Source organism: Rhinichthys klamathensis, unplaced genomic scaffold, assembly GCF_029890125.1.
Source record: "Rhinichthys klamathensis goyatoka isolate OS25496 unplaced genomic scaffold, OSU_Roscu_1.1 h1tg000369l_1, whole genome shotgun sequence".
In the NCBI taxonomy this organism is placed as follows: domain Eukaryota; kingdom Metazoa; phylum Chordata; class Actinopteri; order Cypriniformes; family Leuciscidae; genus Rhinichthys; species Rhinichthys klamathensis.
Genome location: NW_026606877.1, coordinates 2,905,445 through 2,977,533, shown reverse-complemented (window position 1 = coordinate 2,977,533; position 72,089 = coordinate 2,905,445). Strand labels below are relative to the sequence as shown.

General features: G+C 36.9%; 1 protein-coding gene across 2 annotated transcripts; it reads left to right on the top strand.

Moving 5' to 3' along the window:
• Positions 1-14,257: 14,257 nt before the first annotated feature.
• On the top strand, positions 14,258-71,038 carry smarca2 (SWI/SNF related, matrix associated, actin dependent regulator of chromatin, subfamily a, member 2). Of its 2 annotated transcripts, XM_056233409.1 has the most exons (35): positions 14,258-14,382; positions 16,170-16,401; positions 16,581-16,710; positions 17,615-17,947; positions 18,151-18,249; positions 21,427-21,694; positions 23,055-23,181; positions 25,061-25,234; positions 31,205-31,378; positions 31,733-31,903; positions 32,070-32,120; positions 32,266-32,396; positions 33,640-33,697; positions 33,942-34,042; positions 36,689-36,836; positions 37,277-37,440; positions 37,910-37,976; positions 38,093-38,203; positions 38,755-38,997; positions 39,099-39,212; positions 40,265-40,372; positions 40,475-40,561; positions 41,809-41,855; positions 41,977-42,143; positions 42,310-42,473; positions 47,669-47,896; positions 49,178-49,255; positions 49,443-49,661; positions 62,186-62,403; positions 66,819-66,924; positions 67,279-67,380; positions 68,023-68,146; positions 69,310-69,446; positions 69,783-69,796; positions 70,150-70,201. In XM_056233409.1, exons 2-35 carry the CDS (start codon positions 16,177-16,179, stop codon positions 70,199-70,201), a joined length of 4,740 nt encoding a protein of 1,579 aa, XP_056089384.1. In that variant the 5' UTR covers positions 14,258-14,382; positions 16,170-16,176. The 2 variants fall into 2 exon arrangements, with proteins under 2 accessions (XP_056089384.1, XP_056089383.1); XM_056233408.1 differs by lacking the exon at positions 69,783-69,796 and having other exon boundaries at positions 70,150-71,038.
• The last annotated feature ends 1,051 nt before the right edge of the window (positions 71,039-72,089 follow it).

The window sequence follows — 72,089 nt, the reverse complement described above, 5'->3', positions numbered from 1 at the left end:
GTAGTTGCAACTAAAAACAAAACAAAACATTAAATATTTAGCATAAAAATTAACCTGCTTTACCAGATAGGCATATAGTCCCTGACATTCTTAGAATATTATGAATTGAGCAAAATAAAACATTTCTTTATACATATTAACCACAAAATACATATTATACAAATGACCTAGTCTGCTTTTAATTCTAATTGAATCCGTTCTGTTGTGTTTCCATGTTTTATGGAGACTTTCTATAGATATAATGATTTTTATACTGTACAAACTGTATTTTTCTATTCCCTTACACTAACACTATCCCTAAACCTACCCATCACAAAGAACTTTCTGCATTTTTACATTTTCAAAAAACATAATTTAGTATTATTTATGGAGACCAAAAAATGTCACCATGACAAGGATTTTGGATATTGCCATCCTTGTGGGGAGAGAGACAAACACACAAAGATAGACAAATTAAGTAAATGAACAATACCGTAAATAATGAATTAAAAATAAATAAATTATAATACAATAAATATGGTAAATAAATTATACAAAAATTATGATAATTAATTGGACTACAGTGGTTGCAAATATGTTAGGTGTCAGTAATGTGACAGTAATCAAATATTTAAATATATGATGTTTTACTAATTTTACTTACTACTAGTAGATTTACGTAGTTCTGTGTAATGGTAATCCGGGAACTACCATCTTTGTGTCCTTGAGGGAAAGGCAAAGCTGCCCATGCAATAAGTGTGCTTCAAGTCACTTTGGATGACCAAAACAGTACACGTCATGTCAGTTATTTTAGGAAAAATGACTGTTTTTTCACAGAATATAGTGTAATGTTGTTGGTCAGTCGACTTTCCATAGAATTACAAACTAGCTCTGTATCAGTTAAGAAATAGCTATAAATGTATTTATTTAATACATTTAAATTGGAATCTACACGATCTGGTATTTTGCGTGAGCAGAATTTTGCCTAATGTAACTATACTTTGAATGTAAGAATTGTGTGCATTGTGATTTTTCATAAAATTCTATTGTTATTTCATTTATTAGCCTATATTTTTTGTTTATGTGTTTTTCCCCCACAGAATGTTGTTATTGGTAGCATTTGTTGCCACTTTCTTTGTTCCTGTTTGCCAACTCATTCCTCAAACACAAAATAAAATACACATTTTACTCAACATCCGCTTCAGTTATAGTTACAGTAGCCTAGGTTCAAGGACACTTAAAAAAAAAAAAAAAAAAAAAAAAAACCCTTTATGCCTTTTTTAAAAGCAAACAAATCTAGCATATCTCAGAGATACGTTGTATAGAATTGCCGTTGACATAACAACTTATCTCTTTGGCAATGAGCTGAAGAGGCTTGTTACATGCTTCTGTGACACTTCCAATCAGCACTAGCACTAAAGTGATAGTGAAAGACAAGGAGGCAGAGGCCCAGCCCAGTCACTTTGCCTGGGCGCATTCATCACAGAAACCGCATCATGCTTTATTCCAATAAAGCCTCGTGAAACAAGAGCTGATTTCTTGCTAAATTCCAACATTAGTCACAGGTCCATATTTCAGGATTAGCAAAGTCTATGGGGAGTAATTGTTGCCCTAGGAACGAATGAGGCCTGCCCGGGTTACAGAACCACTCAATTTAAAGACATTTGTTTAGACATTGCTTTTAAAAAAAAAAAGAAAAAGTACTGTTATGCTCCCGGATCAACGGCCACAAATTCCAGTCTTTGTAGCTGTCAGTGAAACCTTGTGAGTGATGCCTGAGGGGCAAAAAAAAAAAGGTTTAGAGGAGATTTTCACTAGGTAAAGAGGTTTCAGCATATGTTAGAGTTGTCTAATGGTTACCTTGCAAAGGCTAAATAGTTACCCAAGTACTTGAAAGATCCAATTTCACAAGTTTATATGAGGAGGATCAAGACGGGAGAGCTTTCATCATAAAAGCACTTAAGATCCGTGCTGATATTCGATAGAACTTAATCACTGTTTAGAAAAAAATGGCGCCTGTCTAAGCACTCTTGGATTGGATTCCTTCATTTCAATGAGTGGATTGTGATTTCTTAGGGGACTTGCATTGACTCGTATATGATCCCCAAACATTCCAGATCACTCGTTCATTCATCTGTTTTCAGCACTGTGCTAATGCTCAATGTGTCTCTTGAGACTGTCTTTATTAGCAAATCTGCATTAGCATTTTAGGCCCATCCACGCTGACATGCTAACTTTCCATACTCTATAGCTTCAATCATATTCATTTTAACCATAATATTTAGTCAACCCAAGAACCCATCTTCTGTGGTTTAACTGAAAGTCAACTACCGTGACCCCCGTACGGTTGGAGTTTTGAATTTTTTTTTAATGAAAGATCAAAAGGATAAATAATGCAGCCATATTTGATCATATTTACTAGGGGTGCCAATAATTCTGACCACAACTGTAGATGTAATTACAGAGATCAATTACTGCTGTAATTACATGCAGGTTTTTTTTTTTTTTAAATACAACAATGTAAAAACATGTGTATTGAACACAATAAGTGCATTGTATCAAATCATTAATTTAAATGTTAGTACATAGTAGTTAAGTTAAAGAATATAAAGTGGGACCAAATAAATTGTAACCAAACATTGTAAAAGAATTACTTGGATCAGTGACTGGGAAACAACAAGTCAGCGCAACCCTAAATTTGATGCCTGTGATAACTTGTGACTCAGATGGGAAATAAAAGTAATGTGTGTGACAGGGCCGATATGATTAATGATAAAATCTTGACAGCGTAAACTTTGAATCAGACATCTGTAGAGAGCAGATCTGTGGTTATCAGACAATCGGGGGAAGTTTCTCTCTGTGTTTGTGCACACTTACCAGGTGAAGTTGAGACTTGTAGAGCGCCACGGCCATTGAAAGGCAGGAGAAAAGCTCATAAGGACTGTTTGGAGTTTGGACACTTGAGATCTTGCTGTGAGGGGATGTTGCTGCTTGGTAAAAGGAGAAGAAAAGATAATCAGCTTGAGCAGGATGGGGGAGCACATTGTTCAGTTTGTGACTTCATGGATTTGACCTTGACCAGCATGTTAGGCGTTTAAAAGAATCTTATGCAAAGAAAAAGGTTGCTTTTTGTCTTGATGTCCTCAATCACAGTTTACAATTTCAACAGATCATTAAAATACTAAATACACAGAAATAAACTGATACTAAATGATATCTGATAATAATACTGATACTGATCATATTCTTTACTAATGCTTACTTTCATTACTGTTAAGTGCAACAATACTTTTTTAACACTGTAGCCTACATATACTGTATGTAGTGTAAATTTACAGTATATTGCTGTTTTTTACATTGCTTGCTTTTTTTACAGTAATTATTACTGTGGCAGTTCAATAATTTATTCCAATTACATGATAACTGTATATTGAATAAATAGTTGCATGCTGATTGTTGATATCTATTTGTGTCAATGATAACAAGCACTCAGCCCTAGTTATAAATTATAATATTGCGACATATGCATTAAAAAAATGGTAACATCTAAAATTCTAAATTGACAAGTTTTATAGACAAAAACATTATTCAACATCAACCTAAATTATTCAGTGATGCATATGATCAGACATATGAGTACAACACTAAGTAAGTCTTTACTTAGTGTAAGTATTTACACTATTATGCAACAATGCAAAACATTGTGAAAACAGTTTTTAAGACATTACTGTAAAATATTATAGTGTGTTTCAAATACAAGAAAGTACATTTCAATCAAATAGTAACAGAGGCTCAAAGAATTTAAAATCTCCAAACATTCAAAATACCCCATTATATTCTTTATGTAAGCAACCAACCGCAAAGAAACATAGTTTAGATCCAGTAGATGAAACACTAATGATAAACTACACAGGTGTACCCACAGCTTGTATGTAGGTCAACAAATGAAGCACAGAATTTGAACTCTATTCAAGTCTGTCAATCAGCAGAATGCGGTAGAGAAAGTATTAACTTTGCAACACCTTCCATTGAGAAACACAAATCACTCATATCAGTCATATGCCGAATTTGTTTCAAGAGGGTGTTGTTGTTACAACAGTATGGAAACACTCTCTCTTGTGAAGGGTGGACAGGTTGGCACTAGCCAGCACATAATTCTCTTTTTATTTTTTGTAAAAAAAAAAAAAAAAATCACAATGAACTGAATAGCCTACCAGCACTTAACGCTATATATAGCCAGCATAGAAACAACTTGTTGATCCAGTGCGGGTTGTTACAAATATTATGCTTGGGCCAATCCTACTTGAAAATGTGCTCAGCCGTGAAAACAGTGTGCATTATATTCATTTGTGGAAATTAATTGAATTATGTGTCACATATGAGTGGATGTCATCTTTTTTTGTTTTACTTGCCAAAGCATTGGACTTTAGTAAACCCATGGCCTTTTCTTACAGAGATAGCCATAGCGCACCATGCCTGAACTCAGAAGCTCCCATGCATTTATGATGAAGAGTATATGATTACTTTTTGTGCCAGAACGATTTTATTATTTTGCACAAGTTGTGGAACGGACCACTTGTTTAATTGAAACCAGGTGTCACCTTTTACCACCAGTTTCCATCGAGGGGCAGCTGCCCTGGAAATACTGTTCATCTTACAGATTTACAGTAGAACATTCATGTGTTTGATTTATTGACAAAAAACTGACTGACAATGAGAAAAAAAAATTGTGAACAACTTACAAAAAAACTCTGACCCCATGGCATGAATACTAATGCAAAGCATTTTTTTTTTTAAAAGAAGAGATTAATTAAAGGTAACAGCCATTTTAAAAACATAAGTCTTAAGCAACAATTTAAAACCTGAAGAGAAGTGGAAGATTGTATATACAACAATCGTATATATAGCAAGTAGTTTGTTATTATTACTCACTACTTAAAGGTGCTCTATGTAACTTTTCTTCTAAAATGAATACTTTTTTTATTGCCTGTGTGTGAAGGGGTTGTAATCACACATTACAATGATCCACTTGTCGGGTTTTGCTATTACCTCTGAAGGCCAGTATTCCTATTTCTATGTGAAGTCTCCGGGTCGGATTTTCTGCGAAATCCATCGGATGTGACGTGCATGCGCGCTCCCGAGCCTCTCTCCTTTTTATATACAGTCTATGCGACGGCACTGCAGCTGATAACACCCAAAACGACCTGCCTCCAGCACAACACACACTCAAACACAAACTCAACATAAATATACAAAACAAAAATGTATCTGCTGAAGCTCGTCAGGCCAAACGTGAATCGGATCGACGAAAACACGGATCAACATCAGCAGAGCGTTTGAATTATGGAGAGACCACCGCTATTTTTATTGTGATAAATTACAAGTTTTCAGATAGGCTGAAATAATGGTAAACTGTAATGAAATAGCAAGGTAAACTACAACATACATGAGATATGAAATGAATACAAAAGACTGTTCCAGGATAACAAAAAGTAGGTGCTTTAGGATGTAACTTTTATTTTATGTACTAGATCTACTGTCTAACGTCACTCATCCCACTACTATCATATTGTTTATAATACACATTTCCAGACACGTTCAGTACAGTAATGTTACTTCCTACGATCTTACTGTTACACTGAAATTGTTCAGTCTAGTTCACTTGCCGTTTTCGTTATCATATACATTCATCTAGGCTATGTTGACATTGCTGATTGTGAAAGATACACGAATATAGTTAGTGAAACACCACATGTTGGCTAAATGCAGTCAATGTAATGTTATCATGGTACGAGCATGGAGCATTAGTTCAACGTCAAGCTGATAAAAGTAGCCTATTATTGTAACGTTGCAGTGGGAGTTTACATGAGTTTCCAGCATGTTGTGTGATGCTTTCTCCGGTGTGTTGAAAAGTCTCAGTGTGGCCGGCTGGTACCATGAGTGCTCGCTCTTGTGTTCAAGCACGCGCAAGAGCACGAGCGCTCTTGTAAAAATTGGTTGCAATCTGAAACATCACCGATAGAGGCCGCTAAAAAATACATATAGCACCTTTAAATGTAATTACACTGTAATAAGGACACCTTAAATAAAGTGTAATCGAGCCTTATATAGTCTAGATGTTAGTACAAGGATTTTATTTATACATTGTTCATGGAACATTTTTTTTCCTGAAACATTTTAGTTGGATGTTTTATGTTTTAATTAACTGTTTCTGAATGTTCAGAGAACATTCAAAAGTAAGGTTTCCTTGTCTGTAAAGTGATAAAACGGAACATTCCCTTAATGTTTTCTCTAACATTCGCATACGGTACGCTTTTTTTAAACATCTTGACCATTATTCAGAAATTCAATTTTTCATAACTTAATTGGAACCTTAGTTAAATGTTCTAAGAACAACATACTTTTGTTAGTTGGGTTGACACACATTGATGATTAAAATGGACACAAATGCACAACATGTTGTGTTGTAACTTAATATAAAGTGATATCAAAGATCATACTGAACTTTATCCTGAATGAGTCTGATGAAGAAAAAAAGCCTCTATCATATAGGGTAGAATGGGGGAAGATGCTTAGAACAAGGATTTATTTTTAAATTGTAACATATTTAGATAAGTTCAGCATGTTTAGGAATATGATGCATCCGCCATTACTGTAGGAAATAAATTGAAACATTTGCTAATTTAGTTCTTATAGCACAAAATGTCAAATATTAAAAGGGGGGTAATATGGTAGGGGTAAGAAGCCCCCCCCTGGATAAACTTATACTATAAGCTTTAATGAAAGCAAAGATGTCTGAAATGTACATCTAATTCATGGAAATATTAAATAATAACCCCATTTATTAGAGCAAGTAAAGTATTTAAAAATAATAACACTAGTAACAACATGCCACTCAGGGCCTTCTGTGCTTATACAACTTTTACTCTACACAAATCCCATATTAACAAGAAGAGACAAAAAACTTCAACATAATATAATATCATAGATTTCCAGAGACAAAAAAATGAGATCAGTTAAAGTTTCGACTGACTAAATCTTACAAATGTTGATATTCAGATGAAGTGACAAAATTAAAAAATAGCAAAGCCATTTATCAAAAGTGCTGAGATGAGATGATTTTGTGTCATCTATGGACAGGAGAAAAAATTAAGGTGGTGGTGGGGGGATCTTACCCCAACCTACCCAACTAGTTGTTGCAGGTGAGTGTTTGCTATGGCCTTATGTCAAATGCCATTCACCTGAGGACTTCTCTTTTTGCAACAAGTCATCACGAGCATAAAATAAGGTGAAAAAGTTACATACACACCCGTCCTGTACAAAAAAAAAAAACCTCATTGTGTTTCCAGTGGTGAAAAATGAAAACAAAGATTTGCCTACTGAATGCTAACGTGAGAGGGCAGGGACGTACGAAATGGTGTGTATGTACATAGGAATCAGAAATTAATTACAGATGGGGCAGCTGTCATTCTGCCACTGGCAGCTCAACAAAGCTAGCGGTATGCCTGAACCGTGAGTTGAGAGGGGTAAACACTTAACTTATTCACTGCGCCTTCATATGGCATCTGAGCTTCTGTCAGAAAAAGACAAGCACTGTTATGTCTACAGTCAATTGAGAGGCAATTACGTGAGACTAATCTGTCATTACCACTAAAACGAACTAAGCCCAGGGACATTGTATCAAATCACATGTGTCTGACAAAGCATGCCTGTCAGATAAACCCATTGCATACCAATGAGCACAGAGCTTGTGTGCTCAGCCATAGCATGAAAGAGGGAAAAGGTCAATGTTTACTGCATGTGGCATGCAAAAGGCAGACTAGCTCAAGTTGTCTGTGATACGACAGATCTGCATTCTGTCATCCTCCTTTCAGAGAGGTTTTGGTTTACTTGTCACCAGGGCGCAATCGTTTATTAATTGTCGTTTTCTGGCATCCATTTGGTGCCTTGATGATTCAATAGACTCCTTTATGGCCGCTGGAGTCAGCGTTTGGCCCCTGAGAATATGAGACTGACAAATTAAGATAGAAAGTCAGGCCAAAACAGTTTCTCACATACCACAAGCTTCATGTCATCCTAAAGTGTTTTGAAAACCTGAGATCTCCACTGATATGACTAGCTAATGCATGAAACTCCTCCTCTAACGGCCTGTATTCATTACATGGTTCAGAACGGCCAAAGACACTGACCAGTCCTGTGCTGTCTTACTCTCTGAAAACAATCTCTTAATCCCGCAGAAGTCCTCAGAGGGCCGGACAGGAGGTGTAATTGCTTTTGTGCATATGTGTCTGCGAGTGTGGACACTGCAGATGTTCATAAAGATATTACACAGATCTTTATGTTTTAATTTCTATAGCGTGTGTGCTGAGTCTGCTGACATTTTAACGTTTACTGTCTCCCCAGTTCACACATACACACACACACACTTGACACTGAGGGTGCGAGAATAAAGTAGCTCTCTAACTAATCCCAGATGCTGGTTGGTCGTTGGTGGTAGTCAGGTATTTTGCTGACATCATCCCTCAAGAGTTGAAAGTATTCAGTGTGACAAGTTAAAAACACATTGTGAGGTTAAATTGCCAGGCTCATCTTCATTTGAAGCAAGACAGAGAAGCCAACGCACTCTTTTCAGGGCTCCAGACTAAAGAAAACTACTAGAAAATAATAACAACTACCAACAAAATAAACATTTAGGAGTCAATACTTTTTTAGTAGATCAATTACAGAATCACTCAATAAAAGCAATTTAGTTCTTATTTGATGCTTGCATTGAAGGGATCCTACATGTATTTGTGCTATATCATTCCGGTTTGCAAGAATATATGTTTTAAAAAATATCGTGGTTCCAAAATGTTGCCATAACAATCAAAGTTTCCATTTTCAAACGATTCAACATAACTACTTATCCATGTTAAACAACAACCAATTTTTGTTAAACATTTCTATTTTTTCTCCTCTGACACACCAACACAAGCAAGGTCAGTACTTATTCATGAATCTTTTTGACAAACTTATTAAAAACACGAACACAAGAGTTATTTGTTTGTGAAACGGACATCACGGCTCATGCTGTGTTTGTTGTTGCATGCAATACACACTAATTGATTGACATCCGCATATGGAAAAACACACCGTTTTTCAGACTTTTGCTAATGGCAACTATATAAATTTAAAATTATTGTTAAAATTATTTTGTGGCCACTTTGCAACAGTCTTGATTGAACACTGCTTTTAAAAGTTTAAATGATAGTTCACCCACAATTCTGTCATTTACTCACCCTCATGTCATTCCAATTCTGGATGTTTTCCTTTCTTCTGTGAAACACACAAGATATTTTGAAAAATGTTAGTAACCAAACAGTTTTGGTGACCATTGACTTCCATTGTACAAAATAATAAAAAAAACAGACATGTTTTTAAAATATCTTCTTTTATGTTCTACTCCAAAAAAAAAAAATCATTCAGGTTTTGAAATGACATAGGGTGAGTATGATGTCAGAAATTTAAGTTTTAGTTGAACTATCCCTCTAATTACAGGTTTCTACAAGTTTGAATTTATTAACTTTTGCTCGTCGGATCTGTCTTCACTCTTGCAGATGTTTGACTATCAGAAAATCACTTTAAACCTGAGTGTAGGCCAAACCTCTCTGATTCTCAGTCCTATTAAACCCAGCCAACATGTTAAGTGTTAAGTTTTAGTGCAGAGTCTCAATCCCGATAGTAATGTGTCTTAGTTTAGCAGATGTCACGCAGGTAAAGATGATGAATAGACAGCAGAGGATAATAGTGAGTGGCAGAACACCTGCAACAAAGGCAACTACAAAGAGGCCTCACTGACAGCGCTTCCTTCCCCCCAGCCTCCATCGTGACCCCTCTGGAATCTAGCACCATCTTGGAAAAAGATTTCCAGCACTGCTCTTTATCAGATGCTGGTCCCAAGAGCCTGTTAAATAGACCGGGCTTTGCAAATCGAGCGGTGCTGCGGCGAAATTAAAGGGTCAAGTGATGGAAGGTGTCCCACACCTGCTGCTAAATCTGGTTGAGTTCCATTTTTGTATGGGATGACAGAGGAGCAAATAAACATTGGCCAGAATGTACGGGATAAAAAGAGAAAGATGTAGCCAATTGGCCAAGAGGGATCTTTAAGAAACCGTTTATTATGGACAAAATGGACACTAACCTACTTACATTGAAGAAGTCGGATTTAGAGGTGCTTGACAGAGTTTTATTTTCACAAGAACAGACATGGTGTCTGTGGATGATAAAAAAATAACTGCATTAGGTCCATTAGAGCACAGCTTATACCCGGAAAACAATAGAGCCTAGAACCAGCGAGTGTTGTTCATTGGAACATGACACGAGTATATTCAAACCTTTAAGTATCCTCCATAACTGATATTTGTTTTAGGCATAATGGGTGTCAATAACACAAGATTCGCAAGTGTAATGGCTCGCGACAAACCCCTGCCGTGTGGCTTCATTTAAATACGAAAGGCTTAATAAGGAAAGTTATCCACCTGGGACGCTCAGAATACCAGCAGCACCACATACAAAACAAACAAGCACTCGCAACAGATGTCACATGTAAAACTAAATATAACGTGCCTTTGGTTGGGTCACACCTGGAAAACACAGGCAATTAGCCAAAGTAGCCCATGAAAGCCATCCAGTCGATGAAATATATACTATACATATATATATATATAGCTGTGGCCACTGTGCAAATACAGAGCGTGAATGCCGATACTGCCGTGGCGACTGTAATAACCGATGTGTTCATACGACGCCCACAAGAGCTAAAATTGTCTTTTTGTGAATACATTACGCTGTTAAAACACTCTGGCTTTTTGTGATGTACATGGGATTGTTATTATAAGCCACATTTCCATAAAGAAAAGCCTATTGTTGTGCTCATTTGAACTGGTAGTTTAAAGGCATGTTTGAGATCTAATCCCTTTGGCATTAAGCTGCTAAGTGTTATTTAACCTATTTGACTAATTCAAATCTGAATAGTGACAGATCACCTGACTGTCCTATAGGATAAGTACAGGTTAGGCTACTGCGCACGCCACAATTGGAACAGTGGGCAAATTTCATGGTGGGCAGCCTGAGGAGGTCATGGTTTTAAGGCAAATTGATTTCGAAACCACTGTCCACTGTCATTTTCCATGTCAAATGAATGCTGGTCTGGCCTTTCCTGGCCAGTGAATCTAAAGTGGTGGCACTAACCATTCAGGTTATTTGGAGGCTTTATTTGGATGAATTTACATTCAGGAACCTCGCACACATCCTTTTTGGAAAATGGCAAGAAAATAAAGGATTACTGAGGAAAGGAAGCAGAGACAGAGCCAAAACCATATACTTTGTTTACCTGTCCAAAGGCTATTCAAATACAACCTTTAGTTTGTGCCTTGCAGTCCAACAAGATTGGATTCATTTGACTGATTCTGACTTTTGTTGATCAGAATTGAGGAAATGCAACAATATGAATGGACAGTTCATAGTATCCGTAATGGGCTAAACTGCTTTGTCGAGTATCACCGGACATAACAATATTATTTCCCTAAAAACATCACATGGTTGGTACATTACATTTTATATTCTTTGTGATTGGTTATTTATGTGTTACATTAAAAGGTGATAACCACAAGAATTAAACAACCTGCATATCTGCAGCATGTTTTAAAACATTTGGAAAAATTTAAATTATGCTTTACTTGTTTACATTTTTTTCTCTTGGTTTTTTTCTCTCTAAATTTAGTGGGTCTGGGTCGTTAAAAAACCCTGAATCATATTCTGTGCTTTCTCGGTGTGAACAGTGGACATAAAATCTACACCTGTGTGACAAAAAGTCATTTATTTTACCATGCGGTTAGTATTGACTTGATAAGAGAAACAACCACAAGAATACAATCTGTCATTCCAACACTGAGGTCACATTCAACAACATGCCTATCTCACCTGATAGCATCAGCCAGGTGTCAGAGAAAGCTGACGGGCGATAAGGTTACACTGCAACCCAAATTTCGTTTTGTCAGGGCTGCTGTTACAATTTGTAAATACACGATTACTAGCCAAAAGACAAATGTATCATTTCAGTACATTTGAGATATTTTAATTAATTTAAGAAGCAGTTATTTAAATTAAAAACAAAGAATCTAGCCTAATTACAACTAATCTTAGATTAAATGCCTCCCCCCCAAAAATAAAATGTTTAAGTTTAAGCTTGACTTTTTATAATAGTGAAGGATTCCAGATTACAATGTTTATTTCATCATATAACTTATACCTGTTTAGAAATGCTCCTCTGCAAACACTTTTTAAGATACGGTCATAATTTTCAGCTTATAAACAATACAACCTTCTTGATTCTTTGGCATACGTTGTACAGTAAATCAACTTTCAAAAACAAACAAACAAACATACAAAAATCCTCCATTAAAGATATAAACTATTTCCATTCAGAACAATAGAATGCAAACTGATTTGCATAAGTCCCTCAGGTACAACTGAGAGCCAAATTGACATTTTCTTTTTGTTTTAGCAAATTGTGTATCTTGCCTTATCTTTTGTTGCTTGTTTCTTTTTACGGAACAAGTTTCCCTATTTTTTTTATTTAAATATTTATTTACCCATTATAAAACAACAACATGATTATTTTTGCTACCATTTTCTCTCAATGCTGGAACAAGTTCCCAATCAAAACATTGGTTCTGAAAAAAATGAAGACAAAAATGTATGAAAAGCTTCAGAAAAGCTTAACCTATTTAAGCAGCCCACTAAACAGCAGTGTAAAACTGCACTAATACTGTTGTTTTTAAAGCATTGTGGTTTAACCTTCATCTCTCAAGCACTCAACACCACTTGTATCTGTACCTGTACTGTATTCTTAATGACATTTGAGGTTTACAACTCTTCACTTCTTCCCCGTCTGCACAAGCACATCCAATTCGTTTTCTTTAAGATGCTATTTAAAAACATTTGCCATGAATGTAAATGTAGATTAATATTAAGATTACATTTTAGTTAAGATGAAACCAACAGTTTAATAGCACTGTTGCTTTATCTAATGACATTACATCAATTCTGAAAACGTATTAAAAAATAGGTCGTTTTATTTGCATATTTGAGTGCACTATTGCACAGTAATTATGAAGGATGGAATTTAGTAAACTGGTTACCAAATTAGTTCACTAATTAACTGATTTTATAAATGAGTTGCAATGTAATAATTTCAACACATGAATTACCCTCTTAACACTATGAACTGACTGTTGAGTCTTGACTCATAGCTGTATTTGCATGTGTTGCGCTTGAACCTCATTGAAATCTTGAGCACTGACTCCCTCGTGTGGTAACATTATAAAACTACAGTTTTTTCACACTTTAATTACCCAGTGAATATTTCTTTATTAAAAAAAAAAACAAAAAAACAATAAAATAAATAAATATAAATAATAATAATATATACTTGATTGAGTGACAACTTGCCCCCAGCTGACATTCTTGAATAATACCCTTGTCCTGAGAACTTCTTAAAATGTCAGTATTAATAGACTAAATACTGAATAATTAAATATTCTACTTGGTTTTTGATGGTGTCGGCGTAACACACTATAAAAAATTATATGATAAATAAGTTATGACAACATATGTTTTTACATTGCTTCACCAAAATAGTAGTTTCAGTTATACAAGATTCAACTCATTTTTTAAAGTCTGTTTAATGTAATTTAAGATGAAATTGATTAAACATTCAAGTTGATTGTACTTAAAAATTTAAGGCAGCAATTTTATTTACAGTGAGTTATTAATTATTAATTTCTGAGCTATCAATTTCGGTCCAAAATTTTTTAATTATTGTTACCGCTAATTTATGTATGATAGCCTATACATTATCATTTATCACACTTGTTTGAAATAAAATGCATTAATCAGCAAACAACAACATGCTTATGCAACCAAATGCATGCAGTGTATGGAACCTGTGTTCCATACTCATCCGTAGAATAAAACTTCAATCTTCCAACAAATACTTGTGGACAACAACAGGCGTGAATACAATGTGTGATAGCGTGATTTGAAACGTGTCCCCAAACGCCCTGGCGAACATCCGAAAGTTCCAGTACGTTCGGCCCTGTGAAGTGAAAGTGTAGATGAAAGGCCCCGCCCCCAAATATATCACGAAATGATCGATGTCTTCCTTAGCCAATCACATGACAGAGACGACTGTATTTCCTGCGCTCTCAACGAATCAGAAATGACAAAACACTAAAAAACACGAACTCCAACTTGTCAGCAAACAGAAGGGGGAGGGGACCAACATATGGCAGTCATATTTCTGAAGCTGAAATAATGTGTTAGACGTTTTATTGTGTTGTTTACCTCGCAGAAGGTAATTGGGTTTAAATACTCTTTGCTTGGACATTTATACTGATTCATATACGTCAGTGGGGAGCGTTTTTGCCATTTTTTGCTGAAAAAATGTAGCGGGCTAGCATGCTAATATAACTGTACTGTACAGACGGTTAGCGAGCTGCTGCTCGATTATATTAGACAGGGGGGCTTTACTGCGTACTTGCTCTATAACTTTGACAATATAAAAGCAGGTGAATAAACTGCTCCTCTAATATTGCAACACATGTTTGTAATGCCAGGAAACTGAAAATCTGCTATAAATGTGCATCGGTAGTGCGCTGTGATGGGAAGGTCCCAGAAAGTTTGAGATTTCAGGAAACTGCAATGGCGTGAGGGGGAGACAGACAGTCATGACAGCAGGTCGAGGAAGCCATGATCCGACCAGAGCAACTCTCCAAATAACACCCCTGCACCGGGCTATATGCTATATAATGGTTAATTGCAGATATCCTTTTTTTAAATAAGCGTTTTGCTTATCATTTTGCGGCCGGGTGACATTGACTAACTTACTAATTAATAGTTGCTTTGTTTTCTTATTTTTATAAGTTTTCGCCATTATGCTTTGGACATTAAAGATAGGCCTGCATGAGCGTATTTGTGCACTCAACAACAGGTTAATTGTTTATTCCTAGTTCTTCCGTTTGGGAAATTTTGTGTGAACGAACTCTAACCGTTCATAGATACGCGAATACGTAATGTAATTTTAAACAGAGTGTGTAATTAAATGTTAACGTGCCTTTACATGATACAAGTGTACCATTATCTCACCCTGTGCATTCCCTTACCCTCTTACCGTCATTATTGGCGTCTTATGATCATAATCCATCCATCCTGTTCATTTTGTGAACTGAAGCCCTGCTCGTGAGGGGGCGTGTCAATGGCTAGCGCGGGATGTTTTAGCATTGTTATGCAAATGCTGCTGGAATAACTCTATTTTAATCCTCTCTGTGTGTTTCATTTATGTGATTGTTATTATTATTATTAATAATATCAACAATAATAATGATAAAGCAAGATTTGAAAACATAATGTAACTGATTTAATAATGTATGTTTCCTTTATTTGAGCGGGCGAGTTAATACGAATAATTTGAATAAATCAATATTAGAATATAAATGTAACTGTTTGGGCAGTTAAATTTGATACTAACTCATATAGCAAGTATCAGTGTTCCCACAGTCATGGAAAACCTGTAAAAATCAGGAATTTTCAAAATGCTGTGAATGGCAGGCAAATAAATAAACAAATAAAACCGATGAAACTTCATTTAGTCAAAAAGTGTGGACCCTGAAATATCATAATACTACTGCATACATTTCCTCAGTATTATGATTATAGGCTATTTAATGATGCAATAAACCACAATAAACTGTAATGCACAGCCTCTCTTGGCTTATTGCTTTTTTTTCTTTATGATAAAAGACAACAAATGTTATGCATAGTTCCATATATTAATTAGAATAAACAGTTCTTCCATTTGTTTTTATTCCATTTGATAATTCAATTAATTAGCCTAAATGTAGCTTTGAAAAACAATTTATATATAGTTTATTAATATTAAGCCAATTAGCAATTTACAGTGACTTTGAACAAACCACCCTTTTCATAAAAATATATTTGATTTGCACTTTTTTATTATTTTGTTTCTTGTTTTGGTACTAATAAATGCAAAATGCTGTCATTTTGGATGCCAAACAATGTTTGAGTGAATCCGTCATTTACAATCGGTTCAAGCTTTTCTCCATCTCCCCCCCCCCCCCCAGATTTCCCAGCTGATAGATGTCCACCACCAATGAGCCACCAGTTGGGATGTCCCATGCTGGCCCCTCACCAGGTGCTGGCCTGTCTCCGGGGCCCATCCTAGGGCCCAGCCCTGGACCCGGCCCCTCTCCTGGCTCTGTACACAGCATGATGGGCCCAAGCCCTGGGCCCCCAAGCGTCCCGCATGCTATACAGGGCCAAGGGGCTGGAGAGTACTCACAGGACATGCAACCAATGCATAAGGTAGAGGACATTGACATCAATTATATTAGAATAGATCAATAGTTGTCTAGTAAATGCAAAAACAGAAAAATAACATAAGTACATGTAAATGTAAAAGAACTTGTTGAAGGTTCAAACGGTCCTTTTGATGTTGCCAGTATGCCTGCAGTATGTATGACTAATCTCCTGCCTCTGTTCAGCCAATGGAGGGAATGCATGAGAAGGGGATGGGAGACGATATGCACTATGGCCAGATGAAGGGGGTGGGCATGAGATCCCTGCACAGTGGCATGGGTCCTCCACAGAGCCCTATGGATCAACACAGTCAAGGTGCAATTACTTATAAGCTATAATTTAATAACAAAGCAGAAAGCACTCAGCGGTTATAATTTTAAACTGAATTATAGTTCATTATAGAGGCTCTTATTCTTCTGCCATTGAAGGATTTTAGTCTACAATGGCCTCAGAGGTAATTAAGACAGTTATCCGATAGTGTTTATTTATTTATTTTTGTGCACTTATCTTTGGTGCTGCCTTTATGTTACACTAAGTATCCTCATATCCTCATACCTTTGATCCTTTGTTCTTTACTCTCTTCATCACCAAGGGAACTTTTTCTTTTATCTGTACCTTTTACAGTTGTAAATTAATCTTTAAATGTTCATCATTAAATATTCTGAAATGAACAGTCATGGGTATAGTTTAAAAGTTGTTGATAGTAACCTCAAGATGCGGTCACATTACCGAAATTTCATTCAAATTTGATGGGCAAAAAGGTTGATTGTCAATAGTGTAGAGATGCATGAAGCACAGCTCACACAGAAGTCACTTTCAAACCAAGTAGCTTTCTGTTGTTCAACATGGTGAATTTGTGTGAGCAACTTGAAGCCTTTTCAAAATCTGTGTGGGGAACTTTTTTGCATCATGTGAAACTCCAGAGTCCACAGATTTTGCCCACGAAATTTTACAGAGCAATGGTCAATGTGACCGCACACCATAAATATTATTTAACTATGCACATGTTTTTATGCCAATTAAAATTTCTACGCATAAAACAAATAACCAGAACTTTTGAGAAATACTCTCAAAATTCATATGAGTCTTCTAGAAAAATATTTAAAATAAGAGAAAAGTAGACGGAACAACAGACATAAACAAACAACTGAACAATTTAACCGCAGTCAGCTTCATAACTACAGTATACACTTTTTTTTTTTTTTGCTTTGCTTATTAGGATACATGTCCCCTCATCCCTCGCCATTGGGCCAGGTGCCGGAGCATGTGCCTAGCCCTATGTCAGGAGGAGGGCCGAACCCGCCGCAAATGTCTCAGGGTCAGTCGCCCATGATGCCCATGGATCCGCAGGGGATGGGACAGCAGGCGAGGGGTCAGTCTGCCTTCAGCCCAATCCAGCTACAGCAACTCAGGGCTCAGATCCTGGCTTACAAGATCCTGGGCCGTGGTCAGCCTCTGCCTGAAAATCTGCAGTTAGCTGTGCAGGGCAAGAGGAGCCTCCCCACCATGCAGCAGCAGCCCGTCAATACTGGCCCCTACAACAGACCTCCAGGTGAATATGTTTTTGGCCATGTTGGTATTAGCCAGTAGCCCTTTATGTGCAGTTTTTCTTGTACAATTTATAATGATTTTAAGCCTGTTGCAGCCTGAGTGTGGTGCATGCAAAATTGGTAATCATATTAGTTTTTTTTTTTTTTTTTTTTTTTTTTGCAGTTCTTTTCCTTATAATATTCAATTCTTGTGCTGTGTTGCTAGGTATGCCAATGACTCATGGAGGGCCTGCGACTGGCCCGTGTCCCTCTCCATCCATGCAGACTCTTACCCAGAGCTCTGGGCCAAAACCGTGGCCTGAAGGTGAGTGTGGGATGCATTTTTTTATTTACTTTTGATTATACATGCATTATTTTTATTATAAAAACAGATAACAGTGCAGTGGGGAAAAACATTGTCTGCACTTTCTTCTTTTTTAACATTCTTTGCCCTACATTTAACCGACCATTTAATTAATCTGGCCAGTGGTTCAAATGTTTACTTGCCCTGCCAAAATTTTCACTGGCCCCACCCAAAAAAAAAAAAAAAAAAAGTGTTGTTGTTAACCATGCAACATTGTATTCTAATAAATAAGCCACCAAAATTTTAGGTACCTCTGAAATTCCACAAGTCTCGACTGATTCCAATTTCGATACCACAGCAAAAACTACTGGCCTAACTAATAAAAAGTAAAAAAATTATTAAAGATAAGTGAGTCTTCAGTAATAAAACAAGCAACAAAATTCAAGCAACACCTCAAATAAATACAACAGAACAAAGACACAAATGAATAAACAGTGCATTCATTTTTCAGCTAAGTTTTAAACGTATTCAGGTACAGAAATGAAATAATCAAATGTAAAATAATACTGCATAGTCTTACTCTTGACTGTATAAATGAAATATAGATGAATCCTTGTTAAAGCTACAAAATTTGTTCAGTCAAGATCAGTGAGTGATTTTCTCTTTGTCTTTTGTTGTTTGATTTGACAGACATCAAGACATCTATATGAGTGAAACTTTGAAAAACGTTAAAACTTTAAAATGAAAATGCTAAGGGGCAACCTTACAAAGGTTAAATCCCCTCTCTATGCTTTCAAGTGACAGTGTATTAATTCATGAAGTGCTATCTTCATAGGAAAGTCACTGAAGTACACGCAAATTAAAGATCATTGTTCATCTTTCTTTTTCAAGTGGTGAGTTAGTCTGGTTTAATTCCAATGCGCTGCTTATTGGCTATAGTTTTGTAAAATGTAGTTGATGTCAGCGTAGGGATGTGAATTTCTGCCAAAAATGACATTCGAAAATCGAGGAGCAAAAGTCGATTATCGGCCCTGTCCCAAATGGAACCCTAAGCACTCGCGGTCTTCCTCTGAGTCCGCACTTTCGTAACGTAATGCCGCTTTGACTGTCGGGAAGAAGTCTGCTGTGGAGTCCGCATCAGCACGGGCTCGGCAAAAGTGCGCATCAAGGGCGCAAATCGACCACACGGGGCGCTCGCGAGCACCCTTCTGAGATCTAAAAATGACAAATGGGACACACTACGGTCTCACGGACTTAACGGACACGCGCACGCGGCAGCCATTGTAAGTCCACAAGACCGAAAGTGCACATGAAGTGTGCCATTTGGGATTGGGCCATCGTTCGAAAATCGAAAAAAAAAAAAGCACACTCACAATGACAGAAAGGGAGGCCAATTTCATCTTTAGCGATTTGTCATCAAACAAACTGTTTATTATTCGAACAATTAACATGTTTTCGTTGTTTTTTTTAACATACCGGTAGTTAACATAGAAGAAAAAAACAATAAGCACGACAGTCCGTTTTTGCATCGCCAAACCAGATGCTCGTTAGATAAAATCATTATGACATTTTGTTTTTATGCAAACCTGCCTTGTTACTGCAAAAGCCTACTTTTTAAACAAATTAGTTTCAATCAAAACTATTCGTGTGATGCCACTGCGCAATACACACACATTACCGTGGGATGGCGGGTGTTCATTTCATAAACTGTGGACAATGGTAGCTTATTTAATTAATGTAGCCTATAAATGCATGTATATGTCCAAAAAACGGATAATGTCATCATACTTGTAGTGCTATCGTCAAGTAATAATCTGTTTGGTTGTAAAATGTATTACCTGAATGAAATGAACTAGATATCGTCCTGTGGAATCATTCATTCAAAGACATCATACGAAGATGTTCAACTAAGTTAGATCTTCATCGCTGGCAAAAATATGATGCATTTGCAGATTTGCTTTCACTAGACTAAACTGTAGGTCCACGGCCAGTCGGCCACTTCATCCAACGCTCTTGATGTTCTCAAATCTTCCTAGTTACGACTCCGTGTCGAGTGTGAATTGAAAGCGCTTCAGATAATTCAGTGCGCGAGGAACTGAACAGATCATTCAAACTGATTCGCGAACCGATTTAGACAGAAATGCCAACTTGTTTGATGATGTCTTTGAACAGAATCGACTCAAAAGAGTGATTAATTTGTGAATGGAGCATCGCTCAAGCCCATAAAAAGACACAGCGCGCTTGGAATAAACTCATTTAACAACATGTATTGCATTAAAATAAAGTAACGAGAGGAACGTCGCCCAACGTAGTGAAGTAAATGTAGCCTACTTTGTTACTACCATAGACGGTTACTACCATAGACAGTAAAGGTTAGTCTACTACCCACCTCTGTTGGGCGCAGAGTTAACGGTCACGACAATGCTCTTCTTCTGTTGTTTGTTTACACTATGTATAAAACACTGGTATCCTAGATCGCGCAGGAGGGGGTTTCATTCATGTTAGTGACACCTTGTGTCCCTGACAGGAAAAATACCCTGCTGCGCGATCTGTGACAGTAGGCGCGCTGTCAATTATGTCACATTGGAATTGCGCGAAAATATAACGATATTCGAATAAGCAATTTTAAGATCGAATTTCGAACACAGTTCGACTATTCGAAGATCGCGACTCATGTCAGGTCAATTGACGTTTTCACTGCATTTTATGAAATGCCCTCATTGCGGGTTCAGAAACTGATTGATTGACCTCAGCCAGAGATAAAGATCCAGAGACTTTTCTTTTTTTTCTGAACACACTCTTGTATCATCTTTTGTGTGCATGCTCTCATTTAGGGATCTCATGCCCTTCATGCAGTTTCTTTAAAGCCATTGAACTTGACTTGAAAGAGGTCATAAGAGTTTTTGTAAAGATTTTTCATTTCAGAAGTGGACGTCAGTTCGTGCTTTGAACTGTCTTAAAACCTGCCAACAATAGCTTTGATGTCCTCTTTGAGTATGATCAAACATCCTAAAGGCAATGGACTACTGAATTATATGACATTACTTATGCTGTTTCATTATGGCTCATATATCTGACAACAGCATTGTGGACTAGAAGCTTAATGCATTTTTTGCATTCAGTAGCATTTCTTTGACAGACATGACATTTTGATAAATCTCACAAGACGTTTACAAAGCACATCTCCTGTCTTTTCAGGTCAAGGTGCAGAGACCCCCAGCACTCCACAGAAGCTGGCGGTCCCAGCGCCCAGCGGCAGACCCTCTCCAGCTCCCCCGCTGGCCCCCACCGGTGCACAACCTGTGCCCAGCACCTCTCTCACCTCCCAACCCCAACCTCAGCCACCGTCTGGACCAGGCCAGCCCTCTCTCATCATCCAGCTCCAGCAGAAACAGAATCGCATCACCCCGATTCAGAAGCCTCAGGGTCTGGACCCTGTTGAACTCTTGCAAGAGAGGGAATACCGGTATGTAACGAGTAATTAATTTCAAATTTCAATTTCAATCGTTATCGTTAATTGCATTTTTTTATTTTATGATGTTTTCTGAGGTGCACTTATAATGTTAGGACAATTTTTACATCAAAAATGGTTCTTAACTCACAATTTTTTCCCCTCTCTGATTTAAACACTGCATTTAAAGGGGCGTCCCTCAGTGTAAACGCCTACTGCTATGATTGGGTAGCATTTTGCATATGAAATAAGTATTGCATATGGAACTCTTTTGGGAGTTATACGGTGCATGTTTCTGCACTGCTGTCGGGTCTATATATTTCCGAAAAAGTCTGTTCGGAAAGCCTGCGTCAAATTGTCAGTAGTTTACCAAAAAATCAATAGTGAAATGAACCGAAAAAACAAAACAAATAATGCTCTACTGAGACAATCACATGGTTTTAAATAAACAGCCACTCTCCTATCATTTGGATGCTCTGGAAGGTAATGTTATCTTAGTCCATTGATCCTGTTGTAGTATCTCACTCTTCTATCCTGCTATCATCTGACTAACATGCTCCAGTGTGTGTGTGTGTGTGTGTAATTGGGGGGAAGAGGGGGGGGGGTGACGATGAAGAAGTAGGCGTTGTTCTGTGTCTGTGTAGGCAGTGTGGCGCTGATGTATTCATCTCTATTACGTCATAAGAACAGGGAAGTATAAAAATATTGGTTATTAGTTGTTTTTGGACTAATGAGGAAATTTTGAGCTCTGAAACAGTATGTTTTTATAATACAATGAGGTCTTTAATTTCAAAAGATCAGGAAAGTTTTGAATTTTTTTAATTCATCACCTTTTTAATTTACAGTTAAAGGCAGCACAGTTTTACCACACATTACCGCAGCTAGACAATCACATTTGAGTACAGATTCAAGCCTGTAAACCTATCATCCATTGCTCTCCTGTCAGAACTATTGTTGTTTTGGGGGGTTTTGCGAGCTGTAATGAATGTTAGAGGTTTCCGAAAGGTCCTCAGAACTTGGTTGATTACACTGGCTTGCACTATCTGAAACAACAGAAAGGTGTTAATTGTTTGATGTACCTTGAGGTCACCAACACACACTTTTTTTAACACTGTGAAAGTTTCAGAGTGAAAGTTTCAGATCTTGCTGGTAATTTATAATTTGGAGAACTCTAAGGTTACTAGAAATTATTAATGTCTAGAAAGTTCACCTTCAAAGACATCTCTGTTCAACAATAAGTCTGGTGATATGTGCTTGTTTGACAGTTTTTGCTTTCATTTTTTCACTTAATGACCACTAGAATTCTCTGTTATTCTTGAAAGAAAAAGATAGTGCTAGTATTCAATACATCTGTCCTTCTCATTTATGGTCAAAGACTTCAGGCCAGGATTGCTCACAGAATTCAGGAGCTGGAGAATCTTCCGGGGTCGCTGCCGCCTGATCTGAGGACGAAAGCAACCGTGGAGCTGAAGGCCTTAAGACTGCTCAACTTCCAGCGGCAGGTTTGGTCAATGACATGACACTCATTTTGTCTTATCTATTCATTTATTTAAAAAAGCAATTCATAGAACAATGCAAGTACCTCTTTAATAATGAGCATGTTTTTAATTTCTGTATTAAAATGTAAATGTTATTATTCTGTATAAAAAAAATTGTGATTTCTTTCAGGGGCATACGTGATGCAACTGTCTGATATCACAACGAAGAGAAAATAAATAAAACAAAAACAAAAATCTTGAAAAGAACATTTATTAAGTAGTTTAGCATAATCTTTAAACTTCTCAACTGCTTTTTAATATTAATGTCATGTGGTGCAACTCTTAAAGATATTTATGAAATAATATTTCATGACATTTTTTAAAAAAGGTCTTACCTTAAAAAATATATTTGCATTTTTCTTTTTTTTTGAAAATAGGGATTACGTATGGAAGCTTGTTTCCGGCACAGAATGAAAAATAAAAAAGGCAATTGCGACTTTTTATCTCACAATTCTGACTTTTTTTTCTCAGAATTGCGAGATATAAAGTCAGAATTTATTGATATAAAGTCGCAATTGCAGGTTATAAAGTCAGAATTGCGAGATATAAAGTCAGAATTTATTGATATAAAGTCGCAATTGCAGGTTATAAAGTCAGAATTGCGTGAAATAAAGTCGCAATTGCGTGTTATAAAGTCAGAATTGCGAGATATAAAGTCAGAATTGATTGATATAAAGTCGCAATTGCGTGTTATAAAGTCAGAATTGCGTGATATAAAGTCGAAATTGCGTGTTGTAAAGTCAGAATTGTGAGATATAAACTATTCTGAGGGGGGAAAAGTTCGTCTTTTTCCCCCCTTAGAATTGGCCTGATAACTCGCAATTGCGAGTTTATATCTCACAATTCTGAGAAAAGATGTCAGAATTTCTAGATATAAACTCGCAATTATGTGTTATAAAGTCAGAATTGCGAGATGTAAACTCGCAATTGTGAGAAAAAAAGTCAGAATTGTGAGAATTGTGTCGGAATTCTGTCTTTTTTTCTCGCAATTGCGACTTTATTTCTCATAATTGCGACTTTATTTCTCAGAATTGCGACTTTATATCTCAGAATTGCGACTTTATATCTCGCAATTGTGACTTTATTTCTCACAATTCTGACTTCATATCTCGCAATTGTGAGATAAAAAGTCACAATTATTATTATTTATTTTTTTTCAGTGGCGGAAACAAGCTTCCATAATTACGAGTTTTCAGGATGTAAGGAAATTATGTTTTTATTATTATTATTGATGGTCACACCATAGGTCATTTTTAGATTTATAGAAATTAAGCTTTTTCTTTAAAAATGGTCTAAAAGTGTTTCAGAACCATTAACATACTTACATATCTTTGACCCAGAAATAAATGTCAATAATAATGAAAATAATAAGTGCTCTAATAATTTTCTCTTTCACTGGTGCATATAATTGATACAATTTAGATAAAAGCATATTTCCAGTAATTTATTACACAATTTGGAGACATCTCTCACCGTTGCCTTTGCTTTACAAGTCATGAAATCATTTACAATACGACAAGTGAAAATTGCTCATGCATGTTTTTGATTTTCTGGTTCCATTGAGCTTTGTCCTATTCACATTGTGTGGATGGTTATAGTGTCCAAAGTTGTGCTATGAATGTTTAATTTACCCTGTGCAATGAAATGCACCATTAGAGGGCACCCTTGTTGTATTTCGTTGCACTCAGTCTCCTCACAATTCACAGCCTTGTTCTACTATAATTAACTATCATAAACAAAATATGTGTGAAATGCATCAGAATATGATTATCATTTGATGAAGCTCATTAGCTTAATGCATTTTGCCACAGATGACTATGATTGATTTTTTTTTCTCTCTCAGCTGAGGCTAGATGTTGTAGCCTGCATGCGCCGAGACACAACTCTGGAGACTGCCCTGAACTCCAAGGCCTACAAGCGCAGCAAGAGACAGACCCTGAGAGAAGCTCGCATGACTGAGAAACTAGAGAAGCAGCAGAAAATCGAGCAGGAGAGGAAGCGCCGACAGAAACACCAGGTGATCAATGAATGATCAGTGTACTAAGTGTGATCAAATAAATGGACTGAACATACTCAATATACTGATAAAACAATAGACAAGCTCACACACCAAAATGCTCACATACACAATTCATGTGCTTACATATTGAATACTGATAAAGGTCAGGGGTTCAGACTGTGACCAAATGGTCACATTCTGCGACCTTTTCTCCTGCCGGTGTGACAACATTTTGTTAGAGGTTGCACTGATGCCAGCAGCACGTTGCTTAACTGATAAGACCTGCCATTTCTGTTACATATGAGAAACATCAAATGGCAAATGAAACGCAACTGCACTACTCGTTTGAGACTCAGAACAGATTTACTCGCGGGACGATCTCGAGCATGTGACACCATTACTACACAGAGCTGGGATTAATAACACCGCAGCAAGATCTAGTGGGAAGCATTCAAATTCGGTCCAGAAACCAGGAGAAACATTGTACCATGAAGTTATAGAAAGCACTTCAGTCCACAAATCACCAACATTCACCATAGATTTAATGTAGTAACGCTAACTGTAACCACGTATTGTAGCAGAAATAGTCGAATGATGTTGTTTTTTTACATTAGGTTATTCATATCAGGGTTCGTACAACCTTTTGAGAGCGAAATTCAGGCACTTTTCAAGGGCTTTCAAGTGCTTCAAACTTTTTCCAGCACTACAAACCTCTGAATATTATCTAATTATAATGTTATTTTTAATGTGATGATTTATAAAACTAAAAGTTTAATGATGTAGGAAAACTAACACATAATTAAAGAGCATATTGCAGGTTAAAAAAAAATCTAAATTAATATATAACCTTGTATGAAAATACCATATGAAAAGGTAATGCAGGATTTAAAATGTTTTAAAACGACATAAGGGCACAAATTTAGTAGATAAAGTGAGCGTTTCTTTGACTGCTCGTAAAAAACGTTTTTTTTTCAACATCGCATCATTTTACGTCACCAGAGGGAGGGAGCATCAGCAGCGCAGATAGGTTTGTATTCAGTACAAGCGGGTAAATTTGCTTTTTTATACTCAGAATGACAATTTGGAATGTAAAGAACAACATATTATACAGTTATTTGTTTTATTAGGAAAATACCATATACATAAAAAGAATTGGGCTTTTTTTCACGTTTTATAAATGACGACTTCACATTATATGTACATCTTTTGGAACAAACAAAAACAAAAAAGCAATGAAAACATGTAATGCTTTGAAAGCACTGGATTTTATTCAAAACTTTTTTTGTATTTTTTATTTCCTGGCAGCTAATGTTAATGTGATATTGTGAATATGTACATGTTCTTGTGGCATCGAATTTTAAAAAAAAGTCAGTAAGAGCGGTCGTGAATCAGTGTTTTCGGTAGTTTTTGTATTTTAATTTATCATCGTCATCATGGTAAATTATTGTGTTTGTGGAGGTTGCAAAAACTCCGGCCTGTCAGGACATCGAGTCAGGTTTTCTAACAAGAAAAGGGACGGTGCTGTATATCTTTCGTGCCTGTGTGCGGTTTGTGCAGCTGTGGAGACAGGATTTCTCTTCCGCATCGGCTTCGAAAAACGCGATCGTGTGTAGCGTAGCCTACACCAGATCTGAGGAACAAAAACGTGTATATCAGGAATAAAAATATCTATCTGTCTCTCGATGAGAAACCGCTAAGTTATATCACGTAACGTTAGTCTGGACGGATATTAATGAGCAGGACATAGGCCTACGCGCCTGATCAATATAGTTTATTCTGTTATTGGTAAATTCCAATACTCCTAGATGACCAATAATAGCTTTGCTATTAACTGATATACGATGGTAATAATCGATATACACCTCACATTTTACCAAACAGAATGAACGATGCACTATTAACTCTATTACACTATTAATTAAAACTCACAGTGAACAGCATTAAATATAAAAACACATATGCCTTACCTTTTTGTTGCAGTGCAGTTTTTATTGCAGTGGTATAATGTTTTGCCAACAGCACTACAGTCCTCATTTTTTATTGCTGCTTCCATTCTCCTGTCCTGATTGCTATTATTTAATTATTTATTTCTTCGTTAAAAAAAACATCCAGGAAAGATAGGCCTGTTCTTTTAACGTTTACTCAGTATCTGACAGCTAGGCTAATCAAAAATATGCGCGATTAAATGATGCAATAAACTGCGGCTGCGTACACTCACTCCACACAAGTTTTTTTTATAATAATACTTTTGCAATAATGTGTGTCTCCTCTGACCGTTGTTCTGTCTAACATTAATCCTCTCTCGGCAGCATAGCAGGCTCATAATTGTAAGGCTGTCGTCCGTGGTCTGTCATACGAGTAAGTCCGAAATGTCATTGCGATCCATTGTTTTCCTGTTGTTTGAATGGTTTGAATCGACCGCTCTCCCGCCCGTTACGTCACGCCCGTCACGCCCATTTTCAGATGCGGAAGTAAAATTCTCTCACAAAAACGACTCCAGAAGCCAATGTAACGTATTTATAAGTATATTTTAACGAAAATCTAATTACTACATTGTTTTTCTATACATTGACTCGTTGGGTCCTCTAACCTGCAATATGCCCTTTAAGCCCTTTTATTTTAAAAAAAGACATGCAATTATCACTATAACCAGTAGATGGTGGTAGAGGAGCACTTATTTGCCATTTCCACTCCCTAATATATGGAAAAAAGTACAAAGTCACAAAGTCTCATGAAAAACAAAAACTTTTCTTCAAATTGTGACTGATTTACACAGAAAACAAGTAAAGAGAGCTCCTTTTATAATCACTGAAGCTGTCTGCCAGTTCAATATGATACAATATAAGAACAATGGTCAATTTAAGAGTATAGAATATTCAAATTGTTCATATAAAGATGAGGGTTTTTGCACATTACTGTTGTTAATAATTTTTTATTTATCTGCATATCAATTCAAGTTCAGTCCTTCACTGTTAAATTCCCAATAAACAAACATGTACTTTTATTAGTAACTGCATTTATTAATGCAAAACTATAGTAATTTTATGGTTAAATTAGCTTTATGATAAATTTTCCCCCAGCTACCAAATCAGGTGTTGGCGTCACCATCTGGAGAACTTAGTGGCACCAGTGCCATTGCTTTCAAATGTTAGTCTGGAGCCCTGAGGGAGCTTTTAAGAGGGGTCATATCATGAGGAATCAAATTTCCTTGGCCTGCCAAGTCAAACTGAGGCAATAAGAAGGATGTAGGATAACGCTCTCCTAAACACCAGAATAACTATGGAGACTAAAAGGATTGAATATTGAATAAAGGATTGATACACACTCTTCCTGGCAGTGTGTAAAACCTGACCATCTGCCTGACCTTCTGAAGATTCCTAGCTTTAGAAACAAGTGGCTAATTAAGATGTTTTCAAAACAGTTTGTGCTGCACATTTGATCCAGATTGTTTATGAACCTGTTATTTTTTACTTTCTAATCACCAAAGAATCCTGAAAAAAAGAAGAAAAAAAATGTCCACAAAAATATTCAGCAGCACAACTGATTTCAACATTTTAACAAGAAATGGTTTTGAAAAGAAAATCAGCATATTAGAATGATTTCTGAAGATTCATATGGCACTGAAGACTGGAGTAATGATGCTGAAAATTCAGCTTTGCCACCACAGGAATTAAATACATTTTTAAAATATATTAAAATAGATAGCAGTTATTTTAAATTGTAATAATATTTCACAATATTACTGTATTTTTTCTTTAAAGGCACACTATGCAAGATTTGTACCTTAAAGCTGCAGTCCGTAGCTTTTTTGTGTTAAAAATTATCCAAAATAAATTGAGCAAGAACAAATCCAGCCAGTGTTTAAAACTATCTGCTTGCCGTAGCTCGATTCAAAACGGTAAGCTTGTAATAATGTTTTTTAATTCCAGTGGTACTGGTGGATTTCCGCGGGAGATTCGAGCATGTCTTTGCGTCATTACGTCACATCTGTACACATAAAGAAGGAGTCTCGGCTAGTAGGCTATATTGCGTGTGAGGATGCTGAAGGTGGAGATTTATAGCCTTTTCTCACTGCACTTGATATAATTAAACGTAATGACGGCGGATCCAGAAAAGAAACCGGGCCCAAAAAATATCTAAAGGGCATTAAAGGTATTGTAGGTAGAATTTTTAAAAAAAACTTTTTGCCAAATTTGTTTAAACTTTCTATATATATCAATGCATAATTAAAATGTAAGTACTCTGGAAAAGAGAGTATAAAAATCGAGTGTCTGTAGTCCTCTCAGGGCTGTAATAAACACAGCTACTTATCTCCATTCACTTCCACCCCCTCCATTCTGGGCTCCTTCCAAAACCACGCCCCCAAAACACATGAACGTGCGATGCCGACAGCTCACAGCTGGAGGACGCGCTTACCAGCGCCGAGCGGAGAGGAGCAGTGCATGTAGACTCACATGTAATAAAATACCTAACTTTATCATTATGAATATAAACAACTAACATGGCTGTTAGTACTCACTATCAAGCTAGCATATCGATACTGGTAAAGTTTAAAATATATTGAGTTTGATTCGTTAACGAGCTAGTAACATAATGCAAAGCTAAAAACAGGTTGCATTGATACACGTTTTCCCATTACAATCAGTTACACTGTGATGAAGGTGAATTTCGTGTAAGATTCATAACATATACGCCGTGTTTTGCATGTAGTTGTGTCTCTTACTAGTCTCTTACCCTCCTTGAGTCAAACGAGTGCGCGCATGTAGCAGCGGGGGTGTTGCCATGGTTGCGAGAGAGTGACAGTCGCCTAAGCCAATCCTTTGTTTCGTCCCGGAAGGAAATAATGAGCTGTGTTTAGTGCAGATTAAACGGTCTAGAGTCACTCGATTTTTATACTCTTTTTATCAGAGTACTTACATTTTAATTATGCATTGATATATATAGAAAGTTTAAACAAATTTGGGAAAAAGTTTTTTAGACCAAAAACGACCTACCCTACCTTTAAATGTAGTCACGCAATGCTGATGTTATCAACATTACAATTTGAGAAGAAAGTATAATTTGCACGGTTTTACGTGATATGATAAGCGATCGTTATATTTAATCAGCGCGATTTACTGCAATGCTTTTTTCCCTTAGTTGGTCAGAACAAAAGTGGATGTTTCTTACTTGTTCAGATGACATTTTCCGGTAAAAATTCTTATGTTGGTCATACTTCCAAAAAGTATAATCTGTGATTCTGAATGACAGTATCCACAACGGTGCGGTGACTGACAGCCACACATTCTCCTCAAAACATCGGATTCATCCACGCTGTGCCGTGCCGAGGCACAACTCACGTAAAGTTGATAATTCCGCAAATAACTGCAATTGCAGATTTCGACCAGAGATGGCAACAAAGAGGAAAAACTACGGACTGCAGCTTTAATATAACAGCTTCGAAGTCATTTCGATGGTAAACAAACTCGTAGTAGGGCGAATCATCCCGATAGCAAAGCAGGGGGGACGCCGCTGGCAAAACCGGCAAAACCAGCAACGCAGGTTTGAGAGGGCCAAATCTCGTGAGAATCACGACTTGCTTTACGGCACGACGTCACATACATCAACAACATATGAAGCAGCCTCTTTGGAAGACACTAGCACGCATTTCAGACGTGAATCATGGCAGAGTCGACGAAGAAAACGAAGAAAGCGCGATCAGAAGAGTGCAGAGACGGCTCTGCGTGAGTGGTATTTACGATAGTAACGTTAAATACAAGTACTCCACAGTGACTCTAGAGGTCGCTGTTTGACAAAGACGGAAACTGCATAGTATGCCTTTAAAAAAACATTAAGCAAAAAAAACAAAAAAAACATTTTAAAATCCATCAGAAAGAAAATTCATAAAACTAAAAGCATTATATGACCTGTTTAGAACACAAATGGTTGAGGAGTTTTAAAGTGGCTTTGCTCTTTGATTCATGCTGTGTCATTCTTTTCTTCTTGTAGGAGTATCTCAACAGCATTCTGCAGCATGCAAAAGATTTCAAGGAATATCACAGGTCCATCTCTGGAAAAAATCAAAAGCTGTCCAAAGCCATTGCTACCTGGCACACTAACACAGAGAGAGAGCAGAAGAAGGAGACTGAAAGAATCGAGAAAGAGAGGATGAGGAGACTGATGGTATGAAGCACCATTTCTAGCATCATTATACAACTTTCTGTTTCATTGTCTTCGCTGCCTTCGCATAAAAATGGGCATACACCACAACATACTGTCCAGTTCTTGAACAAATCACTTAACTGGTGCTTTTCCTTCTATTGATCATTAATTCATTCTTTTTAATGAATTACTTTAATGATTTAATTAACTGATTGTGATTGGTGATTCACTCTCAATTAATCACAGAGACTTAATCATAGACTGAACTCACTACTACACTGAATTGGCTCAGATGACTTTCTCGCATATGTCTCGAACTTAAAGATAAACATTTTCCCTTAAAGGTTCTCATAGGCTCTCTGTCTGTTTTCCTAGGCGGAGGATGAAGAAGGTTACAGGAAGCTAATTGACCAGAAGAAGGACAAGCGTCTTGCCTACCTTCTTCAACAGACAGATGAATATGTGGCCAACCTGACTGAGCTTGTCTATGAGCACAAGGCTGCTCAGGCTGCAAAGGAGAAGAAGAGGAAGAGAAAGAAGAAAAAGGTATAGAAAATAATCGAAAATAATCCATAAAATCACTTATTCTCAAGTTTAATGTAGTAAGTTATACAGTTTTATTGGGTTCAATTCCGTTTATACCACTGTGTTTTTTTCTTTACGATCATCAAACACTCGATGCTTGCTAATTTCTGTCATGTTTAACCTTCAGAAGGAAGCTGGTGAGGCCGAAGGAATGGGAGCCATCGGGCCTGATGGAGAGGTAAGTAAATTGCTATGCAAATGAAAGCAGAGTAGATGTGAATAACTGACTGATGTTTGATCCTAATGGTAAACTCACTCTGTCAAACCTAATCTAACATGGCCTGTCACAGAAAACCTGCTTTTATGTTTACTTATTCGTGCAGCCCATAGATGAGAACAGCCAGATGAGCGAGCTGCCAGTCAAAGTCATTCAGACAGAGACTGGGAAAGTGCTGCAGGGGACAGATGCCCCCAAGTCCAGTCAGTTAGAGGCTTGGCTCGAGATGAACCCTGGGTAAGCTATCCTCACATTGCATCCTCTGTGTGTCTGGTAATTGAAAACATTTCCATTAAAGTATGACCAGTCACTTGGATTGAGCTATGAAGCTGCAGTGAGCCATGTGTTTACAGCACTATGGGGAAGAAAATGATGAAAGGGATGCACTGAAATTTTAGTCACTGTAGAAACGGGAAAATATGCTACTTGACTACTCACCAAATAAATAAATACATAGACATTGAATATAATTTGTATAGAAATTATTGTGCATGTATATCATCCTAAAACCTCTGCTAAGAACACAATAATATTACAATAATATTAAAGAATCCAAATGATGCTTTTTAACGTTTACTTTTCCTTTAGTGTGTAATGTATATGTTTGCGCATGTAAGATCTGCAAAGTTAAAAAGCTCATAGGTCAAAAAGCAAATAATTTTTTTTGTATATATATAAATACACACATATGCATGTATATATTTAAGAAGAATGTGTTATTTATATATAAAATATGTATTATAATATGTATAAATATTTAATATATACAGTACATACATGCAAATATTTCTTAATATATATATATATACATGCATATGTGTGTATTTAAATATACAAAATAATTATACACAGTATAAATATATTATGTAAACACAAACTTTTATTTTGGATGTGATTAATCGCGATTAATCGTTGCCCAGCACTAATATTGATATATTGTACAGACTCGATATACCGCCCAGCCCTAATGGAGGTGCCGCAATAATGTGCAGAATGTGAAAAATAATGTTTTTTTGAACATTAAAGCATGTTAACCTATTCTAGTGCAACGGCCACAACTCAACATCCAGTCAAGTCATAGAACCAAATCCCTGCCTTGTTTTTTTTTTCTTTTTCAACAAACTGTTACACTCGGATGTACATCACAATACCAGAGAGACAGGGAATACAATTCAGTTGTGAACTGATTAACATTTTATTTTTGTGTAATCACTTATGAAATCTTAAAAAACTACATAGAAATAATAGAATAATGTTACAATTTTGTAAAAAATAGCATTTTCATGTGTCCATGCATTTTGGATAAAAAATACCTATCCAACAGAGACTGTAGCTTTGTGCAAACCTCCTGTGTAGCAGACCTTTAATTTAGCTGTGGGGGAAAAAGCTTGGATAACAAGCACCTTTTTAAGCTTGTGTTGTCAATAAACCCTTTTTCAGGCTTCAAGTGTTTACTAGTGCATTATGCCCTTTTAAACAGCTATGAAGTTGCTCCCCGGTCAGACAGTGAAGAGAGTGGCTCGGAATTTGAAGAGGAGGTGAGTGTCCTCTTATTTCTGCTCATTGAGCATTGTCAGCTCCTTGGTGTGGAGTGAGTCATACATAAGTACACAAACTCACACACATTATTATCCCTTTCTCTGCATTCATAAAGCATCTCCCATAAGCCTTTTCAGTATCTGCCTTAGTAGCCCCTTTCTTTTCTGAATATGCCGGTATATTGTGTAACTCAAGCAATCACAGTGCATTAAATGAGCATAATCCGCTAATACTCCTTTTTAGGATGATGAAGAGGTGGTCTCCAGAGCCGAATCCGAAGAAAAGAAAGTCATCGATCCCAACAGTGATGAAGTATCTGAAAGAGCAGCCAAGCACATCATAGAGTATGTTGCCTGTTCTCACTTCAAAACAAAAAATGCCTTGTTGAACTGGATTGAACTTAATATGTACAGGGGGGTTCAAAAGTTTCTATTTAACAATTTTCGGATTTTCTACACTTTTTTGCATTGCAAATTATATTATCAGTTTGACGAGTTAAGCGAAAAGTGGAATTTAAAGGGATGGTTCAACCAAAAATACTCAACCTTAAGTTGTTTCAAACCTGTATTCATTTCTTTCTTCTGCTGAACACAAAAGAAAATATTTTGAAGATTGTTTGTATCCAAACAGTTGATGGGCCCCATTGACTTCCATTTTTTTTTTTTTTCATACTATGGAAGTCAATTGGTTCCAACAAATGTTTGGTTACAAGCACTCTTCAAAATATATTCTTTTGTGTTCAGGAGAAGAAAGAAATTCACACAGGTTTGGAATAACTTAAGAATGAGCAAATGATGACAGAATTTTCATTTTTGGGTGAACTATCCCTTTAAGTATATCTCTCAGTATTTTTACTTTACGACAGCTGCAGTTGACCTGCAAGTTAAGTTTGTGTAAAACCTGATGATCATGTGATCCAGCATGATTTGAGATGAGCTTCTTAAGATTCAAGGGAACCATGAACATCTGACCGTCTTTACAAAGAGTCACATGTTCAATGTCTCAAATGTAATCTGATTAGTGATAAAAAACTACAGTGCAGAATTGTAAATATATTTTTGTCATAACGTTTATTTGTTTGAATTAAAATCGTTTATTTCCAGGTTTAATTTGTATTTGTTCTCAAACTTTTAGACCTCACTGCACATGCAATAATTATTTGGGAATAATTGAAAGTGCCAGATGGGGTTACAGTATCTCGGGAACGGCTGATCTCCTGGGATTTTCACACACAACAATCTGTAGAGTTTACAGAGAGTGCTGTGAAATCTAAAAAGCACCCAGTGAGCAGAGGTGAAAAGTCCTTGTCAATAAAAGAAATATCGAAGAAGAATGGGTTGACAGGAAGGCGAAGTAACTGAAAAAATCCCCACACACATTACAACAGTGCTGTGCAGGAGAGATTGTCCGAATGCACAACACATTCAACCTTGAACTGGATGGGTTTTAGCAACAGAAGAGCACAACGGATTTCGAAATATAAATCCATAGATGTGTTCTGCCTTGTGTCTGTGGATCATGCTGATGGTGTTAGGAAATACAAACGAAGCATTGTATGAATGGCACGGTCTACTTGCGTATTGTAGTAGTCGGCAGAACCTATGATTACATAGTCTGCATGCATTTTCTGCAAAATAAATTTGGGGTGTTTTTTGTAAAGCCATTTGTGAAGACAAAAGGCATGTGTCATTTCAAGCTGGTTTAAGATATCCACCAGTTTTCAACACGAGCGGTGGAGTGGCAGATCATGTCAACATGGACCAGAATCTCTATAGATTATTTCCAGCACCTTGTTGAATACTTGCTGTGAAGAATTCCGTTCTACCCATTTAAATGTATGGATTCGGCAGACGCTGAATATTCAGTGTTACATTGGATTCTATATGTTTTATCAGTACATGTGTCCTCCAGGAATTGAAATTCATGACCTTTGCATTGATAGCACAATGCTGACCAGTATGTAATTAATAAAGTGGCCACAGGCTGTATATAGAGCATATTGCATATTTCTATTCCCCTTTAAATTGTTATGTATCCAGTTTTAGTTTATTTATTCTACATAGGAAACAAACAAAAGTTTTAGTGAAAGTTGAAGTTTTACTGAGCTTGTAAATGATAGTGCAATTGAACTAAGGACCTGCTCTGTTTGAACTTAATATTTTAAAAATAAACAGCTAAATAGCATTATTTGACAAATAAATACTGGGTAACATGGCAGGTGTTATTTTTTTTTATAAAAAAAATTGTTTTCAATTCAACTGCCATTGGCAGGTGTGGTTTATCCAAAAATGGTTATTCAGGAGTCAGCCTTATGTCCCGGTTATCTTCAAAACACCCAAAACTTTTGATTTTTTTTTTTTTTTTTTTTTTGAAGAGACACAATCGCTTCACATGATTCAATTTTGGCGTTTATTCATTTATAAACACTGATCGACAAGCTCACCTATGCTTACTTGAGAGAACCAATGATTTTTGATGCGTGAACGTTTTCTTTACTTGGAATTTCAATGGATGGACAACTATGATGAGAGAATATTAAAAATATCTTAATTTGTGTTTCAAAGATGAATGAAAGTCTTTGGGGATAATGACCCTGGGTCATTCTAAACCCGGGTAAACTGAATCCTGGCTGGGTTATCTTGCTTCACGTTTCACATTGCTTATAATATACACGTGGTTAACAATTAATCCTGGGTATTCATAAGCTGACGTTTCACATTGTACATTCCTAAACCCTGGGTTGACGTACTTATTTGCATATTTGCGGGGTCAGTGCCATTGATTGGATGAACGCAGCACTCGACCTGTTTACAGAAAAGCTAAATTACAATTGTGAAACGCTCCTTTACCTGAGGTTAAAAGCAGTGTTTAGAACGACGATAACCCGGGGTTAAGCGCAGTTTGAAATGCCCTAATGAGGATGTGTAAGTGATAACATCATTTTTATTTTTGGATGAACTATCCTTTTAATGTTGGATCCTGTGTTGCAGTTCTGCTAAGCAGGATGTGGATGACGAGTACAGTGTTCAGGCGGGAGAGACCAGCTCCCAGTCTTACTATGGAGTGGCCCATGCAGTCATAGAGAGGGTGGACAAACAGTCCACCCTTCTGATCAATGGGACCCTCAAACATTACCAGGTAAAGCAACAAATAAACCAAGCTTTAAATAGACTCCTCAACAGATACATTATTCTTGGAATCCATCTTCTCTGAAGAGAGCTGTGTTGGTTTAAATGATATTTCAAGGGATTATACTCTAGAAATGGAAGAGGCTGGAGGAAAGAAATCACTCAGAGAGGAAATTTAAAAAATTTAGTAGCTTGTATTGAATCTGTTAGCCCCTTTGGGCAGTAATGGATTTCAAAAGGAGAAACAGACCTGTTATCTCCTGTTTATCCTTTGAAAGAATTAAGTGAGCACTAGGATTCATGCTTTATTTATTCCACTTGGCATCTGTGAAAAAATAATTGGATCTATTGTGCCATGTTCTGGAATCCGTGTGTCGTGTGTCCGCTCGGTTGTCTGTTTGTGATGCTTTTAAGATATTACCGCCAAATAATGCAAATCTTTTTGTTCAGATCCAGGGTCTGGAATGGATGGTGTCTCTGTACAACAACAACCTGAATGGTATTCTGGCCGATGAGATGGGTCTGGGGAAGACCATTCAAACTATCGCCCTTATCACCTATCTGATGGAAAACAAGAGGCTCAATGGGCCGTACCTCATCATCGTACCGCTCTCGTAAGTCCAACTAGCAAGATGCAAATAATGTGATAAGAGGTGTAATGAAGTGAAATGTCTAAGAGGATTTGCAGTGCAATGGCTTCATTAGGTAGCTAAACACTATTACATACAGTTCAGTTGACCTCTAATGACTGAAAACGCTGTGATAGTGATTTGTGATGTTACATTTTTAAGGTGACATATGGCAGTGCTACAAGTCACTGAACAGTTGTCATATTGATCATGCATGGTTAGTTGGACATTGAATTAAATGGTACAACATATTTTACAAGTTATATTGATTGATTTGTGCAACGGCCAGAAATGTCCTCAAACAGCTTTACCTCACACCTATCATTAACTCTGCTCCACTATCACACCACCACATATCATTTAGAGAAATTACTTCATTTAGAGGTAAAACATTTATTTGTTTATTCCTTCTAGTATAAAAAAATGACAATATTGATTTTCGTTTTTTTCATAGGACTTTGTCTAACTGGGTTTATGAGTTGGACAAGTGGGCACCAAGTATTGTGAAAATTTCCTACAAGGTAGTCATTGATTTTTATTATCAGTATGTATAGTTACTGTGGACAATTACATGTTATGATGTAATATAGCTTTTAGGTAATAAGTTAATTGCGATTTCTGTTTTAATTCGTCAAAGGGCACACCATCAATGCGGAGGTCTTTTGTGCCGCAGCTCCGCAGTGGGAAGTTTAATGTCCTTATAACCACCTACGAGTACATCATTAAAGACAAGCACATTCTCGCCAAGGTAAAGGTCATGCATTTACGTTTGCATTTGCAGACACTTGCATCTAAAGTGCATTCTTCCATTTAAAAGTTTGGGGTCAGTATTACAATTTAAAATAACTTTTATTCATTTATTCAAAAAAGTTTTATTTTTTATATATTTTAAAATATAATTTACTCCTGTGGTGGCAAAACTGAATTATCGGCAGCATATTCCAGTCTTCAGTGTCACATGATCCTTCAGAAATCACTCTAATATGCTGATTAGCTGTTTTTTTATCGTAATTCTTTGAATAGAAAGCTCAAAAGAACAGCATTTGTTTAAAATAGAAATCTTTTTTAACAGTACAAAAGGCTTTACTGCCGTTTAGATCAATTTAATGCATCCATGCTAAAAGTTCATTTCTTTCAACAAAAAAAAAAAAACGTACTGACCCCAAACTTTCGAACGGTAGTGTACTTTTAATCAGTTTCTGCATTCCCTGGGACTCGAACCCATGGTCTTGAAGTGGCACGTTTGTAGAACAATCAGTGCCTTAATGCACTAATTGTCAATTCCTTTCCAACCCCCAGATTCGCTGGAAGTATATGATTGTGGACGAGGGTCACCGCATGAAAAACCATCACTGCAAGCTCACGCAGGTGTTGAACACCCACTACGTCGCTCCCAGAAGGCTGTTGCTCACTGGGACCCCTCTACAGAACAAATTACCTGAGCTCTGGGCCCTGCTCAACTTCCTGTTGCCCACCATCTTCAAAAGCTGCACCACCTTTGAGCAGTGGTTCAATGCTCCATTTGCAATGACTGGAGAGAGGGTAGACTGTTATATTTCACCCTTATAGATTTACCATCCTGTTTTACACATTACACTGTAGCTTAAAGAGGTTTCTCTCTGTTGCGGATTACGCCGATTCAGGTGGATCTAAATGAAGAGGAGACCATCCTCATCATTCGCCGTTTGCATAAGGTATTACGTCCCTTCCTTCTGCGCAGACTGAAGAAAGAAGTGGAGTCCCAGTTACCTGAGAAGGTAAGGATCCATTCTGTCACACTTTTTTAATGAAAGTGGAAAAGGAGACACCAAGCAAAACAACAGTATTAATGTTTTATGCAAGTTCGGGTTAGAGTTGTCAAAAAGTAACGACTTCGGTACCAAGTCGGTGTGCTTTAAAATGTTTCGTAAAGCTTTGATCGCTGTTGAGTGTAATCATAAACACCTCTGATTTGCCATTGTGTTCACGCACTCATCGGATATGTCTGATGGGCTACGGGAGCGTTTCCTTTCAAAAGTTCCCGTCTGTATCTGTGTAAGCGGTCAGTGAAGAGCATCATTAATGTATATTTACAACATGTTTTTGAAGCGCTGATCATTGTAGCCAATCACAGACATATCCAATGAGCTTGTGAGTACAATAGGCAATCAGATGAGTTTATGATTCCGCTCAGCAACGCTCAAAGCGTCGCATTTTTAAAATTTCAGTATCGACTTGGTACCAGTACTTTTTGACAACTCTAGTTCAGGTTTTAGACTTTGGTTTTTCAAAAATGAAATGTTGCTAAAAAGCATTCAGCATGACATTTAACATGTGTCTTATTAGGTCGACCGCACACAGAAAACAACAAATAGTGCCTTGTCAAAGCAGCTATAAATGGTTTGATATATGAACTGAAGACACTACCAGTCAAAATTCAGTATGCAAATATAATTTGATGCGATTGCTGTTGGTAACATTTTTAATATTCTCTTAATGTCAATCAGAGTAAATTTTCAAACTGTAATCTTAAATTTCATAAGTAGGTCTCAACAGTTCAAATTTATACTGCCAATTTTATAGGCCCCAGTATGAATTATTACATAATTCATACATTATTACATTTATACATTATTACAGTATTACATTGTCTGTACATCTTTAAAAAAAAAAAGTACAACATTCTTTACAAAATTATTTTATTTATTTCCAAAAACAACAAAAAAGTATTTTTCTTTTAAATAAAGCATCTTCCAAACAAAGTTTGAATGACATCTGTATGTCATGCGGTTGAGGTTATATTCATGCATTGGGTCTTAATTCGTCACAGGTGGAGTATGTCATCAAATGTGACATGTCAGCCATCCAGAAGGTTCTGTACAGGCACATGCAGGGCAAAGGTATCCTGCTCACTGACGGCTCAGAGAAAGACAAGAAGGTAAAGAGAGAGGCTGTATGGTAACTGTAACTGTATGTTACACTGCTGTGTGGATTAAAGCAGACGTTCATGGGGTTTTAACTTGATGTATTTCATCCACAGGGTAAAGGAGGAGCCAAGACTTTAATGAACACCATCATGCAGCTGAAGAAGATCTGTAACCATCCCTACATGTTTCAGCACATTGAGGTATCGCCATATGTCTCAGTCATGGCTATTATTAAGCTGAAATAAAATATGAATATTGGTTGAAAAAAATTTGAAATGTTCTTTTGGCAGTAAACTGAAATAAGTTTTAAGTTGAAGCACTAAAATTATTAACCCTATGACAACGGACTCTTAAGCTTATCATTAGAGACCACCAACAACTATCATGAACAAACCAAATACGTTTTGATAAATTATTCTTAGAAATATCAACAAATCAGCATTATAACTTTCCAGAGCTATTGGTCTAAAAGATGAGGAAGAACGTTTAAAATGTATAATTCATTACATTTACGAGCCTTACAATCTCTGAACAAATGGCACGCATCAGTTCAACAGAAAAAAATAAGTTGCTTTTTTTGTCCATTCTTCTTTGAATTTTTGGTCTACTTCGTTGTCTTCTGTGTATCAGAATAATTAATTGTGTCAATGCGTTCATCCTCAGACATACTCCTGTATCAGTGTCCTTATTTGCATATATATATATGTATATATATATATATATATATATTTAACTTGAAGAAGACATGGTGGAATATGTGCGCATGCACGGTGCTGGTTTATGTTTGTTTTAGCACTAGAGTATATGAAATATGTCCATAAAAACTTGAAACACGCTCGCTCTGGTCCGGATATGAACTGTGATCCGTGTTGCGACTTGTTAAACTCATCACGGAGTTCCGCGCAAAAACCCCTCTTGTGTGTTTTTGCATATTAAACATGAGTCATATTTTACCATGTGTTGGTAGTCAAACTCCAGCTTTGACCACGTCTTTCTTTCATGCAAACAACACTTTTGTTTTACTGTTTTGAGGAAACATATACTTACCAACACATATGTGTCTGAAAAACAACTCCACAAACAGAACAGGCAGAGGTGTACAAACAGCACTGAAGTGGTCTTTAATGACATTTGACTTCTCTGATGGCATGCAATGCAGTGATTGGATTAAAAGAGAAAAGCTCAGAAATTGATGACATAGATGCGTACTCTCCAGGCACTGGAACTGTTTTTATCTCGTAGCATGAAAGTTAATTGGGTCTAAAAACCATTGGACCCCATTGACTTTTAATGTATGTATATAAAATATCTTTTAGACCTATAACTTCTTCATATCTATGGAGTTAAAACTTCGGTCAACAATCAAAATGAAACATTCTACAGTGCCATGGTATTTTTCTACTAGTATGGCATTAGCTGTACTCAAAGTGTCTATTTTTTACTTCAGGAATCCTTCGCTGAACACTTGGGATATCCAAATGGCATTATCAGCGGGTGAGTACGGATCAAATCGTCTGTTACCATGAATTGTTCATTCATCAAATATGAATCACTTAACACACCGCAGAGCCCCTGCACTACATGACATTTTAGACATGCTATTTTGTTGTCCTAGCCCTGACCTGTACCGTGCCTCTGGCAAGTTTGAGTTACTGGACCGCATCCTGCCCAAGCTGAAGGCCACCAATCACAGAGTGCTTCTGTTCTGTCAGATGACCACCCTCATGACCATCATGGAGGATTATTTTAGCTACCGTAACTTCCTCTATTTGCGTCTGGATGGTCAGTAATCAGTGCAAACCTCCTTTTATGTTTTCCTGTCCTTTAGGACCTCAATGTTGGGGATTTCCAATTGGTGGCCCACCATTTTTTTAATGAGTGTGATCACACATATATGCTGCCCTTTCTCTTTTATTAAAACATGTTTGTTTCTGGTTGTGTCCTCCAGGAACTACAAAGTCTGAGGACCGGGCAGAGCTTTTAAAGAAATTCAACAGTGAAGGCTCCCAGTATTTTATCTTCCTGTTGAGCACCAGGGCAGGTGGTTTGGGCCTCAACTTGCAAGCTGCAGACACCGTTGTGATCTTTGACAGCGACTGGAACCCCCACCAGGTTTGTGTGATTCAGAGGAACTAGCAACTTTTTTTTAACTCTATCTTGTGATTATGATTGTACTGTATATCTCACAATGTGAAAAAAATGTTTTCTTCATCAATATAGCCCGGTTTACACAACACCATTTTCCACTAAAAACTGAAAACTTTGTATGCATTTTGGCGCAAAGACGCAAAAAATGTTTAAAACGGGTTTCAAAGTGCAAGTTTTTGAAAACAATACCGTTAACATCTCCGTGTTAACTACAAAAATGTAAAATCGTTGATAGCATGCACATGCGTATTGAGTATTTAGTCTATAGGCATGCGCGTGTGGCTTGAGTGCTCTCAATAAAATAATGCTTTTGTGCGCAGGCATGTAGTCTTTCTTTACAAAGTGACATTTCCAACTAGTGGCCTGACATGCATAATACAGTGTTTTAGTCGTTTGCGGATCCGTGTGAATGGGGATGGTTTTGATAAGGTTGTCTGTGTAAAGAAAAAACTTTTCCGTATTTAGTACATCGTTGTCATGTAAACGTACCCTTACTCTGAAGTAGAAACAGGCTTCTATAGTAGTTGACAAATAATATGTACATTTTGATTTATTAGTATTAGAATTGCTGGTTAAAAGTTATACAGGAAAAAGTAAACTATGGTTTAAAAGTTGTTGTTTTTTTGTGGAAAAAAAATACTTTTATTCAGCAAAGATGATTGCTGAAAATGGATCAAAAGTGACCATAAAGACATTTTTAATGTCACAAAGATTTAGATTTCGAATAAAGGCTGTTCTTCTAAACTGTATTCATCCTGAAAAAAAATGCTTTGTCATTACAGCTTTTCCATCACAGGAATACATTACAGTTTAAAATATATTCAAATAGAAAACAGTTATTTTAAATTGCAAATATTTTAAATATTAATATTTAAATATTTCACAGTAGTATTGTTTTTACTGCATTTATTTTGTCAAATAAAATGGTCCTGTACTGTACATATATCACAAATAAAATAAATCCATGTATTTTCTCAATTAATACAAGGCCATAAAAGCTACATGCAATATGATTAGCAAAATGCTAATTATTTAAAGGAGAACTCCGGCGCAAAATGAACCTTTGGTCTAATTACTATGGAGCCAGATCAGACTCATTAATAATTCACGCATAAAACATGATTCACACATGCGTAGACAATTTCACATGCGTGAAACCTAATTCACGTACACACAAAAAAAATTCACGTGCGTGAAAAAAATATATATTCACAAAAAGCAATTCACATGCGCAAAATAAAATTATATATTCATAAAATACATTTCACAAATGCAAAACACAATTCGTAGATATACAACTGTGCACAAAAACCTTTGAATGTTTAAAATGTACGAGTGTGTCCTTGAATTTGAATGTGCAAATCGTCATTCACGTACGAATCGCCTTGGATGTGTGTGTGTGTATTTTTGAGACTTTCCTGGCAGCGCTTCACTCGTAACACAGAGCAGTCGTACTCTTTAGCCAATCAGATTTAAGCTCATCAATCGACCAATCAGTATCACGTGAGGGCGGGCCTACCTGCATGTTACGTCATCAGCTTTCGACCAGTTCATGGCTGAGCAGAGGTAAGTGCAGTTAATCGTTCATTTCTGTGTTAACTGAAGTTAGAGATCAGTTGAAGCAATAGTTTATGAACTATTAACTGATGTAAGCAAGTGTTGTTGTAATCAGATGTCCCATATCGTGTCAAAAATGAAGAAGAATGATGCTTGTTTTGTTGTATTTTATCTGTACAGACAGCTCTCACAGCTAATCATCACGCTAATGAGTGCAAAACAATCATCTGTGGTCAATACCCACCCTAGCTCTCTTAGCACTGGCTGGCCTCATCGAGATTGTTCTTTAAATGGTGAATAGACCTATTTTAATGAGCACCCAGTGTTTATTTGCCATTTGTGTATGTTGTTAAATTATTATTAACACTTGTTTCCCTGTATTTTTCAGGATTACTCACCTTTGGTGTGTCACAAACATCTTAATTCATGTTCTTTCTTTATTCTCTTTTATACTTTTTTTTGTATTTATGTCTTAATTGGTAACACTTTACAATATTGTTTCATTAGTTAACATGAGCTAATAATGAACTGCACGTAAACAGCCTTTATTATTTTTTGTTAATGTTAATTTCAGCATTTACTAATAGGCTACTTAATTAAAATCTTGTTAACATTAGTTAATGCACTGTAAACTAACAATAAACAGCTGTATTTTTAACTAACGTTAACAAAGACTAACAAACACCGCAACAAATGAATTGCTCATGGTTAGTTAATACATTAACTAATGTTAACTTAGTTATTGTACCATATTGTAGAGTGTTACCAATATATCCAACATTTCCTTATGTTTTGTGCTGTATTGTCATCTCAAGGTTTTTAAATAAGGTTTTTTATTGTCATCTTAAGGTCTCACGGGACAATATTGTGAAGCATTAATTTTACTTTGCTTAGTAAAATAGGCAAATCTGATTTTGTGCTGATAAGACAAAGGTACTTATCATAGAGAGGCAATTAAGATTATGCGACTAAGATTACTCAGTAAACTCTATTCAAATACCATCACTTAATCTCCCACGTCCTCTGTCTGCACCTCTCGTACTATAGGTTTTTACTATTTTAAATATCAGGACAAAATCTGATATGTCCTAACAGAGAGGTCTACTGATGACTGGATTGAACACAATTCATTTGTTCACTTTTCACTTGATGTATTGCACTTATATTTATATACTTTAAAAGCAAAGAAGACTCTGACTGGATCTCACAACTCTGGAAGAGACGTATATTTCTCTGCACTGAATGTTCATGATCTTCATATGTAACAGGAACATTAATCATGATCAAGTCATTTTATATATATTTTTTATTCCCAAAGGATTTCGGAAACTTTCAAATTAATAAAACGTGTACATCAAATTGAACTATGTCTTTTAATCTTTTAATTCTGACAAGAACATTTAAAAATGCATGCATAGCAGGGCTGTATTCCTAGAGCGTGTACATATAGTCCGCAGGAGACAAATGGATACAGTAACAATGCATCACTTTCAACCTCTTGTTGAAACAACTGTCAAAATGGATGGCTTGCAACAGGACTGTTTTGAAAGAATTACAGTAGGAATGGTAAGATCACAGTACTGGTTGTCTGCAACTTCATACATCATCTGTCTCGGAAATCTGAAACAATAAAACTACATAATATATGCAGTTTAAAACAAAACATGTCTCCTATATATGCACGTCATTACATACATTATCATCAGTTGAATGTGTTGTGGACAGGACATGAAAATCCATCAATACTAAAAATAAATGTTTATGTTCACATGTGGACTAAACAGCAGTTCATAAACTATGCTTCAACTGATCTCTAACTTCAGTTAACACAGAAATGAACGATTAACTGCACTTACCTCTGCTCAGCCATGAACTGGTCGAAAGCTGATGACGTAACATGCAGGTAGGCCCGCCCTCACGTGATACTGATTGGTCGATTGATGAGCTTAAATCTGATTGGCTAAAGAGTACGACTGCTCTGTGTTACGAGTGAAGCGCTGCCAGGAAAGTCTCAAAAATACACACACACACATCCAAGGCGATTCGTACGTGAATGACGATTTGCACATTCAAATTCAAGGACACACTCGTACATTTTAAACATTCAAAGGTTTTTGTGCACAGTTGTATATCTACGAATTGTGTTTTGCATTTGTGAAATGTATTTTATGAATATATAATTTTATTTTGCGCATGTGAATTGCTTTTTGTGAATATATATTTTTTTCACGCACGTGAATTTTTTTTGTGTGTACGTGAATTAGGTTTCACGCATGTGAAATTGTCTACGCATGTGTGAATCATGTTTTATGCGTGAATTATTAATGAGTCTGATCTGGCTCCATAAATTACACATTGTTACCTAGTCAACCGTTATCTGAGATTTGTTTTCATGATTATCGAATGTAAATAGTTTTATCTCTAAAAACAGTTTAGCCTATAAAGCTAGTATAACGCTAGTATATTGGGCATAGATCAATGACAAATAAAAATCGCTTGTTAATACCACTAACAAGGCTCAAAATAGCCCCACACTAACACGGTAGCATAATGAGGGTCCCTACCTTCAAACCGAAGCATTGAGAACTTTGTCAGTGTCCAGACAGTTTAATAAGAAGATATTTAATACATACAGTCAACTTCGCGTATACAGGCAGGAGCCATCTTTGAAATACAGTCTCTTCCAGTCAATCTACGAACGCCGATCCAAGTGCGCTGGTGAGATGTGAACGAGCTATAAGTTGTGATAAGGTGTGCGCGAACAGCAGGCTTGGATCGGCGTTCGTAGATCGAATGGAAGAGACTGTATTTCAAAGATGGCTCCTGTCTGTATACGCGAAGTTGACTGTATGTATTAAATATCTTCTTATTAAACTGTCTGGACACTGACAAAGTTCTCAATGCTTCGGTTTGAAGGTAGGGACCCTCATTATGCTACCGTGTTAGTGTGGGGCTATTTTGAGCCTTGTTAGTGGTATTAACAAGCGATTTTTATTTGTCATTGATCTATGCCCAATATACTAGCGTTATACTAGCTTTATAGGCTAAACTGTTTTTAGAGATAAAACTATTTACATTCGATAATCATGAAAACAAATCTCAGATAACGGTTGACTAGGTACCAATGTGTAATTAGACCAAAGGTTCATTTTGCGCCGGAGTTCTCCTTTAAATTTGTTGTATAGTATTTAATACCACATCACTTTTTAATGCCAACTTACCACAGACAAGTATAGATTTTGAGGTGATTTTTGACGTGTTTATATATTTATTGGTTTATTTATTCATTTATCTTATTCATTTATTATTTCCATTCATATGTTGGTTTTGTTGGTTGGATGATTTGTTAGATTAGCAGCATGAAGTTTGGGCCCTTTTCCCCACACATTTTCAGCAGAAGATGCTAAAAATGTTCCCTCCATCCGCCTCCACATACAGGAAAACACAATAGCAATCTTCAGCCAATTTGAAATGTTTATTCTTCCTTCTCCAAAGAACAAGCCAGAAAGATTGCACCATGCCTCTTCTTAATAACACTCTCACCCTCTGATTGTAACTGATATAACTCTGTTAATCAAACTCAACTGTGTTTCAATCACCAGGACTTGCAGGCACAGGACCGAGCCCACCGCATCGGCCAGCAGAATGAAGTACGCGTACTGCGTCTGTGCACTGTTAACAGTGTGGAGGAGAAGATTCTAGCAGCGGCCAAATATAAACTGAACGTTGATCAGAAGGTCATTCAGGCAGGCATGTTTGATCAGAAGTCCTCTAGCCATGAACGTAGAGCCTTCCTGCAGGCTATTCTGGAGCACGAGGAACAGAATGAGGTGAGTCGTTTCAACAAGCACAGATGGCAGTTGGAGTAACTGATAAACTGGTTAATTGTATCTAATGATGCACTGAGGTCAAAATTATTAGGAAAAAGACAGATTATTTTTCATTTACTAGCCATTATGAAAGCATACATTGTGCAATTTGATTGCTATCAAATTGGCTATGCACATTCAAATTACACTTCACCTCATACATTTGTCTTCCCAAAATGGATATAAATCCAATCTACTATTCCCACAAATATATAAATATACAAATACTGTATAACAGATGAGGGCAGTACCAGGCTGTGAAATTTTCTGTTGAATGCTCTCGTCGCCCCACATAGCAGTTAATGTTTGAGTTTCACGGTTTCTCCATTCATGTGTCTCATCCATGATGGCGGGCTCTTGTGTCAATTGTGGGGCTCTCAAACTTCTGCACTCTGATGGCTGCTTGGGACAACAATTGAACATTTCAACTTAGCCGAGTCTCATTTTCTATGCAGCTTTTAGTGATCGAATTGCTATTAGCCTTAAAGGCATCATGGAGAGCATTTACACTAGCTGTCCGATCTTTAAAAATATATGTTAATCCCCTTCTGCCTTGAATTAATTTTTTATGCTTATAAAATATTTATAAAATAAAGTAATGAAAGATGCCTGTATTTTGAAATAATGTTGAAATAGTAAGGCTTTATCAAATTTACTGACACTATTCATAATGAGAAACATTAAAGGGATAGTTCACGTACAATTTTAAATTTTGTAAAAAGTAAAAATTTTAATTCTGTCATCATTTACTCATCCTGTTATATTTCCAAACCTGTAGAAATGTAATTCTTATGTGGAACAAAAGAGTTGATTTTTTTCTCTTTTTTCAAAATGTCTTCTCTTATGTTCCGCCGAAGAAAGAAAGAAATACAGGTTTGGAAGGACATGAGGGTGAGTAAATGATGACAGAAGTTTTATGTTATGTACATGAATCTCTAAGAGTCTGTTATTCTATTGATTTTGAGTGTGATAAAGCCAAAAGCAAAGGCATGCATTTTTGTGAGACTAACCGGAGTGCAGTTAAGTTGAGCTGAATTACTTACAGGAACAGTACAAAGCATTTCTTAGTGTCTGGTTTGGTAGTGTCTATTCTGGTACTATTACGATTTAAAAAGCAAAATTGTTTAAGGCACCCATGAGGGATGCTAATTTAAAAATCCACTTGGCCAGATATGAAATACTAGTCACTCTCAAAATAAATGTATCCTAATTATGTTTGTTGGCATGTGTGTGTTATACCAGGAGGAAGATGAAGTTCCAGATGATGAAACTCTCAATCAAATGATTGCTCGTAATGAGGACGAATTTGAGCTTTTCATGGTAAGACTGAAATCGCACAAAATGTGTTGCTTGCACAGAAAGTCCCTTGCATGTTGATTCACAGTAATTGTTGTCTCTTTGAAAAGTAAGCCATGTGTTTCTGTGAATTTTGAATCAATTTAAGACTAGAACAAGAAATTGACCAATTACTTTCAAACTTTATGTAATCCATTGATGGCACTTTTAGCGCATGGATTTGGACCGCCGTCGAGAGGATGCGCGCAACCCTAAGCGTAAACCTCGGCTAATGGAAGAGGATGAGCTGCCATCATGGATCCTGAAGGATGATGCAGAGGTGGAGCGGCTGACCTGTGAGGAGGAGGAGGAAAAGATTTTCGGCCGGGGATCTCGTCACCGCAGAGATGTCGACTACAGTGACGCATTGACGGAGAAGCAGTGGCTAAGGGTATGCTGCTTGTGTTACTTTCAGTTTATTATAGTCTTACCCATGACAAACAAGTAAAATGACACATGGCATAGACATATTAATATTTTTTTATTATTTCAGACTCATAAAAGGTCCATAAGAACATACAAGGGAGACAGACAGAGAAATAAAAACAATTGATTATAATCCATATAAACAATTTCTCCAGTGCCTCCAAAGCAGCGAGCTGTACCTAGTACTGCTCTGGTCAGGCCATATAAAAACAGTTATAATTTCATTTTGCGAGTCCATAAGTCTCATCATAAATTTATAAACAGCATTTCTTATTACAGCATTTAGTGTGGTCACATCATTCTGCACACACAACTGGCTTGCGCTGGTCCAGCGAGGTACTTTCAAAAGAATCCTAAGAGCATCGTTATATGCTACTTGTAACTTGTGAAATACAGCTTTTCTGTAGAAACACCACAGGTGAGCAGTGTAGAGTGGTGTGCAATAGGCTTTAAACAAGGCTATTTTTACATTTTCTGTACACATTACACATAATCCCATCTACATGTTGAGAGCTCTTGTTACCGTAGCAACAGATCGTCTTCCGCTTTTTCTAAAGGTCTCTTTTTATGCTGAATGAGTTAGTTGCACAGAGATGACTCGTCAAAACCCGGAAACAAGTTAGCATTTTAGCACTTCCGGTCCGTTTTTTTATTTTTATGGGCTTTTGGTTAACTGCCTGAAACAAGCATTTACTTGTCCTGAAAAAGACGGTTGCAAACAAGTGGCTAAATGGGACTACAGAGGTTGACGGCGATATTAAACGTCATTAGCCGAACAGGTAAACTCATCTACTCACTATTTACTGTAACTTTCACAACCTCGTTGTGTTTATAATCAGGCTTTTGCAAACTATTATAACTTAAAGGGTCCCTATCATGCTATTTTAAAGTGTCCTAATGTTGTTGTGGAGTCTCCTACAACATGTTTACATGCATCAAAGGTAAAAAAACCTGTTTAATTTCCTCATAATATACATTTGCCCATCATCACATTTTCAATGATTCTCAAACGACTCGTCAAATGAATCAATCTCTCTAAATACCGCCTTTCCGCAAGCTACTCTGCTCTGATTGGCCAGACGGCTCAGTCTGTTGTGATTGGTCTACCACGTACATATTGCGTCGAAAACAAAAACGCCCATACGCTGATTTCATGCAGCCGTCTTTCTTTCATACTTATTTTAAAAATCGAAAGCGAGGCTCCGGTGGGAAGTAAACCGGAAGTGCCGCCTTTAATCATAGGAGAGTCGCGAATGCGATGGCGTATTGTTGTGTTAATGTAGAAATGAGTTATTCTAAAACTGTACATACATTTCTTTCATACTTTAGACTATATACAGTGAAATTCATTTATAAATAAAAGATTTTTTTTATATATAATTCAGAACGTAAATAAAGAAGCAGGAACGAACTATATACATATCCTATATTGGATATCAACATCCAATAGTGTGAATCGCGGCAGCAGCTTCAGGTTGGTAGTCCAAGGCATTGTTGTTTATCTTTACTTCCAGGGTTCTTCCCACCGGAGCCTCGCTTTTGATTTCAAAATGGCGGCTGCGTGAAATCAGCGTATTGCCATAACAACATCAGCTCTGCTTGTCCTGAGGCTTCCTACACCGTAAACTAAACACAGTAATGAACAATGACGTCGATTTGACCATATCAATTCGAGCGCGAGTCCGATGAGGAAACACTGGAAGAGCTAGTTATTCAACCCGAACCTCCATCGCAAGGACGACTCGAGCATGACGTTTCACACTTCTCACTCAGTTTGAGGTACATTATAAGATGTTGCAACTGTAATTACTCACCATCAGCATTAACAAGTGAATGTCCATCAACAAACCGATTATTTTACTTGTACTAATTTATTTACAGAGTATTTTTCTAATATATTACGGTGAACATGTGAAAACTGTATCAATAACAGTGCATGTATGCAATGTACATTAGCCGAGCTCTAGAGTGAATGATCTGATGTAACATAAACGTTGGTAAAACAAATATTTCCTCAAAGTAGTGAGAACGACAGACAATCTGCATTAATAGACACAGTTTTAGGTAATAGTGGCCCACAGCTGATCAACAGAAGTATTTCAGTAAGACAGTAATAATGTGAGTTAACCAGTTAGCAGGAGACCTACACAATATAAAACTCAAAACTAAGTTTTTGAATACCATCTTTCAAGAGCAAGCAGTTTGCGAATCCTGCATTGAACTCCGAGATTTGAGAAGCAGTCGCCAGTAAAATAAAGGGAACACAGCAAAAGTTTAGGATTATACTGCTGTGATATCATGGTAAAGATGATTTTTAACCACTGATTCTTTACATGCTCGTCCTTGGGCAGTGAAAATAAACTGGCTTTAGCCTACCTTCACATTGTAGAGCACAGGGTCTTCTCGATATGATGCTGTCCAGTATCCATCAGCTGCAGTGTTCGAGGAGGTTCAAGTTGTCTGCGTGCGCAATAAGTGGACGGGCAATATACTAATGTTTCGTCTTGATGAAACGGCTTATGACTCGTTTGAAAAACGATTCATTTTATTGACTCAGAGTCGACTCTTACTTTTGAAAGACAATAACTTAATATACGGTGCACTTTCAGATTTAAAACTTTGCAGGATGTTTTCTTTCACTTAGACCTATGTTACACACTACATGAAAGGTCATTTTCAAAAATCCATAATAAGGGCCCTTTAACCTTTCAGGGACAATCTTTTTAAATAAAGACTGAAAGAGTTATCAGAAGCGTAGTGGTGATTGAAGTCAAGCGACCGTAGTTGAGTTTGTTTATAGCCTATGTTTAGCTTTTTACTTTTGCCGAACTTCCGGGTTGGCCTACAAAAGTACATTATCACTAAAGCACTCTATTTAGCTTTCATTTATTTTTATTTTTATTTTAGTATTTTTTTGTAATTCAAGTAATTCAATTAGTTCCTAAGGCAGCATTGTTTATTATTTTTTCATTTAATATTTATATTTTATTTTATTTCAGCAATATTTACACCATTTTTTTTTTAAAGTTTTAGTTAACAGTAACAACACTGGTACTGACAGAACTTACAGTGGTACTGACATTAAGGATGGAAGTACTAACTTGACCTCAAGAACTGATATGAAGCCGTTATTCATGTAGACGATTATAATACAATTGTACAGCTAGTGGTATCCATCTAATTTAAGTGAGTGTCATAAGCAGGTCTTTGAAATATTTGCACTGACATTTCAAAAATATACATAAGCTCAGCTGATTTCCGCAGAATTAGAACAGCCATCATTTATAAAATTCAACAAATCCCCTGTTGCTTTTTTTTTCCGCTGTTGCTTGTGTTTTCATTTTTTAAATGAATGTTTGATAACACTGTCAGCTACCAGTAAGAGTGTAGTAATCTTCTGCTGGGCCTAGATATATGCCCAAAGGTTTGAGGACCTAGACTAGAGAACCAGTTATAGCAGTGATCAGTTTGAGGTGGGGTCACTGGCTTCATTGTATGTTTTGATCACTTGAATATGAGTAAAATTTCAGTATACAGGTCCATGAGAATCAGAATGGAGCCAATATATGTTGACTGAGGTTACAACGAGGAGAGATTGTAAAGGCAGTAGACAGGTTTGACGAAAAAACTCGAAAAAGAAAAACATCAGATTTTCACTTGAATTATAGTTTCAAAAAATTAACGAGTACATCATAAGATCATCTCTCCATTTCTAATGTTTCCACATCATGTAACAGCATTACACCAGTTTCGTCTGATCTGATTTTTAATGATCTGCAGTGGTGCCTGTATAGATTCTGTAAATAAAATATTAAATGGGTTGGAAAATATTTGGAAACGTAGTAAACAGTGCCTGTTATTTTCCAGGTCTGTTCGTCCTTCTCCTACAATATATCTCAAACACAATATGACAAATACAGCCCTCCTCTGTGTAGCAATTCAGCTGGATCAATGAACCCAATTGCATTACACTGAATCACCCAAACCCAAATAGCTTTTTCTTTTCTTTTTTTTTTTATTCTCCTTCCAGGCACAAATTGACTGTCCTTCTCTCTAACAAGCTTTTTGCTATCCCCTTTGTCATTTCTTTTATACAAACTGGGCTCCATACAGTCCTCCTAAACAATTTCAAAGCAATCCAGTGGATTGTGCCGGTCGATAATAACTGAGAAACTGTTTCCATAGGGTATCACGGTTGTTCTTTGGTGAGGGGTCGTCTGCTGCAGGGTTTGGCTAGAAGGTAACAAGAGTACAACTGTTTTTTAGCACAGAGGCTGAAGGTGTAAAGCAGCAAGGGAGGTAATTATACGTGAAGCCGGTTCCTGATAAACAGAGAGCCACTGAGGAGTAAAAGTATACTGAAAGAGGAAGGAAGTTCAACACACAGCAATCAGATCTTCCAGAGAAGCAACATGTGGTCTGTAAGTTTTTATGAGGTGGAAAAAGACCACTTTGATTAAAGCTATCTGAACCACCTTACTTTTATTGTGGCTTGATGGGCAATTTTAAAGTAATCTTATTTAGTGCCTCACTGTGTTTCACGGTTTTTTAGTGTTTTTCTAAAACGCACCATGAAAGGAAATGTTTACCTTGTGATAGTCCCCACACACACAAAAAAAGGATTCCTTTGTAGCTTGAGCTTAAAGTCATTCTCCAAGATTGCCTTTACACAGGAAATTATGACAGAGCATCTCCCCATCGACACAGCTCAATGGCTCAACAAATTGATTTTGATGCTTGACTGCACAGAGTTTAGCAAACAGTCAACTATGTTGGGGAAATTTAGTCTGTTGTGGGGTGAGAGAGAGTATGTGTCAGTCTTGCAGACATAAATACTCTGGTCGTCTGCCTTCAACTTAAAATACGAACTTGCAATTTGCAGTATAACTCAAACGGGGTGTTTGCATTTATTGCTTTGTGTGTGGTGTGATGCCGAGAGAGAGGTCAGTCATCCGTGGCGTTTCTGCTGCTGAAGAGGGGTCACTCACACTGACAGTCAAGTCTTTCGTTTTTACTGTGAATTGAAGCGACATTAAGATGATCTGAGTGTCTCCTGGGTGAATCGACAGAGTTTAGAAAAGATAACTTTATTCCAATAAGCACTGTGACACAACTACAAATCATGGGAATAAACAAATTGGAGCTCATGTAATCTGTCCCCTGTGAAATACTGTAGTCCAGTGTGGGCAAGTCGAAGGAGAAGTGCATGTTACTTTGAGCGACTTCACTGAAGAAGAAGAAGAAGAAGTAGTTTTATTTATATAGCGCCTTTCCGTAGCTCAAGGTCGCTTTACATTGTACATTACAATACATTTACACACCCGCACACACATAACAATCACATAAGGACACATATAGTCACATCATCTAAAATACATGTTAAATAGATATGTTTTTAGCTGAGTCTTGAATGTAGCCACAAATGAGATATTATGAAGTGTAAGGGGTAGTGAATTCCATAATTTAGGAGCATTAACACTAAATGACCTTCCACCTACAGTAGACAACCAGAAACGAGGGATGGACAATAAACCAAGTTCAGCTGATCTAAGGGCAGGGTGGTAAGAGTAAAGTAGATCAGACAGATATGGAGTTGCAAGACCATTTAATGCCTTAAACGTTAGAAGTAATACCTTAAAGTGAATACGTGATGCCACGGGTAGCCAGTGAAGGTCATGAAGCAGAGGAGTAATGCGAGCAGAACGCCTGGTGGAGGTGAGAACTCTTGCTGCTGAGTTTTGAACATACTGTAATCTTGCAATATGTTTTTTGGGCAGACCAAGAAATAGAACATTGCAATAATCCAGACGTGATGTGATTAATGCATGAATTAAGGTTTCAGCATCAGCTAAAGTGAGAGAAGATCAAAGATGTGCAATATTACGAAGATGGAAAAAAGAGTTTTTAACAAGAGAAGAAATATGAGAGCCAAAAGATAAGTTGATTAAGACACCAAGGTTACGAGTAGATGACGAAGGCTTAAGATGAACTCCAACTCCACTGTTCTCTTATGTTTTGTTTTTGCCCACATACAGAGATATAATTAATTGTGATGCATCTGTACCCAACCCCCGGAGACTGATCTACCATCATAAGTTGCAATACACTACCGTTCAAAAGTTTGGTGTCAGTAATTTTTTTTTGTTTTATTCATCAAGTATGCATTAAAGGGTTAGTTTCACCCTAAAATGAAAATTAAGTCACCATTTATTTACTCACCCTGGTGTTGTTCTAATGCCGTATGCCCTTCTTTCTTTTTCGGACCACAAAAGGAGAATTTAAAAAAAAAAGTCCAGCTCGCGCTCGTCCACATAATTGCAGTGAATAGCGACCAGCATCAAGGCTTATAAAAAATAATCAAAAGTATCACAGAATGGTCCAATGCCACATGTTATATATTATAAGTGTTCTGGCACCGCGGTATACGATTTGGTGAAAAACAAACTTAAATTTAATGTATAATTTAACGAAAGTCATGAACTTGGCCGTTGGTCTAAGCAACGTGCACGTTTGTGAGACTGTTAGCACCACAGTTCACTCTGACACACAAGTTGCTTTTTGATAAAAAATGTATCAAAAATGACAGTAAAGACATTGATAAAATTCTATTATTTCTATTTTCTAATATTTCACAATAATACTGTTTTTACTGTATTTTGATCAAAGAAATGCAGCACAGGTGGGCATAAGAAACTTACTGACTAACTTTTAAGCGGTAGTTTATGCATCCTGCAGTGGTGGATGTGTCAACATCTCTTCTGAAATAAGTTACGTTTTCAGTCGTATGTATTTCTCTGTCTTGTTAGAACAACCCATAGATCAGTGGTTCCCACATTTTTTAGAGTGGTGTACCCCCTGAGGCATTTAACATCCTTCTGTGTACCCCAATTGTCAAATTCTTAAAGTTCCATTAATTTAATTATTAATATATTAAATATAAAGGAATAAATCAAACTAAATCAATAATTTCAATCAAATGAAATCAGTATCAACAAAAGCCAGCTTTGCACTGCAGTGGTAGCTGCATCTAGATGTATTTGCACACTTTTTATTCCTGCTCATAGGTGGCATGAATTCAATTACGTTGGCTCAAATAGGCTAATGTTATGAGATAATGTTTTAAATTAAAAAAAATGTTCAATAGAGAAATATGAAATTATGGTAAAAATGAAACGATACTTTTAAATATGAAACTAAAACCGGCAGTAGGTGGCAGCAAGTCACTGTCTTAATGTGTGAGTCAGAGTCATTCATTCATTCAGTAATGAAGCAAGTGTTCAAATTCCCAATTCGTTCAAATTCGCAGATTAACTGTTGATATTCAGGAAAAATTTCTTTGCTCAAATAATATACACTCACCTAAAGGATTATTAGGAACACCTGTTCAATTTCTCATTAATGCAATTATCTAATCAACCAATAACATGGCAGTTGCTTCAATGTATTTAGGGGTGTGGTCCTGGTCAAGACAATCTCCTGAACTCCAAACTGAATGTCAGAATGGGAAAGAAAGGTGATTTAAGCTATTTTGAGCGTGGCATGGTTGTTGGTGCCAGACGGGCCGGTCTGAGTATTTCACAATCTGCTCAGTTACTGGGATTTTCACTGCACAACCATCTCTAGGGTTTACAAAGAATGGTGTCAAAAGGGAAAAACATCCAGTATGCGGCAGTCCTGTGGGGGCGAAAATGCCCTGTTGATGCTAGAGGTCAGAGGAGAATGGGCCGACTGACTCAAGCTGATAGAAGAGCAACTTTGACTGAAATAACCACTCGTTACAACCGAGGTATGCAGCAAAGCATTTGTGAAGCCACAACACGCACAACCTTGAGGCGGATGGGCTACAACAGCAGAAGACCCCACCGGGTACCACTCATCTCCACTACAAATAGGAAAAAGAGGCTACAATTTGCAAGAGCTCACCAAAATTGGACAGTTGAAGACTGGAAAAATGTTGCCTGGTCTGATGAGTCTCGATTTCTGTTGAGACATTCAGATGGTAGAGTCAGAATTTGGCGTAAACAGAATGAGAACATGGATCCATCATGCCTTGTTACCACTGTGCAGGCTGGTGGTGGTGGTGATGTAATGGTGTGGGGGATGTTTTCTTGGCACACTTTAGGCCCCTTAGTGCCAATTGGGCATCGTTTAAATGCCACGGCCTACCTGAGCATTGTTTCTGACCATGTCCATCCCTTCATGGCCACCATGTACCCATCCTCTGATGGCTACTTCCAGCAGGATAATGCACCATGTCACAAAGCTCGAATCATTTCAAATTGGTTTTTTGAACATGACAATGAGTTCACTGTACTAAAATGGCCCCCACAGTCACCAGATCTCAACCCAATAGAGCATCTTTGGGATGTGGTGGAACGGGAGCTTCGTGCCCTGGATGTGCATCCCACAAATCTCCATCAACTGCAAGATGCTATCCTATCAATATCGGCCAACGTTTCTAAAGAATGCTTTCAGCACCTTGTTGCATCAATACCACATAGAATTAAGGCAGTTCTGAATGCGAAAGGGGGTCAAACACAGTATTAGTATGGTGTTCCTAATAATCCTTTAGGCGAGTGTATTATCAGCATTAAAAACAAGAACTCACACAGGGTATGTTTCTGTATTGAAGAGACTTTGAGTCTTAAATCGATCTTTATGCACAGTATGTGTCTATATTTGTTCGTCATGCTAGTGCTGAAACCCCAATTTTACAAAAGTACATTGTCGAGAACGGCAGTAATGTAGTGTGATTTGCTAAGGGAGCATACTCTGCACACAACCTATCAAATGCACTCTTCTTGTGTGGAGGCAGTCAGTTTTGACCGCAAAAGATGAGGTAATTTGATTGGATAACAAAAATCGGCACACTGCCACTGCTGCTTCCAAAGAATCAATTTATTGAACTGTACAACTTTTCGACCCGAAGGTCTTCGTCAGGCATGCCTTCTTTGGCATTCTTTGAAAGCAGCAGTGGCAGTGTGCCTATTTTTGTTTACTCTCTAGTGAAGTGCTTGATCTGAACGCACACCTGCCTAAAGTTTTCTGGATGTGCGCATACTACTACTTTGTAATTTGATTGCATGTCATGTATTTGACCTTTTACGGCACTACCATTTTCCTGTTTTTACATTAGAGGCCACATTTTGCCTGTTAGAAATGCATGCTCGGTTTCAGTGTTATTTTAAGGTGGGGCAGAATTAAATGATTGGCAAAACTCAGCATTTTGTTTGCGTACCCCCTCTGTCACCTTACGTATCCCCAGGGGTACGCATACCCCAGTTTGGAAACCACTGACATAGATCATACCCACACAGTCCATGAGATTGAAGACTACTCCCCCAGTATCACATGACGTCCAGAGTACGGTTCCTTTCACAGGTGCTGCTGAGCTCTTTCCCTTAGATTATTTCGGTACCCACAGGTGCGACGTCACTATGACAACAGTGGAGGTGATGGAGGAAAGGTTACACATTATTGGCTCAGCATTTCTAAAACAAAGCCAGAGGTTTCCCTGCAGATGGCCGTTATTTGAACCTAGGATCCCAGCCATGGGATGCATCATTTTAGTGCTCCAGACACAGCGTTTAAAAGGATGATGTGTACCCCCTGCTCTGACCTGATGCATAATGCACAGAATTGATGTGGTGCTGAAAAGCATGCATACTGTGTTTTTCTCTTTGATTACATAAAATTGAATGCATAAATGTGCACTACCCATCAAGTATGGGGTTATTATGTCCTTGAAAGGCTGCATTTTTATTTAATTAAAAATGCAGTATTTTATTTTACAGTACGTGCACTTTTAATGTACTTAGAGTGTACTTACCCACAAAAGTACTGAGTAATGTAAGGTAACTACATGGGTTAAGTTACGGTTTAGGGGAAGGTTTAGGGTTAGTACCTAGTTATTGCGAAACAGGACTTTAAAATAAAGTGCTATCAACAGTAATATTGTAAAATAATATTACAATTTAAAATGACTTTTTTTATTTTAATATATTTTAAAGTGTCCTTTATTCCTGTGATGGCAAAGCTAAAAACTGAAGTAATGACTGCTGAAAAGTCAGTGTCACATGAACCTTCATAAATCATTCTAGTATGCTGATTTGGTGATCAAGAAACATTTCTTATCAATGCTGAAAACAGTTGTGCTGCTTGATATTTTTGTGGAAACCATGATATATATTTTTTCATGATTCTTTCATGAATAGAACGTTCAAAAGAACAGCATTTATTAAAAAAATAAATATTTTGTAACATTATACATGTCTTTACTGTCACTTTTGATTAGTTTAGTACAACCTTGCTGAATAAATGTTTCAGTTTCAATGTATCAAAAAAAAGAAAAGAAAAAAAGAAATCTTACAGACCCCAAACATTTGAATGGTAGTGTACATTGGATCATATTTCAAATGTGAAGTAAACGTAATATAGCTATTTTGTAAGTAACTGAAGGCATAGTTTATGTCTCTTTAAAACAAGACATTTACTTGAATGCTTGCTATGGTGAGAACAAATTATTTTAGTCATTGATTTTTATTTGGGAATTCATCTAAAACAAGCTCTGTTAGGTAGATATAGGCCTGGATCCTCTTTCATAACATCTTGGCTGAGAACCAAAATCCTAATTGCACCACTGAAAGTCTCACATTAATTAATGTTTGGTTTGAAAAGCGGACTCTCTTTTAGGTCTGTTTGTTTGCTCATTGTTCACTTCTGGCTCTGTGCATTTGCATTAATCTCAAATGAGGGCTCTGGCTCAGCTGCATAACAGGTGTGTTGAATTACTTTGCGCTAAGAATCAAGCTTTCCGCATTATGATAACCGACCTTTGAGTTTTACTGCAAATGTTACCGAAGAGCATAAAACTAAGACAGATATACAGTGCTGGTCAGAATTATTTGCCCCCTTGGTAAATATGATCAAAGATGGCTGTAAAAAATAAATCTGCATTGTTAATCCTTTTGATATTTTATTTTAAAAAAATAGCGCAAATCTAACCTTTTATTGAAGTAAAAGAATTGAAAGTGGGGGGAAAATCACATTATGAAATAAATGTTTTTCTCCAAAACACGTTGGGAACAATTATTTGCCCCCTTTTTGCAACCTCCTTTTTCCAAGATAACAGCTCTGAGCTCTTCTCCTATAATGCCTGATGAGTTTGGAGAACACCTGACAAGAGATCAGAGACCTGACCTATAGACAATGAGTGGGCTGAACTGAAGAGAAGAAGCGCCAACATGGATCTGGGAATCTGAAGGATCTGCAGAGATTCTGTATGGAGGAATGGTCTCTGATCTCTTTGTCAGGTGTTCTCCAAACTCATCAGGCATTATAGGAGAAGACTCAGAGCTGTTATCTTGTCAAAAGGAGGTTGCAAAAAGTATTTAATAAAAGGGGGCAAATAATTGTCCCCAACGTGTTTTGGAGAAAAACATTTATTTCATAATGTGATTTTGCTAATTTTTTTAATAAAATATCAAAAGGATTAACAATGCAGATTTATTTTTTACAGCCATCTTTGATCATATTTACCAAGGGGGCAAATACTTCTGACCAGCACTGTAGCACTGTTTCCTACTCTTCAAAGAGAATGGATTCTTCTCTGGACGTTGTTGGATTTACTGTGGATTTCTTTGCTACGCCAAGGTCTCGCTTTGGTGGTGGAATTACAAATGTTTTTGAGCATATTTGGAGATTTGAAGTGCTGTGCAGACCTAAACAAGGGGGATCACTTGTATACTTCTTTACAACAGGGGTGGACGCTGGGCCAAATGCAACAACACAAATGTATTGGACCATACAGTACGTTCACTGAAGGCAAATTACTTATTCTCTGTAAATATGCATGCCAAATGTGTGTTTGGAGAGACTGAAAGATGAGAGAATCCCTTGATATCCATCTGTGTAACAAAAGGAAGGGAAGGATGTAGAGAAGATGCCAGACAGATGGATTTAATTAAGAACAGATCTGCACAAATGCTAAGCTCAATCATGTCAGATTGTGTGACTGATGAAAGTCCAAATGGCTCCATAATCAGTGCCTATAGTCAAGTTCTCTATAGTCAGAAGCTTCTTTCACTTCTAGATGTAGTTTACTTTATTGTAATGAACATAGATTTCATGGCTGCCTATGGGGAGTTGGGAAGAAGTCCTCAAATCAAATATTCACTGTCATGCATAGGAGCCTAATCAGTAAAATTTGCATTTGCAGAATCACGCCGATGGCATTATATGAATCATGTATATGTATCAGCATGTGATTTAAAAGATTTAGAAGAAAGGCTTCGGTCCCAAATGCTGAAAATACCTGGTTATATTTTCCAGAATGAATTTAGATTAAAATCACATGAACGTCGAGTGCAAATTGCCAGTAGACAGTGAATTGAATCTAGCAATCAACAATTGTGTCTTGTTCACTTTTCATTTGGTAATTTCCCACCTCATTAACTACTCAGTGTGATTGTAACTGTTGAATTTTGGCAGGCTATAGAGGATGGCAACCTGGAGGAAATCGAGGAGGAAATACGACTGAAGAGGCGCAAGCGTAGGAGACATGTGGACAAAGACATGAGGCGTGAGGACGGAGACAAGGCCAAGAAAAGGAGAGGACGCCCTCCAGCAGAGAAGCTCTCCCCAAACCATCCCAAACTCACAAAACAGATGAATGCTATTGTCGATACTGTCATCAATTACAGAGACGCGTAAGTGCTGTTAAACTTCCAAGAATGGCTCATTTGGCCAGCCCATTCCTCACCTCACTGTATTGTTGCAGGTGTCTCTTTGAATTGGCTCTCCTTAATCACCGTTTGATTGTCTGTTCATTTGTAGTAAAGGTGACCCTAAGTAGAATGTCAATTTCTTAACATTGAACTCTCTCAACATTTCAGCTTTTCCAGGAAGTCGCAGTGTAGAGATAGACAAACAGTGTGTTGACAGGCATTGTTACTGTGTCCCGGAGTATACATGTGGAATGACTCTTGACTAGAGTAACGACCAGAAGTAATTTAAGGTGAAGTAATGTCAGAGCCGTCATGAAGGAGGAGATGCTTTGTAAAAACTAATGGCAGCAAGCCAGAAAATCCTGCATGGTGTCCTTTAAGTCGATTAATTCATTGAGCATATCTGTTTCCATTTTCAAGACTGTCCATAACCAATTTTCATTTCAAATTAACAATCGATTTATTGTTAATGTTAAAATGGCAAAATGTGCACGCAGAACTTAAAATTTTATTTAAATTAAAATAAATTCACTTGAGAATATGTAAGTATTGGTAGTTTCCACTATTAATGGAGTTTTTTATGTACACTATCGTTGTAAAAAGTATATAGTCTTTTTCAAAATCTATTTGAAATAAGGCTGTCAAATTGATTGCATTACTTTTGTGAAATTTTAAGAAGAATTTTTTCTTCTTCAGTTTAACACATTAAAAATATGTAACGCAATTAACGCAGCATCCTTTTTTCCCGTCATCTTTTGGCTAGCGTAACATTATATGATCACGCTCTTAATCATGCAAATGCTTTTAAACCGTTCATGCATGACAAGACACAAAAGAGAACTCATTGCGGTACTGGCGCGCATCTTTGAATCTCCTGTCTGTGTGTCACACACACGACTCGTGCGCACAGAAAGCTGCTTCAGACAGCGCAGCCAGTACTGCATTAAGTTTTCTTTCACGCTTGAACGGACAAAAACACCGAAAATTTTGCCAAAATGCCCGTTTTGTTGAGTATCCTCGCAAGCACAGTCTTAAATGAGTTAAATAAAGTATTAAATGAACGCAAAGAGTTGATAGAAAATGGAATGCGTGTCAGATCTGCGTCATGTGCTTGTGCGGATAATGTTAATGTTAATTAAAGAACAAAAACTGCTCTTGACTGAATAACTTTTGTAGCTTTAATAAGGACTAATATATATTTAATTAGTAATTTATGCAGTGAAGACTGTGAAGTGTTTGATAACTTTATTCAATTTCTGTTTATTTCCTACCTGTTATTTACCTGAAAATCTTAAAGCACTGTTACAGTGGTGCAAGGTTACATAGGTCAAAAACAATGAAAACTAATTTTGGAGCATTTTTGGAGGGCAGGTCAAAATCTGAACCAGCCCACCTGGACCAATTGAAAAAAATCTTTAGCGCTGAGCCCTGATATATTAAAGGGCACAGGTAAATGTAACCTTTATTACAATGGGTTTATGTGAAAAATGTTTTTAGTTCACTTAACTGAAATGTTGTTATATATTTTTTAAAGCCTAAGAAATGTTAAAATCCATAGCTTTCAAGTATACTGTAATGTTGAATTGCTATAATTAATTGCTAAAATTGAGAAAAACAAATCATCGAGACATCAGTACCAGTATTAGTATCAGTGATACTGGCCTTCATTTATAAACAGTATACTTTAAATTGTTTAATGGCATCTATCTTTATGTTGTTTCTACATTAATTTGGAGATTAAATATGAAATTATTACAATATAAAAATATATTAAAAACTTTATTGTTTGGTGCGATTAATCATGATTAATTACAGAAATATCTGCGATTTAATAAACTTTTTTACAGCACTAAAAAGTATATCGAAAATATATTTTAAAATGTAATTTATTCCTGTGATGGTAAAGCTGAATTTTTAGCAGCCATTACTTCAGTCTTCAGAGTCTCACGATCCTTCAGAAATCATTCTAATATGCAGATTTGGTGCTCAAGAAACATTCTTCTTATTATTATAAATGTTGAAAACAGTTGTACTGCTCGAGACAAACCATGACTATAATACACAGTGTGTAAACAGCAAACAGGACATAACATTAATGTACCATTGCTTTGATCATGATTATATGTCAGGTTCTCCCACTTAGCAAAGACGTCATGCATCAGACTCGGAGCGAGACTGAAGGATGGCCAATGTTCTTGTGGTCATCTTGTACTCATCACAGTGTTTCCAGTGACTGTAAACATTGTTTACTGTTGAACATTCCCACGCCTGAATATGTCGAGTCCACTTAATTTGTACAAGCCAAGGGTGCATGCATCATTTCTGGCATGCATGGGTGCTCACTTGTGTCGGATGTGACATGAGTTGCAGCTCTAGCTAGTTCTTCCTCTATGCTCAGATGATTAGCTGAACACAAATGCGATGAGATTGGCAATTAATAAGCTTAATTTGATTAAATTATTTTGATGATTAATCAGTGTTCTGATTAATAATGTAGTCTGAATGTCACACTCGTAATGTAGTGGATGTTGGTTCATGGTATATTGATTATCATTCCCCTCTGAGAATTTCTAACCAGCTTTAGAGTGACGGTTTGATTTCAGTTGAGCGGAGGACATGGGCTTGATGTGTCACCCAATTAAGCTGCAGTCCAACGGATTGAAGAGTAGCACTGATCATATGTTGGGTTTCTCTCTTGGTGGTCCCCATGACAACCTCCTTGTTAACAGCATATATCAGTTGTGGTGGAATAATAATTGAGCTGTCTGGACATGGCAGTAATTTTACATGATAGACAAATTGCTCTAATCTAGCCCATATTTAAACCAAGAAGTCTAGATATGTCACTTTGGTAGTACTTAAGCGTCTTTCTTAGAAACAGACGTCCTTGGCAATTATTTCAAATATATGACTGTTGAACTTAATGAGTCACGTAATGTGAAAACTGAGCACAGCTGCATTTGTTCTGAAATTACTCCAGTCTTAGTCCCACACTTTCATGACTAATCCCAAACAACAGAGCATACAATGCTTTCACCTGGGTTTTGAAGTTGAAATGTCTTGAAAATGTATTTGTCAAAATGACTGGTTTCAAACAGGTTTCCTGAAAAGAGGATTTAGGCCATTGGTTGGCCAAACAAAAACAACGTAAGCCATTAGTTGAGCACAGGGGCAGTAGTATTGGCAAATATCAATGATTATTATTATTATTTTTTTTTATCTGCCTAATTTCTCTTGTAGCTTTTAAAAAAAAATGTTTTGGTAAAATAGTATAAATTGTATAAATTTTAATATTGGATAACATGAACAAATCGATAACATGTATTATCGGTGTCAGATTTTAATATTGGTGCATCCCACCCAGATCACTTGCTTGTAGTTTTCTTTGAATAAGCCAGGATATATATTTTAATAATAAAAAATAATTGCACACCTTAATTTTAACTAGTCCTATAAGCACATTCTGTAGAATTTCTCCAGATAGTTTTGCTACTCATTCATCATGTCATCATGGGGCGGCAGTGGCTCAGTGGTTCATGTAGGTTGTCTACAAACCGAAAGGTTGGTGGTTCAATCCCCGGTTCCACCTGACCAAGTGACGAGGTGTCCCTGAGCAAGGCACCTAACCCCAGATGCCCCCGACGAGCTGGATACACTGCCGTCGGTGTATGAATGAGAGAGTGAATGGGTGAATGTGAGGCAAATGTAAAGCGCTTTGGTGGCCATTGGGTCTGTGAAAGCGCTATATAAATGCAGTCCATTTACCATCATAATAATGACATAGCTGACATTTTGAGCCATTTGAAATTGTTGACATGTTGAGCCGCCAATTTAGAAATGTTAAACTAAGTTAAATGCTGAGTTCGTAATGAGCAGAATTCATCCTTCAGCTTAGTTGAAAGCTGTTTGGTATTGTGCTGCAGTCTGAGCCATGAGACTAACACTAAACATGCATCTGCAGCAAAAACTATAAATTGAGGTCTGAATGAAGGTCGACACACCATAATTGCACCAATTTGAGCCCTGATTTAATCACTGAATGTGTAATGAATCATCTGCGCTGTGTCATAAATATTTAGAGCAACTGTAACAGACAGATATGAGCTGAAGACAGGGTAAAAAAATACCTTGTCGCCAGTATGTCTCAAGAAAGTATTACTCCTGGTGACCTTTATACCCTTTGCTGTTGTCCTGGATTTAGACTTGTGTTTTCTCCTGTTGGCCTGGGGTGAACTTGAGGGATAATAGTCAGTAAAGCACCAATATGATGATAATGAAAAGCAGTTGGACATTATTCCACCAAGTTGGAAATCCACCCAGGCTGATTGCATAGTTTATCTCTCACCGTTCAGTCTGAGGAAGCCAGGATAAGCCTCAATCTCTGTTTCTGATCACAGATCAGGCCGTCAGCTCAGCGAGGTCTTTGTGCAGTTGCCCTCCAGGAAAGAGCTCCCTGAATACTATGAACTGATAAGGAAGCCAGTGGACTTCAAGAAGATCAAGGTACGTGAGTTACAGTACATCTTTTATTTCAGTGTGGCCCTAAAGCCTACACACATCTGGACATCACATATTATATGTTCTGCTGTGACGTATTATCGTCCGATCAGGACTGGCACACTCATTACTTCGGCTGCTGGACGATAACAGCCATAGAGAATTGGTTTTTGTTTTAAGATGAGATAAACTGATGTTTTCGTCCTTATAATGGGCCGCCTCACTCGCCTTGCGTGTTTTTCGTAATGTCGGTGTCTCTTATTTTATGTTGCAACTCTAATTGGCAATTTCCTCAGTTGTTAACGTTGCACCCTACAGGTGAAGGATGTTTTGGTGTTAGAAGTGTTCTTGTTTTTGCAGGAGCGTGTGCGCTGCCACAAGTACAGAAGTGTGAGCGATCTGGAGAAAGATGTCATGCTTCTTTGTCACAATGCTCAGACTTACAATCTAGAGGGCTCACAGGTGAGTGAATAAATGGATTGAACACCCTCCATGACTGTCTTAGTTATAAATGACCTAGTAGGACCACACCACCATTTTGCAGTGATTTTATGTTGCATGAGTTCTATAAAGTGTTTGTCATACATGCAAATATTAAGCATGTCATGAAGAGCCACTGATCTGTTTGTAAATGGCTATTGTGTGCTATAAAATGGGGATTTTTGGTTTGTCTAAAGAAGATCATTTCTGCCAATTCCCTGATGTATTGAATTTATTTATGCAAAGGTTTATAAGAAGAACTGCACCATTATATTTCAGATCAGTTATATCTATTTCTGAGGATCTCCTTACACAGCATTTTCATGGTGGATTGTGTATTGTGATTACTTACCAGATTTTGTCTGTGTGTTTAAAATCAATATTTAATCTCTTTTGAAATTAGCACAATCTGGAGATGGAGTCTAGACGTCTACAAAAATATAATCAAATCTCTCAAACAGTTCTAAGCATCGCTTTTTATTTGAAAGGAATGTGTCAGATTAGGCTTTTATTATTTTTACCTCACCTTGTTCCTACTTTGTTCGGGTTGCAGATAATACAGTTAATCACAGCAAGGGGTGTGTTTGTTTTAAATTATTGCTTGTAAATTACCCTTTTTTGTAGATCTATGAGGACTCCATTGTTCTCCAGTCAGTATTCAAGAGTGCCAGACAAAAGATTGCCAGGGAGGAGAGTGATGATGACAGCAATGATGATGACGATGATGAGGAAGATTCAGAGGAAGAGTGTAAGATTTTTCATTAACAAATGACCAATTCACTGATAGTAATGAATGTACTTGCTTGAGAAGTGCAGTTCTTTCCTTTGTTGAAACAGGTTGTTTGGGGCGGCACATTTCAAAGTCCTAAACCTTTTTTTTTTTTTTAAATAGCCATAAAGTTGCATTTCACTATCTCCGGAGTCATTTATTTCCAGTGGAGAGTAGTACGGGAGCATTGTTTGCGTATCATATGCACATGCATAATTTTCGAATCCAATTTTAGCTTCGGGTGAGTTGAAATATTTAAACCTTTGCAGTTCAATTGGGTCGGACGTGATGTACTTTAATCAATAGTATGTGAGTTAGCTGAAAACCAATACTTGCATTTAAAAGTGTAGTTCGGCGTGAGGTGAGAATTGTCATTATCTTTGCACTAAAACATTCATCTTTAAACATTATTTGTGTAAAATGAGGTGTTATATTTATGTATATGTAAAATTACATTATTTATGTTAATTAGCCATAGAAAACCTACTATGCTTTTCTTTTAGGTGTATTGACATTTGTTGTTGTTTTTTGGGATATATATTCAATATTCATTCATTTTAACATGATGAATAAGTGGAAGATAACGACTGATTTTTGGCCAGTTTGAAAGTTCCATTCGACTGCTTCTAGGGGATGAAATGCTTAAGGCTTTATTTACATCACAGCATGAACATGATTTTCTACTTGCTAGTCAACTGCATTGACGTTCTCAATCGAGAGCATCTGATTGGACAAAAATCAGTGCAATGCAGGATGAGTCATTTGTATTTTTGAGAGAATACATACTAAAAGTGAATCTTGTCATTTTCATCGAGTACACTGGCATATTGATGACGTCAAACCTGATAGACTAAAAGCCAGAAACACTAAGGATTTCATGAGGTCTATAATGTTTAACGTTAATTTTACAATTGATCGAGCAAACAGGTTAACTACAAAGTACTGATTTAGAAAGGTGGCATTTGAGATGGACTTTTAATAGATGTGTGTCATTTGAAACAAAATGTATTCTCATAGTGTTATCCTGTTAAAATGACAAAAAATGATATAAGCTAATGTGTATTTATATCTCTGTTAGAGTTGTGCTATATTTATTTAAAATCTCTTTTATTACAATTTTTTTTTTTTTTTTTAAATCCAAGCTAAGTCAGTGAAGGTGAAAATTAAGCTGAGTAAACGGGACGAGAGATGTCAGGACAAAGGCAAGAAGAGACCGAGTCGTGGAAAGGCTAAGCCTGTGGTCAGTGACGATGACAGCGAGGACGAACAAGAGGAGAACGTAAGTCTACCATTCCTCTCATCAATTAGGCCTGTCATTTCTGCAATCTGTTTAGCCAGTTGACATTTAGCTTAATTAAACATTGTAATCAAAAACCACAGGTGTATACAGTGACATTTTGATTGAATATGCTTGAGGATGTTAACCCCCCCCTTCCCTCCTAAAAACTGTTCAAAGAGATTTATAGATGCTTAGCCACATGTCCTTATCTTTCAACATCTAAGAGGTATTTGAGGTGTTATGCAGTTCTCTGCTGGACTCATTTATTATAAAAAAAAGGATATACTGTGCCCTTAAACCTCGCATTTATTCCTCTTTTTATCCCATCTGCTGCAGTTCAAGAGGAAAATGTAAGTCTGTCTGTTTCTCTCGCTTTCGAAACCTCCATTCACATGCACTTTTTTCCATTGATGTGATCGCTTCATGTCTGAACGTCAGTAAATCGCTTAGTCTCCTCACATCAAGTGAGTGTGAACATCTCAGAGCCCTGTGACCATGGCTCATGAATCAGTGTGAGATTGTCTCATTATCCAGGAATAAGAGAGCACATTCAGTAAGCAGCTCAGTCCACGAGTAATGAGCCTCTGCAGACCAGCGTTCAGTCAGGTGTGGCGCGGGGGTGGACGCGGGTCACCAGAGCTCTAGCGTGGGCCGATCTGTGTGTCTGCATGTGCGTGTAAAGTCATTGTGTGTTTGTTTTCAGGAGCAGTCAGAGGGGAGCCAAAGCGACGATGAGTGAGGAGGAGATGAGCTGATCATCAGCATTCCTTTCACACGTTTATTTGCTTCTTTTATTGTCTTTCCTCACCCTGCTGAATTATAAGATTCGGCTTCCAATATGATTTATTGTTTCTTTTCTCTTTTTTGTATTCTTTTATTCTATGTTTAAACACTTTGTCTTGCGCTATTATCCCACTGTTGAATAATCTACAGTTTTTTGCACCTTCAATAGCTTACAGTTATTTCCCTACATGTAGTGAAGTATTTTAGAGATAATTTATGTATGCTTGTATATAATTGACATTTATGCAATGTTTAAAAATATATGTTTGATAAAAGAAAAATCTGAATTGCATCAAAGAACGTCATTTATAAGCTATTCAAACCTTTTTCCCCTTGGTTAAACCAGTTGTTTCAAATTTATGAAGCATATCAAAAAGTATTCAAGTGTTACTTAAAGTGAAGTCCTCATAGCATTTCGTATAATCTAGATTAGATCATATATTATAGTGACTTCTATATTGTATTGCATGCAGCACAAAAGCCAGCAGAGATTACAAATGTGTTTGAGATGGGAGCACTATTCAGCCCTGTACCGTTTCAGTGGTATGTGATATACGAATTTGACCAGCTTTGTATCATATACATAGATGTGGCGATTTCTCTTTTTCCTATTCGGTGTCTTTCCTTCACTGGTTTTATACTCTGCAGTCGGACATGCACATTTCACCTTCACTTTCAGTTACAGTGGAATGAAGAGTGTCTCACAATATTTCAAAGCTCATGTAGATAAGACAATCAGTATTTTAAAGCATATTGTTTAAATATAAACCAGGTCAGATTGGCTACCCTTTTCCCCTATGGATATTTTTCTTTTATTATTATTTTCATTTACAAAAAAAAAAGAAGTTTTTTTTAAGGAATGGGAGGTTTTTTAAAATAATTAATTGCTCATACTGTATTGGTTTAAATATGCATTTCATCTTGTTTTTTAATGAATGCTGTTGCTTTAAAATGTACTCACTAAGGCACTTGCATTATTGGCAATGAGAACTCTTTTTGATCTGTTCTCATGTGTGCCATTGGTCATTTCTGACATCTCTTTTGTAAGTGCTTGAGCTTGGTAACTCTTCAAAAGTGTCATAATCTTTGCTCTCCTTGCACAGTGTTTTTGTGGTTGTAGCTCATAGCCCAAAGTAAACATCACCAATGATAACCCTTCTCTCGTTGATATCTGGTGTAATGTCATGCTGATTGTCTTCATGAAATAATTGTGACTTGATATATTTAAGTTTGCAATGCTCCTCTACTAATAGACATGTGTAATCAATCCTTGTGATTTTGCTACCAGTCATGAATGATGTGCTAGGAACATTTGCAATATCTCGAATATTATGTTTTAGATGTATATGGCGTCATCTGCTTTATTAAAATGGGAGCTTAATAACCTTAATAGTCATTTGAGATAATTACTTGTCACTTTGCAGTTGCTGTTTACCTAAAGCCACTAAGCTAATTGCAGGGCCAGTTCCCAAGCATAACATTGATATTAATTACCTTGCTCAGGGTTGAAATAATAATGAGATAGGATTCTATAATTACCCACACATGCAAGCAAACCTGTAACGTCTAGGTCAGACATTTTCAAACTGGGGTCAAGGGGGTGCTTGGGGTCTGCAAAAGCATGGGACATGGTGAAAAATGAAAAAAAATATATATATATATTTCAATGCTTTTGCGTAGTCTTGCAAAAGTTGTGCGTTCCCCGAGAAACTTTACGTCCCCTCGGAATACGTTTGTTCCCCACTTCCCCTAAGAAACTGCGTTCGCTCACAAAACGTTTGTGTTCCCCTGAGAAACCTGCGTTCGCTCACAAACCTTTTGAGGTCTTTGCAAGCGCAATGTTTCTCGGGGGAGTCAAAA

What these genes read in the sequence shown, in the direction of transcription:
- smarca2 (XM_056233409.1), top strand. Translation starts at nt 16,177, where the DNA reads ATGTCCACCACCAATGAGCCACCAGTTGGGATGTCCCATGCTGGCCCC. An exon ending in AGCGCCGACAGAAACACCAG is followed by an intron (nt 25,235 to 31,204) that starts GTGATCAATGAA and finishes TTCTTCTTGTAG; the next exon opens with GAGTATCTCAACAGCATTCT. An exon ending in TTGTGAAAATTTCCTACAAG is followed by an intron (nt 37,977 to 38,092) that starts GTAGTCATTGAT and finishes AATTCGTCAAAG; the next exon opens with GGCACACCATCAATGCGGAG.